Source organism: Vipera berus (genome assembly GCF_964194415.1).
Source record: "Vipera berus genome assembly, chromosome: 4".
Classification (NCBI taxonomy): domain Eukaryota; kingdom Metazoa; phylum Chordata; class Lepidosauria; order Squamata; family Viperidae; genus Vipera; species Vipera berus.
Window position 1 is genome coordinate 120,450,772 of NC_138206.1, and position 63,651 is coordinate 120,514,422.

At 45.2% G+C, this 63,651-nt stretch overlaps 2 protein-coding genes across 3 annotated transcripts in view; one reads left to right on the plus strand and one right to left on the minus strand.

Annotated features, from left to right (window-relative positions):
• Positions 1-1,274, minus strand: part of MTRF1 (mitochondrial translation release factor 1) — a 12,378-nt gene extending 11,104 nt beyond the window's left edge. Inside the window, exons 1-2 of the mRNA XM_081328008.1 lie at positions 1,244-1,274; positions 1-189 (exon numbers count right to left, since the gene is read on the minus strand). The exon at positions 1-189 is cut by the window's left edge and continues 239 nt beyond it. Coding sequence (XP_081184134.1) covers positions 1-173 — 173 coding nt within the window. The 5' untranslated portion in view covers positions 174-189; positions 1,244-1,274. The remainder of the gene's footprint in view (positions 190-1,243) is intronic.
• Positions 1,275-7,058: 5,784 nt separating this feature from the next.
• On the plus strand, positions 7,059-58,382 carry NAA16 (N-alpha-acetyltransferase 16, NatA auxiliary subunit). 2 transcript variants are annotated; one of them, XM_081327998.1, is made up of 20 exons: positions 7,059-7,235; positions 23,245-23,329; positions 25,693-25,797; positions 26,517-26,674; positions 31,181-31,315; positions 33,494-33,647; positions 34,072-34,206; positions 35,626-35,721; positions 38,731-38,837; positions 40,006-40,078; positions 40,241-40,410; positions 42,156-42,308; positions 43,379-43,507; positions 44,696-44,909; positions 47,501-47,694; positions 48,801-48,909; positions 49,925-50,023; positions 50,171-50,314; positions 55,362-55,459; positions 56,284-58,382. In XM_081327998.1, exons 1-20 carry the CDS (start codon positions 7,182-7,184, stop codon positions 56,482-56,484), a joined length of 2,613 nt encoding a protein of 870 aa, XP_081184124.1. In that variant the 5' UTR covers positions 7,059-7,181; the 3' UTR covers positions 56,485-58,382. The 2 variants fall into 2 exon arrangements, with proteins under 2 accessions (XP_081184124.1, XP_081184125.1); XM_081327999.1 differs by having other exon boundaries at positions 34,072-34,191.
• Positions 58,383-63,651: the final 5,269 nt, after the last annotated feature.

Genomic DNA, 63,651 nt, shown 5'->3' on the forward strand with positions numbered 1-63,651 from the left:
AAGGTCCTCGCAGGTGTGACGGTCCCCCACCGTCCACAGCCGTGCCGAAGGATTTTCAGTTCTGTCCAAAGAGCCCTTTTTTTAGCCAGGGAGGGAAGCGGGTCTCTCCGGGGAGACTTGAGGCATGTGTGAAACAGGAATCTGAAAACAGGACTTGTTGGGTGAGGTTTCATCCTCAAGTTGAACCTTCTGGAATACACAAATAAAACCAGGGCATTTTTTTTTGTCTTTCTTTCAACAGTGTCTGTCTGTCTGTCTGTCTACCTACCTCTCTATCATCTGTCTATCTAGCTATCTACCATCTATCCATCCATCCATCAATCATCTATTTATCTATCATTCATCTATCCATCTATTTCCAATTTTATCTATCTCTTATCTAATCTATCTATCCATCCATCAATCTTATTTATCCATCATTTGTCTATTTCTAATTTTATCTATCTCTTATCTAATCTATCTATCCATCAATCATCTACTTATCTATCATTCATCTATTTCCAATTTTATCTATCTATCTCTTATCTATCTAATCTAATCTATCTATCCATCCATCAATCATCTATTTATCTATCATTCGTCTATTTCTAATTTTATCTATTTCTTATCTAATCTATCTATCCATCAATCATCTATTTATCTATCATTCGTCTATTTCTAATTTTATCTATCTCTTATCTAATCTATCTATCCATCAATCATCTATTTATGTATCATTCATCTATTTCCAATTTTATCTATCTATCTATCTATCTATCTATCTATCTATCTATCTATCTATCTTTTAACTATCTAATCTATCCATCCATCAATCATCTATTTATCTATCATTTGTCTATTTCTAATTTTATCTATCTCTTATCTATCTAATCTATCCATCAATCATCTATTTATCTATCATTTGTCTATTTACAATCTTATCTATTTCTTATCTATCTATATCTTATCTATCTATCTATCTATCTATCTATCTATCTATCTATCTATCTATCTATCTATCTATCTATTTCCCATCTTACTATTTTATAGACAACCCAAGGTGTCAAACATATCCAACACACTTCCCTCCTCCTATATTCCCCCAAAACAGCAACCCTGTGAGGTGGGAAGGGCTGAGAATGAATAACTGGCCCAAAGTCAGCCAACTGGCTTTCATGGCTAAGGTGGGGCTAGAATTCCCAGTCTCTTGATGATTGGCCCAAGGTCACCCAGTCGACTTTCCTAAGGTGGGACTAGAACTCACCGTCTCCTGGTGATTGGCCCAAGGTCACCCAGTCGACTTTCCTAAGGTGGGACTAGAACTCACCGTCTCCTGGTGATTGGCCCAAGGTCACCCAGTCGACTTTCCTGCCTAAGGCAGGACTAGAACTCCTGGTGGTCTCTCGCTTTCTAGTTTTCAAGGGATTCTTGCGATAGTAAACGAGACTAATATTATGAAATCGGAAGCCAGGCTAGGAACATCGGTGCTAGGTGAACGCCTGAAACACAGTTGCAAGAGGCTTTGCAGTACAAATAACAAATCAACACCCTCATTTTCTCTTAGGTAACTTTTAAATTGCAAATCAACACCAGAAGTGGCATCTGAGGCGCTTGGTGATTTTCTTGCAGACGTTTCATTACCAAACTAGCTAACGTCGTCAGTGCACCACGAGAAGTTACACAGGACGATTTCATGACGTGTGAATTAAAGAAACAAAAACCAGCAGTCTAACTCAATCTTAGGCGCGCCATTAAGAAATGAACCCCTCTTTTCCTTCCCCAGATTATTTTCAAATAGCATAAAAGGCCGGTGTGTGGTGCAATTCGTTCACATGGTGTCATAAGATGGAGGGGTTTGTTGTCACTGTGAGTTGGGCGGGTGGGAGCACGAAGGGAGGCTCAGCTAATCTCAATGTACACATGGTTGTACTTTATTTATTTTATTTATTTTATTTTAATTCCATTTATATCCCGCCCTTCTCCGAAGACTCAGGGCGGCTTACAAGCTTAGCAGTAGCCTTCATTCTATGTATATGCCTGCTTATTAGGGCGTCAACTCCCCTCCGCCCTGTGCGTGCCCACAGAGAGGGCCTCCTCAGGGTGCCTCCGGTCAGGGAATGTCGACTGGTGGCCCCCAGGGGGAGGGCCTTCTCTGTGGGTGCTCCGGCATTATGGAACCAACTGCCGGTTGAGCTCCGGATGGCATCAGACCTTCGCTCCTTCTGCCGCGGGCTGAAAACCCACTTATTTGAACTAGCTGGTCTGGCCTGATGGGGGAATATAGGTTTTTAATGGGTTTTTTACTATTTTATTGTTGTTGTATTTTAATTGGGCATTGGTTTAATTTCTTTTTAATTTTTGTACTGCTATTTATATATGCCCTGTGAACCGCCCTGAGTCCCTTGGGAGAAGGGCGGTATAGAAATCAAATAAACTTAAACTTAAACTTTCACACACACACCCCAAGCGGCATTATTACAAAGTCAGCTTAATTGCCCCCAACAATCTGGGTCCTCATTTTACCTACCTCGGAAGGATGGAAGGCTGAGTCAACCTTGAGCCTGGTGGGACTCGAACCTGCACTAATTGCAGGCAGCTGGTGTTACTTAAGGAGGCATTAGCCCACTGCTCCACCAAGGCTCTTATAAGACAAGAAAGGTTCATTCAAAATAGCTGCCAGCCCTCAGACTGGTCCTGGAGCTGATCCCTCCTGACAATTGCTCCAGCCCAGCAAGGCTCAAAGCAAACGAACTGAAGAAAGCTGCAAAAAAAAAAAAAACTAGAGCCGCCTTTTCAAAAGCAGAAAACTTTCAGAGCCCCCTTTAAAAAGCTGATTGCAAAGTGAGGCTGTTCCTTCCTAAATTTATCCCTGGGAAAGACTTTTTGTTCCTGGCTTGCCAGATCCACCGTTCTGGTTCAAAAAGCTGGAGAAAACAAACATGCTCCTTTTCTCCCAGTCCGCTTGCAAATGCAAACGCAAATCCAGACAAACAGGCCCTTGTATTGCAACGTTCATTTTTGCAAATAAATAAATTTCCATCTCTCACCTTGAAGGAAAGCAGGTCTCCAACGGTAGCTGATGCCGGCTTGAATTAAGGAAGCCTGCAAAAGACCGTGCAAGGAAGTGGGAGAAAAACCACATTTCCCAGCAGCCCTCTGGTTTCGAACTACGACTCCCGCCATGCTAGTGGGGAGCAACAACAAGTGGGAGTTAAGAAGGTGGAGAGAATTTCCCCACGTTACTTTCTTTGGTGGCGCAGCATTTTGCAATTTAGCTTTTTTTTCCTCCTCCCTTTAAATCTCCCTCCCTCCCTGTCTTTTATACTCTTCTCAAAAAAAAATTCCCCGCCAAAGGACTTGTTTTTGAGTGGTGGTAAATATGGGCTTTTTTAAAAAAAAGTGGCAGCTTTAAGACGGCTGGACTTCAACTCCCAGCATTCCGCGCTGGAGAATCCTGAGAGTTGAAGTCCACCCGTCTGAAAGTTGCCAAATTTTGAAAACACTGGTGTGTTTTTGTATTTCTTTTTAGAATGTTATAACGATGATGCGAATAGAATAGAATAGAATAGAATAGAATAGAATAGAATAGAATAGAATAGAATAGAATAGAATAGAATAGAGTAACAGGAGAATAAGAATAGAATAACAGAAGAATAACAACAATAGAATAGAATCACAGAATAAGAATAGAATAAAAACAATAGAATAGAATCACAGAATAAGAATAAGAATAGAATAACAGAAGAATAGAATAGAATAGAATAGAATAGAATAGAATAGAATAGAATAGAATAGAATAGAATAGAATAGAATAGAATAGGAAGTGACCTTGGAGGTCATCTAGTCCAACCCCCTGCTCAGGCAGGAAACCCTGTACCATTTCAGACAAATGGCTGTCCAGTCTCTTCTTAAAAACTTCCAGTGTTGGAGCATTCACAGCTTCTGGAGGCAGGTTGTTCCACTGGCTAATTGTTCTAACTGTCAGGAAGTTTCTCCTTAGTTCTAGGTTGCTTCTCTCCTTGGTCAGTTTCCATCCATTGCTTCTTCTCCTGCCTTCAGGGGCTTTGGAGAATAGCTTGACTCCCTCTTCTTTGGGGCAGCCCCTCAAATATTGGAAGACTGCTACCGCTGTGTTTTTATATTTCTTTTTAAAGCACTTCCCACGTCACTTTGCATACACTACAAGTGGTTTGGAAGCTCAGCTTTATCGAACGAGTTTCGGGCTATTTGATCAGCCGGGCTGAACAAGCTGTCCCAATGAGTCCCTGGTGCCTCCCAGCCATCACCTGGAGAAACCGTGCAGATTCCGATCCAAACTTCATGCTTATTCCTGTCACCGACCGCATCTCTGAGAAAGCAAGCTTCAATAGAAATGTCGAAAAAATAAAATAAAATAAAACAGCAACGTAACATCTTCAGATCGTTAGGGTTAGTCACCCTTCTGATCTGTTAGTTGCAAAGAGACGGTGGGCGGCTTTCAAGGTGATTTTTGCCGTGCTGATCAGACAAAAGATAAATAAAACAGAACAGGTCAGTCTGACCTGGATATTTTGTAGAAGTGACATGTTTTTCTCAACAGTGCGTTCAATCCCTTCTTTGTCTTTAGATGGACTTCATTTTTACCAGCATTGTAGGCTAATAGCACCATCTTTCACTTCTTCTATAAACTCTTGCTTGTCTCATCAGTAATCGTGGGCACTCCATCACTGGAGATTTTTAAGAAGAGACTCACTAAACAGTCACCTGTCTGAGATGGTGTAGGTTCTCCTGCTCAAGCAGGGGGCTGGACTAGAAGACCTCCAAGGTCCCAAGGCTCTGTTCCGTTCCATTCCATTCTATTCTATTCTATTCTATTCTATTCTATTCTATTCTATTCTATTCTATTCTATTCTATTCTATTCTATTCTATTCTATTCTATTCTATTCTATTCTGTTCTGTTCTGTTCTAATTCATCTAGCTACTCATCTCTCAGTCTCTATGCTGTGATAACAGAAGGGACCTTGGAGGTCTTCTAGTCCAGCCCCCAGCTCAGAGAGCACTAGAGATGTTCCAGGCCATTAGGAAGAAGTGTGCAACTCATACTTAAGAGAATAACAGAGTTGGAAGGGACCATGGAGGTCATCTAGTCCAACCCCTGCTCAGGCAGGAAATCCTATACCATTTCAGACAAATGTTTGTCCAATCTCTTTTTAAAATCTTCCAGTGTTGGAGCATTCACCGCTTCTGGTGGCAAGCTCTTCCACTGATTAATTGTCCTCACTGTCAGGAAGTTTCTCCTTAGTTCTAGGTTGGTCCTATCCTTGATTAGTTTCCATCCGTTGCTTCTTGTCCTGCCTTCAGGTGCTCTGGAGAATAGCTTGACTGCCTCTTCTTTGGGGCAGCCCCTGAGATACTGGAACATTGCTATCCTGTCCTCCCTCGCCCTTCTCTTCATTAAATTAGACATACCCAATTCCAGCAACCGTTCCTTATTTGTTTTAGCCTCCAGTCCTGATCATCTTTGTTGCTCTTCTCCGTACTCTTTCTAGAGTCTCAACAACTTTTTTACAACGCGGTGACCAAAACTGGATGCCATATTCTAAGTGTGGCCTTACCAAGGCCTTGTAAAGTGGTATTAACACTTCTCGGGATCTTGATTCACAGCCTAGAACTGTGTTGGTTTTTTTGGCAGCTGCAGCACATGTCTGGCTCCTACTGAAGTGATTGTCCGCTAGGACTCCGAGATCCCTCTCACAGTTACTACTATTGAGCAAGGTACCCCCTGTGCATTTGGTTTTTCGTGCCTAAATGTAGAATCTTACTTTTTTTTCCCAACTTTGAATTTCATTATCTGAACCAGGCTGCCCCCCTCCCTGCCCCCCTCCCCAGATCCTAGCCAGGGGAAAAGAAGGACTGGGGTGACATGATAGCAGCCTTCCAGTATCTCAGGGGCTGCCCCAAAGAAGAGGGAGTCAAGCTATTCTCCAGAGCAACTGAAGGCAGGACAAGAAGCAACGGATGGAAACCAATCAAGGAGAGAAGCAACCTGGAATTAAGGAAACTTCCTAACAATGAGGACAATCAACCAGTGGAACAACGTGCCTCCAGAAGCTGTGAATGCTCCATCACTGGAGGTTTTTAAGAAGAGACTGCACAGCCATTTGCCTGAAACGGTACAGGGTTTCCTGCCTGAGCAGGGGGTTGGACTAGATGACCTCCAAGGTCCCTTCCAACTCTGTTCTTCTGCATAGCTTGCCTCCAGAAGTCGTGGTGGGTGCTCCATCACGGGAGGTTTTCAAGAGGAGACTGGACAGCCCCTTGTCTGAAATGGTCTAGGGCAGGGGTCTTCAAACCTGGCCCTTTGATGACTTGTGGACTTCAACTCCCAGAATTCCTCAGCCAGCTTTGCCGGCTGAGGAATTCTGGGAGTTGAAGTCCACAAGTCATCAAAGGGCCAAGTTTGAAGACCCCTGGTCTAGGCTCTCCTGCTCCAGCAGGGGGCTGGACTAGAAGGCCTCCAAGGTCCCTCCCAGCTGTTCTGTTCTGTTCAACTCGGGTGCGATTAATTTAAAAGTGGCGGGGGTGCTCCGAGGCTGGAAGTTGTTAAGAAGAACCCCTTGTCTGGAATGGCAGAGGCTCTCCTGCTCGAGGGGAGGGGGAGGGGAGGGAGGGATGGACTAGAGCAGGGGTCTTCATTCAAACTTGGCCCTTTGATGACTTGTGGACTTCAACTCCCAGAATTCCTCAGCCAGCAAAGCTGGCTGAGGAATTCTGGGAGTTGAAGTCCACAAGTCATCAAAGGGCCAAGTTTGAAGACCCCTGTCTTAAATCTAACAAACAAAACGGAGGCTGGCTGAGGAATTCTGGGAGTTGAAGTCCACAAGTCATGAAAGGGCCAAGTTGGAAGACCCCTGGACTAGAGGACCTCCAAGCTCCCTTTACAACTGGATTCGGATGCCGAAGTGTGCCAACTCCGCGCCGGCCTCTCTCCTCCTCCTCTCCGGAGGAGCCTTGCAAGACGGGGGCGCGCGCAGGGCCGGCGGGAGCGCGCGGGGTCCGGCCGCGCGGGGGCGTCCTGGTGCACGAGCGCCGAGCCGAGCCGAGCCGAGCCGAGCCGGGCTGGCGGGGCCCAGCGGGCGAAGCCCCGGACGGCGCTCCTGGGCCGGAGAGGAGGAGGAGGAGGAAGAGGAGGAAGAGGAAGAGGAGGCCGTCTGGGCTCGCCATGCCGTCGGCGCCGCTGCCGCCCAAGGAGAGCAACCTCTTCAAGCGGATCCTGGTGAGCCAGCCAGGCCCGGGACGACCCCCCCCCCTCCTCCTCCGCGGGGAGGGGTCCTTCCACGCGCCCCCCCCGTTGGAAAGACCCCCCCCAAAAAGCCCCCGGAAGGGGCCGCCGTGCAGCCGCCCCGCCCTCCCTCCCTGCCTCCCTCCCTCCCCCGGGGGTGCTTGAGAGGGGGGGGGCTTTGTCCTTGTAAAGAGCAGACAGACCCCCCCCGTTGCCCCTCCCCCTTGCGGGGCTTCCCCTCCACAAAAGGCGCCCGCCCCACCCCCTTTGCCCCCCCCCGTCAAAGTTGGTTTCCTGGCGTTGGGCGCGCCCCCCCCCTCCGTCGCTTGCCTGGCTCTCCCCCTCCCTCCCTTCCCCCCCCGCGCCAACCCCTCTTCGGTGGCTGAAGGGGTGGGGGGCTCTGGGACCCCTGCGAGGGTTAAGCCCCCCGGGAGACAGCGGGGGGGGGTTGCGGTCTGGGCTTTCTTGCCTTGCGATCCTCGGAATGCCCGGCGCAAAGGATAGGATCGGGGGCTGAGCAGAGGCGTTGGGAGCCGCAGTTTTGGCTCTCTCTCTTTCTCCTTCCCTCTCTTTCTGTCCTTCCCTCTCTCTCCCTCCTTCTTTCTCTCCCTCTCTCTCTCCTTCCCTCTTTCTCTCTTCCCTCCCTCTCTCCCTCCTCCTCTCTCTCCTTCCCTCTCTTTCCCTCTCTATTCCCTCCCTCTCTCCTCTCTCTCCTTCTCTCTTCCCTCTCTCCCTCCTTCTCTCTCTCCTTCTCTCTCTCCTTCCCTCTTTCTCTCTTCCCTCCCTCTCTCCCTCCTTCCCTCTCTTTCCCTCTCTCTCTCTTCCCTCCCTCTCTCCTCTCTCTCCTTCTCTCTTCCCTCTCTCCCTCCTCTCTCTCCTTCTCTCTCTCCTTCCCTCTTTCTCTCTTCCCTCCTTCTCTCTCTCCTTCCCTCTTTCCCTCTCTCTCTCTTCCCTCCCTCTCTCCTCTCTCTCCCCTTCTCTCTTCCTTCTTTCCCTCCTTCTCTCCTTCCCTCTCTTTCTCTCTTCCCTCTCTCTCTCCTCTCTCTCCCCTTCTCTCTTCCTTCTTTCCCTCCTTCTCTCCTTCCCTCTCTTTCTCTCTTCCCTCTCTCTCTCCTCTCTCTCCTTCCTTCTCTCTTCCCTCTCTCCCTCCTTCTTTCCCTCCTTCTCTCCTTCCCTCTCTTTCTCTCTTCCTTCTCTCTTCCCTCTCTCCCTCCTTCTTTCTCTCCCTCTCTCCTTCCCTCTCTTTCCCTCTCCTCTCTCTCCCTCCTTCTCTCTCTTTCCTTCTCTCTTCCCTCTCTCACTGTCTCTCTCCCTTCCCTCCTCTCTCTCCCCTCCCTCCCTCCATCTCTCTCCTTCCCTCTCTCCCTTCCTCTCTTTCTCCTTCCCCCTCTCTCCTACCCCTCCCTCTTTCCCTCCCTCCATCTATTAATCTTCTTCAAAATCTTCTCCCTCCCTGCTGCATTAGAAATGGAATCTGAGGCAGGTTAAAATAATCCTGATTTGATTTTGCAGACCCGCTTTGAGTAGCCCTCCTCGTGGGCGGGAGTTTGACAGGGCACAAGGGTGACGCTGTTGTGGATGAACACTCTTTGAGTGCCGCTTTCCTTCCATGCTTATCTTGCCCATATCCGGTCAATGACCAGTATTCTCCTAAGACCCCAAAATACACTAAACTATGGTTTGCAAGTTTACAACAGCACTGGAAAAAGTGTCTTAGGACCGATGAAGGAGAATATTTGTGGCCCAAGGGTTGAAATGAGGGGTCCTTGGTGCTCTCATTCCATGACCCAAACTAGGCAACATTATCAGTGCTAGGAGGGACGCGGTGGCTCAGTGGGTTAGGACGCTGAGCTTGTCGATCAGAAGGTCGGCAGTTTGGCGGGTCGAATCCCGAGTGCCGCGTAACAGAGTGAGCGCCTGTTACTCGTCCCAGCTTCTGCCAACCTAGCAGTTCGAAAGCACGTAAAAATGCAAGTAGAAAAATAGGGACCACTACGGTGGGAAGGTAACGGCGTTCCGTGCGCCTTTGGCGTCTAGTCATGCCGGCCACGTGACCACGGAGACGTCCTCATGACCCAACTAGGTAAGACCATCAGTGATAGTACCGTAGCACTAATGTAGTAGCACTGATGATGTAACCTAGTTTGGGTAAGGAAACTTCTGCAAGAAAACAACCCAGCTCAGAGAGCAGCAAGGAACCCTCGTGACGTAGGACTCTCTTTCACACGTATGACCATTTCAGCATTCCTGTGGTCACATGATCAAAATTCAGAGGCTTGGCAACTGGCATGTACTTACGACAATTGCAGCATCCCGGAGTCACAGGATTCCCCTTTTGCAGCCTTCCGACAAATCAAGTCAATGACGAATTTAACAATTGCAGAAGTTCACTTAAACAGCTGTGGCAAGAAAGGTCGTAAAATGGGGCAAAACTCAGTAACTACTTTGCTTATCAAGGGAAATTTGGGCCCCAGTCGGGATCATAGATCAGGGACTACTTGTATTGCCCAGGCTAAATATAACACAGCTGGGCCAAGCCAGAATGAAATTACACTGTGGTATAACTGAGTGTGGGACGCGGTGGCTCAGTGGGTTAGGACGCTGAGCTTGTCGATCAGAAGGTCGGCAGTTTGGCGGGTCGAATCCCGAGTGCCGCGTAACAGAGTGAGCGCCTGTTACTCGACCCAGCTTCTGCCAACCTAGCAGTTCGAAAGCACGTAAAAATGCAAGTAGAAAAATAGGGACCACTACGGTGGGAAGGTAACGGCGTTCCGTGCGCCTTTGGCGTCTAGTCATGCCGGCCACGTGACCACGGAGACGTCCTCGGACAAGCGCTGGCTCTTCGGCTTTGAAACGGAGATGAGCACCGGCCCCTAGAGTCGGAAACGACTAGCACGCGTGTGCAGGGGAACCTTTACCTTTATCAGCCCTAGGAGGAAGTGGGCTTTGTGGAGAGGAGGAGGAAGAGGACTGTGGGATCCTCGGTGCTCTCTTGAGCTTGGTTGTTTTCTTGCAGACGTTTCATGACCCAACTAGGTAAGACCATCAGTGATAGTACCGTAGCACTAATGTAGTAGCACTGATGATGTAACCTAGTTTGGGTAAGGAAACTTCTGCAAGAAAACAACCCAGCTCAGAGAGCAGCAAGGAACCCTCGTGACGTAGGACTCTCTTTCACACGTATGACCATTTCAGCATTCCTGTGGTCACATGATCAAAATTCAGAGGCTTGGCAACTGGCACGTACTTACGACTGTTGCAGCATCCCGGAGTCACAGGATTCCCCTTTTGCAGCCTTCCGACAAATCAAGTCAATGACGAATTTAACAATTGCAGAAGTTCACTTAAACAGCTGTGGCAAGAAAGGTCGTAAAATGGGGCAAAACTCACTTAGTAACTACTTTGCTTAGCAAGGGAACTTTGGGCCCCAGTCGGGATCATAGATCAGGGACTACTTGTATTGCCCAGGCTAAATATAACACAGCTGGGCCAAGCCAGAACGAAATTACACTGTGGTAATAACCGAGGGTAATAAGCATATCAGGCTCTAAAGAGTTCATTTTAAACCTTTTTTAATTTTTAATATCTTTTTTCCTAGATTGCAGGGTTCATGGATTGTACAAATCTGTTTCTTTTTCTCCATAGAAGCGACAAGAAGGATAGCGGCCAAACTATCATTGCTGCATATATTTATACAGTAGTGGGTTGCCTACATTTTAAGGATTTTGCACAAATATTTTGCAATGCTAGGTTTTCCTCTTGGTGGGGAACTGTTGGTCAACTGTCCGCTAAACAAATGAGAAAATCGTGTCCATAGGTTGTGCCACGGTGACTTCTAATAGCAGAGTCCATGTGGCCCTGAAGAAATAAGGGGACACCAATGTGATGAGGCCTCTCTTCTCCAGAAAACCAGTCTTGTTCCAACAAATTGCTCTTTTTAATCGCAAATAGTTGAAATTCACCCACCTGGAAGTGAGCTTCGTGAGTTTAGAGCAAAATTTCTCAATTTTAGCAACTTTAAGAAGTGTGGACTTCAACTCCCAGAATTCCCCAGCCAGTCATGTCAGCCATGTTGGCTGGGGAATTTGGGGAGTTGAAGTCCACACTTCTTAAAGTTGCCAAAGTTGAGGAACACCAATTTAGAGCGGAGGTCTCCCACCTTTCTCAGTTGGCGGACTGGAGGGAAAAGGAGGGGGAAGCATTTTACACCACGCATGCACGTGCGCGCACACACAGAAATGGGACTGTGAGCACACACAACGCAAATGGGGCGATGCTAGCGTCCACGTGACACTAGCACTGCCCTGTTTTCCTCACACGGCACCCCTGTTTTGTCCCATTTCCCCCACGTAGCCCCTCCATTTCCCCTGCGTGGCGCCGTTTTCCCTATGCAGCATCTTCTTTTCCCCATGTGGCACCCTGTTTTTGCCCCATTTCCCCCACCTCGTTTTCCCTTTGCAGCATCTTGTTTTCCCCGTGTGGTGCCCTGTTTTTGCACTGTTTCCTCCACGCGGCGCCCTGTTTTTGCCTGGTTTCCCCTGCGCTGTGCCGTTTTCCCTGTGCGGCACCTCATTTTCCCCATGTGGTGCCCTGTTTTTGCCCCATTTCCCCCATGCAGTGCCTCGTTTTTACCCCGTTTCCACTGCACGGTGCCCCGTTTTTTGCCCCGTTTCCCCCACATGGCACCGTTTTCCCTGTGTGGCACCTCGTTTTCCCTGTGTAGAGCCCTGTTTTTGCCCCATTTCCCCCACACGGTGCCCCGTTTTTGCTCCATTCCCCCCGCATGGCACCGTTTTCCCTGTGCGGTACCTCATTTTCCCTGTGTAGAGCCCTGTTTTTGCCCCATTTCCCCCACACGGTGCCCCGTTTTTGCTCCATTTCCCCCGCATGGCACCGTTTTCCCTGTGCGGCACCTCGTTTTCCCTGTGTGGTGCCCTGTTTTTGCCCCATTTCCCCCACATGGCACCCCGTTTTTGCCCGGTTTCCCCTGCGCGGCACCGGTTTCCCTTGTACGGCACCTCATTTTCCCCGTGTGGCGCCCTGTTTTTGCCCCATTTCCCATGTGCAGCGCCCTGTTTGCATAGCAGCAGCACTAGCATGAGTGGGGATGACTGCGCGCGCACTGGCCAGCCTGTTCCACGGCCCGGTAGTGGGCCGTGCTCCACAGGTTGGGGACCCCTGATCTAGTGGACCTACATGTATACATGTGACCCTCGACTTAACATCTGTTCGTTTTAACAATGGTTCAGCGTTACAACAGCCTTGGAAAAAGTAACTTATGACCTGTATTCATGCAGTGCCTCGTTTTTACCCCGTTTCCACTGCACGGTGCCCCGTTTTTTGCCCCGTTTCCCCCACATGGCACCGTTTTCCCTGTGCGGCACCTCGTTTTCCCTGTGTAGAGCCCTGTTTTTGCCCCATTTCCCCCACACGGTGCCCCGTTTTTGCTCCATTTCCCCCGCATGGCACCGTTTTCCCTGTGCGGCACCTCGTTTTCCCTGTGTGGTGCCCTGTTTTTGCCCCATTTCCCCCACATGGCACCCCGTTTTTGCCCGGTTTCCCCTGCGCGGCACCAGTTTCCCTTGTACGGCACCTCATTTTCCCCGTGTGGCGCCCTGTTTTTGCCCCATTTCCCATGTGCAGCGCCCTGTTTGCATAGCAGCAGCACTAGCATGAGTGGGGATGACTGCGCGCGCACTGGCCAGCCTGTTCCACGGCCCGGTAGTGGGCCGTGCTCCACAGGTTGGGGACCCCTGATCTAGTGGACCTACATGTATACATGTGACCCTCGACTTAACATCTGTTCGTTTTAACAATGGTTCAGCGTTACAACAGCCTTGGAAAAAGTAACTTATGACCTGTATTCATGCAGTGCCTCGTTTTTACCCCGTTTCCACTGCACGGTGCCCCGTTTTTTGCCCCGTTTCCCCCACATGGCACCGTTTTCCCTGTGTGGCACCTCGTTTTCCCTGTGTAGAGCCCTGTTTTTGCCCCATTTCCCCCACACGGTGCCCCGTTTTTGCTCCATTTCCCCCGCATGGCACCGTTTTCCCTGTGCGGCACCTCGTTTTCCCTGTGTGGTGCCCTGTTTTTGCCCCATTTCCCCCACATGGCACCCCGTTTTTGCCCGGTTTCCCCTGCGCGGCACCAGTTTCCCTTGTACGGCACCTCATTTTCCCCGTGTGGCGCCCTGTTTTTGCCCCATTTCCCATGTGCAGCGTCCTGTTTGCATAGCAGCAGCACTAGCATGAGTGGGGATGACTGCGCGCGCACTGGCCAGCCTGTTCCACGGCCCGGTAGTGGGCCGTGCTCCACAGGTTGGGGACCCCTGATCTAGTGGACCTACATGTATACATGTGACCCTCGACTTAACATCTGTTCGTTTTAACAATGGTTCAGCGTTACAACAGCCTTGGAAAAAGTAACTTATGACCTGTATTCTCGCTTAATGACTGTCACACACACACCACTTCTGCTGTCGTGTGGTCGCAATTCAGGCACTTGGCAACCAGCTCGACCTTTTTTTTACCGGTTTCCAACACCACACCACCCCCAAAAAAGGCCCATTGGGATTTAAGCTAGATTTGCTTAAAGGCCACTGGATCTGCTTACCAGCCACTGTAAAAATGGTCGTAAAATGGGGTCCAGCTTGACTTACTCCACAACTTAGGATGGAAATGCTGTGGCCGTAAGCTGAGGACTATCTGAAGAAGCTTTTTAACTCTCTTTGCTGATGGGCAGGTTGATGGCAGTGGAATTGTAACACATTGGCAATTATAGGCCCACATTGAGATTTTTTGTGCAACTCCCAGAATTCCTGAGCCAGCATGGGGAAACTTTGGCCCCTTCATGACTCGTGGACTTCAACTCCCAGAATTCCTCAGCCAGCATGGCTCAGCATGGAAACCTCTCCCTTTCTCCTCAGCGTGGCTGGCTCAGGAATTCTGGGAGTTGAAGTCCACCAGTCATGAAGGGGCCATAGTTCCCCCATGCTGGCTCAGGAAATCTGGGAGTTGAAGTCCACGAGTCATGAAGGGGCCAAGGTACCCCACTCCTGGTATAGGATTAAAGCTAAATTAAACCCTAGTTTCCACTGTTCATGTTTTATAACTTCATTTGTCTCCGAACAGGGGTAGAAGCTTCAGCAAGGAATAGGACGTAGGAATATATTAATAGGTCATATTCCCTAATAAGTCATAAAGATACTAATGGATAATGTGTCCTAACAGCTCTGAAAAGTTCTATGCAATCTCCTTTTCTTAATATTAGCATTGTTTATCTAGTTAAAAGGTAAAGGTTCCCCCGCACATGCGTGCTAGTCGTTTCCAACTCTAGGGGCCGGTGCTCATCTCCGTTTCAAAGCCGAAGAGCCAGCGCTTGTCTGAGGACGTCTCCGTGGTCATGTGGCCGGCACGACTAGACGCCAAAGGTGCACGGAACGCTGTTACCTTCTCACCTGAGTGGTCCCTATTTTTCTACTTGCATTTTTACGTGCTTTCGAACTGCTAGGTTGGCAGAAGCTGGGACGAGTAACAGACGCTCACTCTGTTACGCGGCACTCGGGATTCGACCCGCCAAACTGCCAACCTTCTGATCGACAAGCTCAGCGTCCTAACATACTGTGTGTCTTTTTGGTTTGCTTCTTTTTGACAATAGTCAGATATACTTCTCTTTTTTTTATCCATTGGGTTAATCCTGAAATACTGGAAGTTGGGTTGAGTGTGATCCACCGTTTTCATTTTACTGAAATCTAAGTGGAAAATACATGGTTGAAATGGGCAATGTGCTAAAGTCCAGAAGTGTCAAAAAAAAGAGTACTTTTTACCCCAACGCTTAAGTGTTAAAAACGTTATTTGCAAATCATACTGGTTGGGTGTGATTCATACGCATAAAAACCCATTTTGGTTTCCTCGTAGCTCAGTACAAAGAGTTGTTTGATGGTGAGGTCGGCGGCATATAAATTTAATAAGTAAATAAGTATTAAAATAAATGCACAAGTATTTTTAGTTCTCCATCTTCAGATATGTTTAGCATGTCCTTGACTTATGATTGAGCCCCAAATTTCAGTTGGTAAGTGAATTTTGCCCCATTTTACGCTGGTTTTTTGCCGCAGTTGTTAAGTGAATCTACGGTCATTAAATGAATCGGACTCCCCCCCCAATTGACTTTGCTTGTCGGAAGCCAGGTGGGAGGCTTACAAAAGTTGATCGCAGGAAGCCTGGAACAATGGAATGGGCTTAAATAGGTGCCCGTTGCCAGGCTTCTGATTTGGATCTCCTCTCTATGGGGATGCTGTAACCATCGTAAGTGGGAAAGCTGATCGTAAGTCACTTTTCAAGTGCCGTTGTAACTTCAAATGGTCTTTAAATGAACGGTTGTAAATCAAGGAGATCTCTCTCCCCTTTTCTTACAATTTTAATTTCTTTGGTTTATTATTTTTACTCCTTTTCTGTGTTCTGAATAAGCTTGACTATTACAAAGGGGAGATGGGTAGGTGGGTGGGTGGGTGGGTGAATGGATGGATGGATAGATGATAGAGAGCGATACTGTGGATGGATGGATGGATGGATGGATGATAGAGATACTGTGGATGGATGGATGATTGATAGAGTCAGAGAGATACTGTAGATCAGACATGTCAAACACAAGGCCCGGGGGCCGGATCCGGCCCACGAAGTGGTTTCATGTAGCCCGCGAAGCCATCCTGGATACTGTAAATAGATTAGATAGATAGATAGATAGATAGATAGATAGATAGATAGATAGATAGATAGATAGATAGATAGATAGATGAGTAGGAGAGAGAGATGGATGATTGATAGAGTCAGAGAGACTAGATGAGAGATATATAGATTGAAAGAAAGGATAGATAGATAGATAGATAGATAGATAGATAGATAGATAGATAGATAGATAGATAGATAGATTAGATAGATAGATAGATAGATAGATAGATAGATAGATAGATAGATAGATAGATAGATAGATAGATAATAGATAAATGGATAGAGAGAGAGACAGAGATACAGTAGATAAGACAGACAGACTGTAGATAGATTCAGAGAAAGACAGAAAACATGCTTGTTCAGTACAATAACGTATTACATTATGAAAACTACCTCATTATCGTTCTGGGTAGAAGCTTCCAAGTCAAAATGTAATATGTGAAACATAGTGAACTTTACACTAAATTCTAAGTCAAATCTCCATAACTTAAAAAAAATAATTGGATTTTAGAAATAAATCTTCTTGCTTAGCCAACCAATTACAGAGGCACGGTGCGCCTGTGGCGTTGTTGCATATATTCACATAATTATTCATGTGAAACGGGCTGAAAATTCTTTTAAACCATGAGCTGCTACTGTGGGGACTGAATTCTGGTTAATAATTATTATATCCTAAACTGCTTTATGCTTTAAACATGTGGTGAGTTATGATTGCGGATTGACATTTAGCCACTTGCTCTCCCAGTTTCTGGTCTGTATTTGAAAAAACACCCTAAATTGACTGTTGATTGCTTGATAGCCATGAATGGTAATACCCATGTAGCATGTTAGTAATATGTTAAGAAATAAACTAATTTGTGCAATATTGGAGCAATGGAAAAGAATATACTCTTGAAAAATTCAGGATAACTTAGCAATCTTGGTGGTCATTTTCGCTAACACCTGGGTCACATACAATGTACAGTCAAAATTTTTAAAATGATACGTTGCTGTATAAGGCACAATATCATAATAAAAGGAAAACAAATAGGATTGTGGTTTAACAATGTGCATTTTCTACAATAGTGAATTCTCATTCTCAACAGTAGAAAATGACCGGGATGCTTATATTATAATGTTAGCCTATTCTTTATTTAGCACCTTATGGGAGTTTAGACAATGAGTTTGTAATCTGAGCTTTGTGGCTTACTGTGGTGAATAAATGTAGCCATTGTGGCTTATTTAACAAACCATGATCAGATATACAATTGGTTGACACAAACTAAAATACCGCCTGTGTATATTCATCATCATTGAATATGCTAGCTATGTTCATTAATTAAATACGTCATAGTGTAGTTTGATCATTTTTGACTATTTATTGGTGTTTTATTGGGGGGGGGGAAACCCATATGATATAAAGACCTGCCATTACATAAATTGATGCCCCGTGAAATATAGTGTCATTTATTTTGCAAATTATAAATAATCCATTATATTGACAGCAGAGATAGCACATGAATTCATATTTTTAACTTTTTTTAAAAAATTTTTGAAAAAACCCGTTATACGTTACATAAATAGAGAAGATGCGGAAATGTATATTTCTTTACTTGATTACTTGCCTTGAAAATCATAAATGTGTTGTTTGATCTTTGGTTTTAGATCGCATCAGTGCGAAAGTACAAAGGTTTGACATCTAAATGGTTTTATACTAGCAGGTCTTGGCAGTAAAAAAAAAAAGCTAATAAGAATTAAATGTAGAAAACATTGTTCTGAATGTTCTCACAGCTTGGAAGGTGGCCACGTTCCTCTTGTATTGCTGTCATTAAATTGTTCAGTAATTGCGATTTTTGTAAAGTGGCTATAAAAGCAACTGCAAACAATGTAGATTTTCTTTGTGTGTCTTTTTTCTCTTACGATGTGAGAAGGTTTGGTCTAGTGCAGGGGTAGGCAACCTGTGCTCTTTTATGACTCATGGACTTCAACTCCCAGAATTCCTGAGTCAGCACAGCACAGCTGACTCAGGAATTCTGGGAGTTGAAGTCCATGAGTCATAAAAGAGCCGAGGTTGCCTACCCCTGGTCTAGTGGTTAAGGTACTAAGCTAGAAGCCACGAGATTGTGAATCCTAGTCCCACCTTTTTCCAGCGCCGTTGTAACTTTGAACGGTCACGAAACGAACTGTTGTAAATCGAGGACTAGCTGCATGTATCTTTTCTTCCTTTCCTTCGCCTAGCAAGGCTGGACCTCTTTAGCAGGAAATCTTGTTCCTGCTATTTCTTGCTTGCAATGTGATTTTAAGGAATGCCTCTTAGCAAGTCACTCTAACACTCTGCTCTCCGCTAAAAATAAATCCCTAATTTTAGAACAACTAAGAGATTCCTTTTTCTAGAAGACAGCAAAGTTTGCCGTGTACCCCGGGCTACTTTTGACACGTCTCCTTAAGCCGGCGTTTTAAATTTTCACGCGTGCAAAATGATAAATTTAATCAGTTTCAGCAGCTGTTAATTACAAGTGTTCGGCCGGGGATGAGTTTAACTCTTATTTTAGCACAGACGTTTCATGTTAGTTGTAGTCTGGATTGGTTTGATTTCTTTGCAATCAGTGTCGATGTAGAGGATTAGCCAGAATTTCTAACGTATTTTTTTTTCACCTGCACAATTCCTCTTTTACTTTTTTAGGTGTGAATAGAAGTTTATTGATTCAGCCATTCCTTCAATAGCGATAGAACTTAGACTTATATACCGCTTCACAGGGCTTTACAGCCTTCTCTTAGCCGTTTACAGAGTCAGCCTGTTGCCCCCCAACAATCTGGCTCCTCATTTTACCCACCTCGGAAGGATGGAAGGCTGAGTCAACCTTGAGCTGGTCTGGATCGAACTCCTGGCAGTGGGAATGCTTTTTATAGCATTAGCAATAGCCCTTAGACTTATATACCGCTTCACAGTGCTTTGCAGCCCTCTCTAAGCCATTTATTTATTTTATTTTATTTTAATCCCATTTATATCCCGCCCTTCTCCGAAGACTCAGGGCGGCTTACAATCTAAGCACAAATCAAATGTGCTTAGCAGTAGCCTTCATTCTATGTATATGCCTGCTTATTAGGGCTTTCGGCCCCCGCCAAGCGGCATTATTACAAAGTCAGCTTAATTGCCCCCAACAGTCTGGGTCCTCATTTTACCTACCTCGGAAGGATGGAAGGCTGAGTCAACCTTGAGCCTGGTGGGATGCGAACCTGCGCTAATTGCAGGCAACTGGTGTTAGTTAAGGAGGCATTAGCCCACTGCTCCACAGAGTCAGAACATTGCCCCCAACACTCTGGGTTACTGACCTTGGAAGGATGGAAAGCTGAGTCAACCTTGAGCCGGTGAGAATCAAACTCCTGACTGTGGGCAGAGTCAGCCTGCAATACTGTATTCTAATCACTGCGCCACCATAAGGAAGGAAGGAAGGAAGGAAGGAAGGAAGGAAGGAAGGAAGGAAGGAAGGAAGGAAGGATGGATAGCAATAGCACTTAGATTTATACCGACCTTGGAAGGATGGAAGGCTGAATCAACCTTGAGCCGGTAAAAATTGAACTCCTGAGTGTGGGCAGAGTAAGCCTGCAATACTGTATTTTAATCATTGCACCAGCATGGAAAAGAAGGAAGGAAGGAAGGAAGGAAGGAAGGAAGGAAGGAAGGAAGGAAGGAATACCACTTATACCGACCTTGGAAGAATGGAAGGCTGAGTCAGCCTTGAGCCGGTTAGGATCGAACTGCCAAACTGCAGTCAGCAGAAATAGCCTGCAATATTGCATTCTAACCACTGCGCCACCAGGGTTCTTCAACCTACTAGACCAGCGGTCCCCAACCTTTCTGGCTTTCTGGACTGCCAGGAGGGGGCGGGGTGGAGAGGGGATGGTTCCGCACGTGCAGCGGGCAAGTGGTGGGTGTGCACGCACACCATTCACACAAATGGAGTTTCGCGCACAAGCACACCTGCTTGTGTGGCCAGGTTCCAAACAAGCCATAGCCCAAGGTTTGGGGACCCCTGTACTAGACTAATTTTTTAAAAAAAATAATAATAATCCTCAAGGCAGTATACTATGGTGTTTCTTTCCTTGGTGTTTTGGGTCCAGCCATCTTATACACTTATTAATTGCAGGATTCATTTCCATTGTTGATTGATTCTGTGCCATTAAATTGGTGTCGATTCTTAGATAAATTTTCTTCGTGACTTTCTCCAGTGCCATTGTTACTGTGTCTATCCCACTGAGTGGAGAAATGAAAAAGGAGCAGCTTTCAAGACAGACAGATGTTCACTCTTCTGCTCTTAAATGTGGAGAAGAAGGAAAAAGCAGCTTAATCTCTTGCAATCCCTTTCTCTCCGATCTCCTTGCTGAGGGAAGGGGGAAAAGGAAACACTGGCCAGGCACAGCATAACATGTACTGTAACCGTGATTGAGGGATGTTGCAACTGTTGTAAATGGATCGTAAAATTATTGTTGTGATCTAGAAGTGTTGCTGAATGAAAGGTCAGTGAGTGAGGACTACCTGTAGTTTTGTCTCGATGCTTCATTTTCATACCATTTTTTCATTGTGTTCTTGACTTTTTTCCCCCCAAAAGCCTGCAGATCCTTTGAAACTCCAGCTACCAGAGCAATGTCATCTTCCTACTGCAGATTATTGATGTCTCTCCAGATTTAAAGCCATGCTTATCTTTTTCCATTCCAATTTCCCTTAATATATGCTTAGCATATAGATTGAATAACTAGAGGGAGGGTATACACCCTTGTCTCATTTTTTTTGCCAGCCTGGAGCCAGCCTCTTCCTCCATATTCTGTCTGTAATGCGCCCTCCAAGTAGATTTTTGCATAAGAAAAATGTGATATTCGAGATTTCTCATTTTTTTAAGCGTATCCCACCGGTTGACACGATCAATCCAATCAAAGGCCTTTGGATAATTAATAAGGCCTTCTCAGGTTCCCAGCAGGCATTAGTAATAAATCTCATATCCCTGAGCCTCCTCTAAACGCAGCTTGAATATTTGGCATCTGTTTTTTCCATCCCGGCCTCTAATCCTCAGCATTATTTTGCTTTCATGCAAAATGAAGGATATTGAACAATTGTTTACACCAGGGCTCCCAAACCTGTGGGCCACAGCCTGGTAGTGAGCTGTGGCCTACTGACCACTGGGCCACAGGACAGCTGGCCAGTGTGTGCACATGTGCACAGAGACACACTCTACTTGTGCTAATGCTGCAGCAGCAGGGTGCAAAACTGGACGCCGGGCCTTGGGGCGCAGAAACAGGATGATGCCACAACTTGGGGCGCAAAAATGGGCCAGTGCCATGCCTTGGGGTGCAAAAACAATGCTGCCTTGCCGCAGGGCACAAAAATAGGATGCCACCACACCTCGGGATGCAAAAACAGGATGACGCCACGCTGCGGCATGTAAAAATGGGCCGACGCCATGCTGTGGGGCGCAAAAACAACGCTGCCTTTCCACAGGGCGCAAAAATGGGACACGAAAACGGGACACCACTGTGCCGTGGCCCCTCCCTTTCCCTTACCACCGCAACTCAGCCCAACATTTCTGTTGCCAAAGCGAGACATTTGTTATGGGGGTTTTGCTCCGTTTTACCACCTTTTGGGGGGGTCACCATTGTTAAGTGAATCACTGGAGTTGTGAAGTTGGTAGCACGGTTGTTCGGTGACTCCAGCTTCCCCCTGGACTTGACTTGTTCTAAGGTCACAAAAGGGGATCGCGAGACCCCTTGGGACACTGCGACTGTCATAAATACGAACCAGTTGCCAAGGCTCTGAATTCTGATCACGTGACCTGGGGGATGCCACCATTGTCGTAAGTGTGAAAAACAGTCGTAAATCACTTTCTTCAGTGCTGTTGTAACTTCGGTCACTAAACGGACTGTTGTAAGTCCAGGATAGCTGGATTAGAATTGTGGTTAGTTCTCCTTTGTGGTGCCAGCCATATTTCGCTGAGAATTGTATTCAGTCAGTCCCTGTAGCCTTTCAACTTAGTAACAAGGGCCGGTGGGCCCATATTAGAGGCTCTTATAAGTAAGGAATGTCCTTCTACAAAGTATCTTAGGAGTGTATCGTATTTTGGTATAGTCCTTCCCTTTTTGTTTATTCTCTTTGGAAAGGTATATTTATTATTTATCTGTTTAAGAGAATTTATATAGCCACCCCCTCGCTCAGAGCGACTCTTAGCTTACTTTCTCTAGGAAAAGAGCAGGCAGAGCTGGGGATGGAGTTAAGTGCGCCATCAGTTTAGAATCTTTACGTTGTCACAAACGGTCCCAAATCCAACTGCTCCTGAATTCTGGAACCTTGGAAGTTTTTAAGAAGAGATTGGACAACCTTTTGTCTGAAATGGTATAGGGTTTCCTGCCTGAGCAAGGAGGGGTGGACTAGATGACCTCCAAGGTCCCTTCCAATTCCATTCCATTCCATATATTCTATTCTATTCTATTCTATTCTATTCTATTCTATTCTATTCTATTCTATTCCATTCCATTCCATTCCATTCCATTCCATTCCATATATTCTATTCTATTCTATTCTATTCTATTCTATTCTATTCTATTCTATTCTATTCTATTCTATTCTATTCTATTCTATTCTATTCCCATTCCATTCCCATTCCATTCCATATGTTCTGTTCTGTTCTGTTCTGTTCTGTTCTTTCTATTCTATTCTATTCCCATTCCATTCCCATTCCATTCCATATGTTCTGTTCTGTTCTGTTCTGTTCTTTCTATTCTATTCCCATTCCATTCCATATATTCTATTCTATTCTATTCTATTCTATTCTATTCTATTCTATTCTATTCTATTCTATTCTATTCTATTCTATTCTATTCCCTTCCATATATTCTATTCTATTCTATTCTATTCTATTCTATTCTATTCTATTCTATTCTATTCTATTCTATTCTATTCTATTATTCTATTCTATTCTATTCTATTCTATTCTATTCTATTCTATTCTATTCTATTCTATTCTATTCTATTCTATTCCATTCCATTCCATTCCATATTTTCTATTCTATTCTATTCCCCATTCCCATTCCCATTCCCATTGACTCTTATCTGGCAGCACTTTAATGTTGAACTTTAGTTTTGACCAGGTTTTTGTGTACAGGCTTGAATACATTTTCAGCGCAGCAACCCAACCAGTGATTCTGATTGTTGGCGCCTAATATTAATCTGGCCAACTCAAGTTGACCTATTCATCTATTGCACGTGTGTATGCATTGCTGACTTTTCTGGGTTTTTTTTTCTTCCTTAGAAATGTTATGAACAAAAACAATACAAAAATGGACTCAAATTCTGTAAGATGATCCTCTCCAATCCAAAGTTTGCTGAACATGGAGGTAGGTTGGAAATGTCCGTTACTTTATTCCCTTAAAATGGAGTCGTCGTGAATCTTTGTTTACTAAGAGGCAGCAGTTGCCTCGCAGATAGTTTATGGATGTCACCCCACCATTGTTGTAACGACACAAACCCCGTGTCAGTTAGGTTGATGCGTTGAGAGTTATTTATTTATTTATTTATTTATTTATTTATTTATTTATTAAATTTTTATACCGCCCTTCTCCCGAAGGACTCAGGGCGGTGTACAGGGCAATAAATATCAAAATATTGGAGATAAAACCACTATACATCCAGTGACAAAATAGACGACGTGTTTATATTTGTGAGAAACGGTTTAGAATCCTAAATTAGACCTTTAAAAGACAGTTGAAAACACCGTCAGTCATACCTTTCCGTTCTCAAACCTAATTTTGAATATCGTGACTTTCCTGAGGAAAATTAAAACTTTCAATCCTGGCCTAATCTCCACATCCTGCGAAATGAGATGACAAAGCAATTTCAGTCATGTTCAACCTACATGATATATCATACTTTTCAATGGACCAATCCCTCTTTTTTTTCTTCAAAAAAAAGGTAGATTAATCTCCAAGATGTGAAGGAGACTGCTAAAAAATATTTACTTTTGTAAACGATCGTCTCTCTGTATGCTTGTATTTTTAACCTGGATAATGCCTTATAATGTTTTTTTTAAATATATCTTTGGGTTAATATTTTGTACAGTCCTCAAATATGATTCGTCCTTGGCCGTTTGAAGTAAGATTGTCCACTCTGTCATCTCTTTCTGCTTTTTTAATGTGTATCTCAAAAAGAACACATGAACTGGGAGACTGTTTGAACTTTGGAAGTGGAAGTAGCTGATCATAACATAAAAAAATTAAAATCCAAAATTGTCCTGTGTTCGAAGCAGAGGTGGCGTTCTTCTATCATATTCATGAGAAAGACCAACACAGGGATCTCCCAGTTGGCAATCCCACAACGGATGGAAACTAACCAAGGAGAGAAGCAACCTAGAACTAAGGAGAAACTTCCTGACAGTCAGAAGAATTAACCAGTGGAACAGCCTGCCTCCAGAAATTGTGGGTGCTTCAAAACTGGAGATTTTCAAGAAGAGATTGGACAGCCATTTTTCTGAAATGGTATAAGTTCTCCTGCTTGAGCAAGGGGCTGGACTAGAAGACCTCCGAGGTCCCTTCCAGCACTGTTCTGATTTCATAGCTTGACTCCAGAAGCTGTGAATGCTCCAACACTGGAGGTTTTTAAGAAGAGACTGGACAGGCATATGTCTGAAATGGTATAGGGCAAGGGTAGACAACCTTGGCTCTTTTATGACTCGTGGACTTCAACTCCCAGAATTCCTGAGCTAGCCATGCTGGCTCAGGAATTCTGGGAATTGAAGTCCACGAGTCATAAAAGAGCCAAGGTTGCCTACCCCTGGTATAGGGTTTCCTGCCTGAGCAGGGGGCTGGACTAGAAGACCTCCAAGGTCCCTTCCAACGTTATTGTTATTATTATTATTATAGCCCTCCTTTGAAGGGATCAGAGGAAACTTGAGACCCAAGGGTAGAATCCTATGATAATCTGCAGCCAGAGAGGCTGATGGTCATTTTCAATCAGGACAATCCCAGCTTTTCAGTGTCCTAATTCTAGAGCTTTCGTGTCGTCCTCACTTCCGAATGCAGTTGAAGATCAGATTGGGTCTACAGATTGAAATTTTTACTTTATTTATTTATTTTAATTCCATTTATATCCCGCCCTTCATTCTATGTATATGCCTGAGTGGGTGGGTGAGAGGATGGAAATTCAGCCTGAGGTAAATCATTGTTGCATCTTTGGGAAAATCCAGCTCTTTACCTCTGTACTTCCTGAAAGCATATTTAAGGTGTGTCTCTTGATTCGGTATTCAGAACGTCGACCCTCTTTCTTTTTCATTTATCTATATTTTATTAATTTTCCAATTTTCCAATCAAATGCTTAATAAACAACGTCTGGGTCCATTAGTAATTCAGGGGGATATATTAACTTCTTCAATCTAGATCCAATATTATAGCATCCATTGTTTCCTCTCTCCTTCCGATGGGACCTGTTTTCCCACACTAGGCAAATACAATTCTTATTGTTGTTAATAGATACACCATCGAATATCAGCATCTTTGTTACATTTTTCTCATAATATCAATAATGTCAGTTTAAAATATCTTTTCTAACCGAAACATGTCTTAATTGCATTTGCGCTTACTGTCCATATGTTCAATCGGTATTCTGTTTTTGCTTTTTTTTAAAAAAAAAAATTTCATTTCCCATCCGTGTTCAAGATGTCTCTGTCGTTTATCATTTCAAAGTAAGACCTTCTTTCTTTTTCCAGAGACGCTGGCAATGAAAGGGCTGACGCTGAATTGCTTAGGGAAAAAAGAAGAAGCGTACGAATTTGTTCGTAAAGGACTCCGTAACGATGTCAAAAGTCACGTGTGTATCCTTTGAAATTGTACATCGGTTGTGCTTAGTAGGTCTCAAACTTCATTCTGAAATATGCCAGGGTCTTGTCTGCACAAAATGAATTAAAGTGATTTTTTTTTAGACTACCTTATCAAATTGGGGACAAGAAGGGACCCACCCTAGTTTTTTGGACTGTAAAGGTGGGGAAGGGAGAGATACAGGTAATCCTCAACTTAACGACCTCAGATTGAGCCAAACATTTCTGTTGCTAAGTGAAACATTAAGTGTGTTTTTGCCCTTTCTTTCTTACAGTTCTTAAGTGAATCCCTGTTAAGTTAGTAACAAAATTGTTAAGCGGATCTGACTTCGCTTGTCATAAGGTAACCAAAGGGGATCACGTGACCCCAGGACGCCGCAACCGTCGTAAGTACGAGTCAGTTGCCAAGTGTCTGGATTTTGATCACGTCACCACGGGGGTGCCGTAACGGGCGTGAGTGTGAAAAACGGCCATGTCACTTTTTTCAGTGCCATTGTAACTTTGAGCCGTCACTAAATGAACTGTCGTAAATGGAGGACTACATGTCAGGCTTCTGTTTACCCTTACAGAATTAAATTAGAGCTACTACCTGGGTGTGCTTCTCGTCTGGACTGCATCCTAGGGCAGACCCCAGATCCTTGATAAGTGAGTTGCACTAAGGTGGGCATAATTTGTCTTCAGCCAACAGGATCTGCCCATTTCCTTGACTTTGTTAGGTTGGCATGTTTACGGGCTCTTGCAGCGTTCCGACAAAAAATACGACGAAGCCATTAAGTGCTATCGAAATGCTCTGAAGCTAGATAAAGACAATCTGCAGATCCTCAGAGATCTTTCGCTGCTGCAGATCCAGATGAGAGATCTTGAGGGATACAGGGTAAGTGCTTCTGTTTAATCAATCAGTCATTTGTTGTTGTTGTTGTTGTTAGCTGCGAAGTCGTGTCCGACCCATCGCGACCCTATGGACAACATTCCTCCAGGCCTTCCTGTCCTCTACCATCTTCTGGAGTCCATTTAAGCTCACGCCTACTGCTTCAGTGACTCCATCCAGCCACCTCATTCTCTGTCGTCCCCTTCTTCTATTGCCCTCGATCTTTCCCAGCATTAGGCTCTTCTCCAGTGAGTCCTTCCTCCTCATTAGGTGGCCAAAGTATTTGAGTTTTAGCTTCAGGATCTGGCCTTCTAAAGAGCAGTCAGGATTGATCTCCTCTAGGACTGACCGGTTTGATCGCCTTGCAGTCCAAGGGACTCGCAGGAGTCTTCTCCAGCACCATAGTTCAAAGGCCTCAATTCTTTGGTGCTCAGCCTTTCTTATGGTCCAACTTTCACTGCCATACATTGCAACTGGGAAGACCATAGCCTTGACTATACGCACTTTTGTTGACAGGGTGATGTCTCTGCTTTTTAGTGTGCTGTCTAGATTTGCCATGGCTTTCCTCCCCAGGAGCAAGCGTCTTTTAATTTCTTGGCTACAGTCCCCCATCTGCAGTGATCTTGGAGCCCAGGAAAATAAAATCTGTCACTACCTCCATTTCTTCCCCATCTATTTGCCAGGAATTGAGAGGGCCGGATGCCATGATCTTGGTTTTCTTAATGTTAAGTTTCAACCCAACTTTTGCACTCTCCTTCTTCACCCGCAACAAGAGGCTCTTTAGTTCTTCTTCACTTTCTGCCATTAGAGTGGTATCATCTGCGTATCTTAGGTTGTTGATATTTCTTCCGGCAATCTTAATTCCAACTTTTGATTCATCTAGCCCTGCCTTTCTCATGATGTCCTCTGCATATAAGTTAAATAGGCAGGGCGACAGTATACAGCCTTGCCTGACTCCTTTCCCAATTTTGAACCAATCAGTGGTTCCATGTCCAGTTCTCACTGTTGCTTCTTGACCCGCATATAGGTTTCTCAAGAGACAAATAAGATGGTCTGGTACTCCCATCTCTTTAAGAACTTGCCACAGTTTGTTATGATCCACACAATCAAAGGCTTTGGCATAGTCAATGAAGCAGAAGTAGATGTTTTTCTGGAACTCCCTAGCTTTCTCCATGATCCAGCGTATGTTGGCAATTTGATCTCTAGTTCCTCTGCCTCTTCGAAATCCTGCCTGTACTTCTGGTAGTTCTCGATCCACATACTGCTGAAGTCTAGCTTGTAGGATTTTAAGCATGACTTTACTAGCATGAGAAATGAGTGCAATGGTGCGATAGTTTGAACATTCTTTGGCACTGCCTTTCTTTGGAATTGGAATGTAAACTGATCTTTTCCAATCCTGTGGCCACTGTTGAGTTTTCCAAATTTGCTGGCAAATTGAGTGTAGCACTTTTACTGCACTGTCTTTTAAGATTTTGAATAGCTCAGCTGGAATACTGTCACCTCCACTAGCTTTGTTGTTGCTCAGCTTTTCTAAGGCCCACTTCACTTCACATTCTAGGATGTCTGGCTCGAGGTCAGTGACCACCTCATTGTGATTATCAGGGACATTAAGCTCATTCTTGTATAGTTCTTCTGTGTAATTTTGCCACCTCTTCTTAATCTCTTCTGCCTCTGTTAGGTCCCTGCCATTTTGGTCCTTTATCATGCCCATTTTTGCATTAAACGTTCCCTTCATCTCTCCAATTTTCTTGAAAAGATCTCTGGTCCTCCCTATTCTATTGTTTTCTTCTATTTCTTTGCACTGTTCATTTAAGAAGGCATTCTTATCTCTTCTAGCTATTCTCTGGAATTCTGCATTCAATTGGGCATATCTATGTTTTTCTCCCTTGCCTTTCGCTTCCCTCCTTTCCTTAGCTATTTGCAAAGCTTCCTCAGACAGCCATTTTGCTTTCTTGCATTTCTTTTTCTTTGGGATGGTTTTGGTTGCTACCTGTTGTACAATGTCGCGAACCTCTGTCCATAGTTCTTCAGGCACTCTGTCTATCAAATCTAATTCCTTAAATCTATTTGTCACCTCTACTGTATATTCAACAGGGATATGATTTAATTCATACCTGAGTGGCCTAGTGCTTTTCCCTACTTTCTTCAGTTTAAGCTTAAACTTTGCAAGGAGAAGCTCATGGTCTGAGCCACAGTCAGCTCCTGGTCTTGTTTTTACTGACTGTATAGAGCTTCTCCATCTTTGGCTGCAGAGCATATAGTCAATCTGATTTCTGTGTTGACCGTCTGGTGATGTCCATGTGTAGAGCCGTCTCTTGGGTTGTTGGAAAAGAGTGTTTGCTATGACCATCGTATTCTCTTGACAAAATTCTATCAGCCTGTGCCCTGCTTCATTTTGTACTCCAAGGCCAAACTTGCCTGTTATTCCAGTTATCTTTTGGCTTCCTACTTTAGCATTCCAATCCCCCATGATGATAAGGACATCATTTTTTGGTGTTAGTTCTATAAGGTGCTGTAGGGCTTCATAGAACCGGTCAATTTCATCCTCTTCAGCACTGGTGGTTGGGGCATAGACTTGGACTACTGTGATATTGAACAATCAGTCATTGCCTCACTTAAATCCATTTGTGTGCAGAACTTAATCACTCGTTGAAAAAGATTTGTAGAGCAGATAGATAAATGGACAGACAGACAGACAGACAGATAGATAGATAGATGGATGAGAGGATGGATGGATGGATAGATGGATGGATGGATGAGAGGATGGATGGATAGATGGATGGATGGATGAGAGGATGGATGGATGGATAGATGGATGGATGGATGGATAGACATAGATGTATGAGAGGATGGATGGATAGATAGATAGATAGATAGATAGATAGATAGATAGATAGATAGATAGATAGATAGATAGATAGATAGATCAGAGATGGGATGGATGGATAGATGGATGGATGGACGGACTTGAATTATTTTGATGAATTGGAAAATTACATATTAGTTGTATTTTCATGGTATCTTAAATATTTTTTAAACTTTGTATCTATGGGCTACTTGTATAGACACAATTTTAGCAAACAAAATGATAATACAAAAGGATCTTCTGGGGAAAACTTTTGCATGTTCTAGCTTTAGTGTTTGTCCATTATGTTCTTTAATGCCAGAGCGGAAATTTCAACAATAAATAGTCCATATAACTTCCTAGTCCGTTTGGTTAGGATCAAGAGTTACTGCTTAAGCTGGCCCGAGCGGAGTAGATATTAATATGATTTGACACTGTGCTGAATTCAAATTCCTTCCACCCCATAGAGGGAAGACTGTGGTTTGGGAGATTCTTAGCACAGCTAAGTTTAGCTAATTTTCTCTTTTAGTGGTAATGGTAGGTTTTTTGTTAATCGTCTAGTTTGACAATGAAGTAACCTGGTTTCCTCCTTTCTCCATTTCTTTAAAACTTTAAAAGTTCTTTAAAACTCCTCTTCCCTTTTAACATTTCTTTCTGCTCTATAAGTAGCTTGTAGAGTCAACGTAACATGAATGAATGGAAGGAAGGAAGGAAGGAAGGAAGGAAGGAAGGAAGGAAGGAAGGAAGGAAGGACGGACTACGGGAGACCTAATAGCAGTATTTCAATATTTGGGGGGCTGTCACAGAGAAGAGGGGGGGGTCAACCTAGTCTCCAAAGCGCCTGAAGGCAGGACAAGAAGCAACAGATGGAAACTAATCAAGGAGAGAAGCAACCTAGAACTCAGGAGAAATTTCCTGACAGTCAGAACAATTAACCAGTGGAACACCTTGCCACCAGAAGTTGTGCTTCGTCACTGGAAGTTTTCAAGAAGAGATTGGACAGCCATTTGCCTGAAATGGTATCAAGGGTGTCAAACTGCCAGCCCGCGGGCCGGAAGCCTCATAGCAAAACCGCGCCCACCCCATTGCCAGCAATGGCAAAAAAGCCGCGATACGGCACGACACATCACATGATGTTGCGAGTTTGACACCCCTGGTCTAGGGTCTCTTGTTTGAGCAGGGGGTTGGACTAGAAGACCTCCAAGTTCCCTTCCGCTATTCTATTAAGGCTAGATGACCTACAAGGTCCCTTCCTATTATTATTGTTGTTGTTGTTATTATTATTATTCCAATAGGTATGGCTTAATGTTCATTCTAACTCTTAGACACCGAATTTTATTTATTTATTTATTTATTTTATTTATTTATTTTACTTATTTATTTTATTTCATATTTATTTATTTATTTATTTATTTATTTATTTTAATCCCATTTATATCCCGCCCTTCTCCGAAGACTCAGGGCGGCTTATAATCTAAGCACAAATCAAATCAAATTTTAAATGAAGATTGTTAAAACTAATCATTTAAAACCCCAACTTTACTTCTGAGACAGCTTTTCTGTTTCTGACGGTTTTGATCCTTCCTAGCATTGATTTTCAATCTTCCATGAAGAATGTGCATTGTTTAGAACCCCGTTCTTAATTTTGTTTGTTCTTTTCTTTAAAGGAAACCCGGTATCAGTTACTTCAGCTCCGACCCACTCAGAGAGCCTCGTGGATCGGCTATGCAATTGCATATCATTTGTTAAAAGATTACGACATGGCCTTAAAATTGTTAGAAGAATTTAGGAAAACCCAACAGGTAAGATTGTTAGTCAGAAGGGGCCCGTCCTAATGTCCGCCGATAAGACTTTGGAGTAGCCGCATTTCTCCATGAGACTGGCTCTCTCCTATTCTATTTAAAAATCACATCACCAAAGCCTGAAGGGAATGAAGTGCTGCTTTTAATTAATAATTAACTTTTGCTTCAGTCAGTAGGAATCGGCCGCCCATCATAACGTGGTATGCATTTTAAATGAAAACAAAAAAAAACCCAGAGTTTTCCATAAAACGATTTTGTTCCTCAAAAGCGAGTTGTTACTTTTGTCCAGATGGCAGTAATGAAGCAACTTGGAATAGATTCCTTATGTTGTATAATTTACAACGCAAACATATATATTCACCACTGAGTTCAGCGGATCTTCATTCGAAATTAAAGATCTGTTCGTTAATTTCAAAGGGATAGTAGAAACTAGATAGTAGAAAAAGTGCAGAGAAGAGCAACAAAGATGATCAGGGGACTGGAGGCTAAAACATATGAAGAACGGTTGCAAGAATTGGGTATGTCTAGAACAGGGGTGTCAAACTAAGAGCCTTGGTGGAGCAGAGGGCTAATGCCTCCTTAAGTAACACCAGCTGCCTGCAATTAGTGCAGGTTCGAGTCCCACCAGGCTCAAGGTTGACTCAGCCTTCCATCCTTCCGAGGTAGGTAAAATGAGGACCCAGATTGTTGGGGGCAATAAGCTGACTTTGTAAAAATGCCACTTGGGGTGTGTGTGAAAGCCCTAATAAGCAGGCATATACATAGAATGAAGGCTACTGCTAAGCTTGTAAGCCGCCCTGAGTCTTCGGAGAAGGGCGGGATATAAATGGAATTAAAATAAAAAATAAAATAAACTGCCGGACGCGTCACAACAAAACCGCGCCCAGCCCATTGTCGGCAATGGGGAAAAAGCTCCGATACGTCACGTGACGTCACGAGTTTGACATGCCTGGTCTAGAAGGACTAGGGGTGATGTGATAGCAGTCTTCCAATATTTGAGGGGCTGCCCCAAAGAAGAGGAGGGGGTCAACCTATTTTCCAAAGCTCCAGAAGGCAAGACAAGAAACAACGGATGGAAACTAATCAGAGAGAGAAGCAACCTGGAATTAAGGAGAAACTGCCTAAAAGTTAGAACAATTAACCAGTGGAACAGCTTGCCACCAGAAGTTGTGAATGCTCCAACACTGAAAGTTTTTAAGAAGAAACTGGACAACCCATTTGTTTAAAATTTTATTTATTTTATTTAGATTTATATACCGCCCTTTCCCGAAGGACTCAGGGCGGTTTACAGGGCATTTAAAAAACAGTCAATACAAATGTTAAAACAAATTAAAAGAGATTAAATAGAACCCTGAGAAAATTAAAACCCAGTTAAAATTAAAATTAAAAATATTCTTAGCCTGGGCCAGAGAGCTCGAAGAGCCAGGTCTTCAGGTCTCGGCGGAATGAACGGAGGTTGGGGGCAGTCCTAAGCTCCGCAGGCAGCTGGTTCCACAGGGCAGGCGCACCCACTGAGAAGGCCCTACCCCTGGGTGTTACCCGCCGGCAGTCTTTAACCGGCGGCACCCTGGGGAGACCCTCCCTGTGGGAGCGCACTGGACGAAGGAAACTTGATGCTGGCAGCAGGTGTTCCCTCAAATATCCCGGACCCAAGCCATTTAGGGCTTTATAGGTCATCACCAGCACCTTGAAAATGGTACAGGGTGTCTTAATTCAGCAGTGGGTTGGACTAGAAGACCTCCAAGGTCCCTTCCAACTCTGTATTCCAGTATCCTTGTTATTTTTTATTTTTTACACTCCTTATGCGCTCTTTTTAGTAAGTTTTCAGGTATATAAACAATTTATCAAAGGAAGAAGTCAAAAGTCTGTCCCAACCACATTTCAGAATCCAGGCTAATATGAGCAGAAATACATTATAATGCCGCCATAGCCATTGTCATTTGAAAACACCCTTTTCTGATGCTGACGTTGCCCATATATATATCAAAAGCGACAAAAGTCCGGCGGAATAGAAGAAATTGTTCAATCAAATTATCTACTCTGAATTGTTTCAAGTGCAGACTTTTCCTAAGCTGAACGTTTTCTGCTCTTTTTATTCATTTGCCAAAAAAAAAAAAGACGTTTTGATGTAGTAACCTTAACCCAACCAAATATCAAATCTATTGGGTTATTTTTCAGGTCCCCCCCAACAAAATAGACTACGAATATAGCGAATTAATATTGTATCAGAACCAGGTGATGAGAGAAGCAGACCTCTTTCAAGAATCGTTGGACCACATCGAAACTTACGAAAGGCAAATCTGCGATAAACTCATGATAGACGAAATTAAAGGTAATTTAATTTTCATAAGCCTCGATCCTTAATTTTTCATAGCCCCGTTTCTTTCCTTGCAGGACTTTAAATCAGAGGTTTTTCCCCAATCGGCCATCCCTTTATATAAAACCAGAATTTAAATAGTATAATTTTTCTCATTTGAAAGGCGCTGGGTTTTTTTGTCAAACTAGGATTTGATACTAAATTGGCGCCAGTTAAGATTAAACGGAATTCAAGAAGGATTGGGCTTGGATCATTTATGAGAATGTAATATATTCTGCCCCCCACGAACGTACCTGGGGTACACCAGATGGGTAGCAGATTTAACTGCGCTGTGGCTGTTTTCGAAGCCAGCGTAAGAGTCGCCCCTTTTCAGCGTCCAAAGCTTTTCCATTTTTTTTTTAAACTTTAAAAGTCAAGTGTGATTATATTATTGCTGCAGGGGAAATGTTGCTGAATTTGGGACGCCTGGAAGAAGCGGCCGAGATCTATCAGGAACTGATCGATCGGAACGCAGAATGTTGGCGTTACTACGAAGGCCTGGAAAAAGCTTTGCAGCCACGTACGAGAAGAAATTGTACATTTCGCTTCAAATTTAGTGGGGTGGGGGAGGTTTGGAAAAAAAATGAGCCTTACATTTGGGGAAATACAGGTTTTTCTTCGACTTCCACCCAAAATTTAAGTTGAGTTTTGTCCTGTTTTAAGAAGAGACTGGGCAACCATTTGTCAGAAATGGTATAGGGTTTCCTGCCTGAGCAGGGGGTTGGACTAGAAGACCTCCAAGGTCCCTTCCAATTCTTTTATTCTGGATTCTGACGCCCCCACACACCCCAAACACGGTTGTTAAGTGAATCTCTTACCTTGCTTGCCAGAAGGTCGCAAAAGGGGATCATTGTGACGCTGGGGCACTGCGACCGTCCTAAATATGAATCAGTTGCCAAGCGTCTGAATTTTAATCTTGTGATCTTGAGCACGCACCAGTGGTCGTAAGTGTGAATAACGGTCATAAGTCACGGTTTGCAGTGGTGTAACTCGGAACAGTTGTAAGTGAGGACTATCTTTGGATATTCATTGCAGTCTCTCTAAGCTTAAACTGAGGGTTGCGCTGTAGTGTTTGATTGCAACTCTTCTGCAAGAAGTTACTTGAAAATAATATCTCCTTGTCTGGACATGAGATACTTAACTATTTCATTTGGTTGTCATTTGTGAAAACAGCCTACCCAACTCGATATTACTTCTAGTAACTTCAAACTTGGTGGAGCAGTGGGCTAATGCCTCCTTAAGTAACACCAGCTGCCTGCAATTAGTGCAGGTTCGAGTCCCACCAGGCTCAAGGTTGACTCAGCCTTCCATCCTTCCCAGGTAGGTAAAATGAGGACCCAGATTGTTGGGGGCAATTAAGCTGACTTTGTAATAATGCCGCTTGGGGTGTGTGTGAAAGCCCTAATAAGCAGGCATATACATAGAATGAAGGCTATTGCTAAGCACATTGATTTGTGCTTCTTAGATTGTAAGTCGCCCTGAGTCTTCGTAGAAGGGCGGGATATAAATGGGATTTTTTTTAAAAAAAAAAAAACCCTGCTCTATGGGAGGGAACTTTATGCTCTGTGTTTATTCGGAATTTATTTTTTTTTAAAAAAAAGCATATTAAATTCTAACTCGAATTAAAAAAGATATGTTGAGCTGTATCCAGATTTAAATGAAGGGAAAATGGGATGGGACGCTATTTGCTGGGGAGAACAGTTCACACAACAGAACTCTCTGTTGTTTAACGAAGTGGGTTTGCGAGTTGTAAAATGACTTGTAAAAAGGAAAGAAAACTACTCGATTTATTGCTTGCACAACTACGGTTTCCCAGGAAAAGGTCAGGCAAGTGAAATGGAATCATTGGATTTTGCCCGGCAGAGTAATGCAGTGGTCCTACGTTGCTGCTTGTTCCTGAACTGTGTGACTTTCAAGGCGTAACTCCAATTTTACATTTGTCATCCATCCACAGATTCTTTAGAAGAGAGGCTAGAAACATATGAAGAAATAAGCAAGCGGCATCCTCGGGCTGTTTCCCCGAAAAGGCTACCTTTAAACTTTGTCACAGGTAACGTTGCTGCCTTTCTGTACGTAGTACGGCTCCACGATACTTAAAAAAAATTGCTTGATTTTTTTTTCCCCATTTCCTTTGCAATGGAGAATTTGTCTTTGGTGCGGGTTTTTTCCCCCCCTCCCAAAATATATATTTTATTTTATATTTTACTTTGTGTAGATACCGCCATGAACTGGAAAGCAATTTTCAGAAACGAAGCATTCCGGCGTAAGAAAACCTCGTGGGCTTTTCAGAAAAGCTCCGTGTAGCTGGATTTTATCGAGATCCAATAACTTGTAACAGTTACTGCTGTGGCTAAAAGCCGTTTTCTGGGAATTTGGGGATATTGATCATTTAATCGGAAACACTCAGCTACCTCTTTGCAACCAACACGAGTGATGAGTTTGGAGGCTTTGCCAACCTGCCAGAAAGATACCAAAAGTATTTTTTTTTGGCCATTATTTATTTGTATCCCGCCTGTAGTATTTTTACAAACAACCCAAGGCAGCAGACATTCCTCCTTCTATTTTCTCTGTAACAACAACCCTGTGAGCTGAGTTGGGTTGAGAGAAAGTGACTGGCCCAAGGTCACCCAGCTGGCTTTCATACCTAAGGCGGGACTAGAACTCACCGTCTCCTGGTGATTGGCCCAAAAATCACCCATCCAGATTTCATGCCTAAGGCAGGACTAGAACTCACAGTCTCCTGGTGATTGGCCCAAAGTCACCCATCCAGATTTCATGCCTAAGGCAGGACTAGAGCTCACAGTCTCCCGGTGATTGGCCCAAAGTCACCCATCCAGATTTCATGCCTAAGGCAGGACTAGAACTCACCATCTCCTGGTGATTGGCCCAGAGTCACCCAGCATGCTTTCTTGCCTAAGGCGGGACTAGAACTCACTGTCTCCTGGTGATTGGCCCAAAGTCACCCATCCAGATTTCATGCCTAAGGCAGGACTAGAACTCACCGTCTCCTGGTGATTGGTCCAAGGTCACACAACTGGCTTTCTTGCCTAAGGCGGGACTAGAACTCACCATCTCCTGGTGATTGGCCCAAAGTCACCCATCCAGATTTCATGCCTAAGGCAGGACTAGAATTCACCGTCTCCTGGTGATTGGTCCAAGGTCACACAACTGGCTTTCCTGCCTAAGGCGGGACTAGAACTCACAGTCTCCTGGTGATTGGCCCAAAGTCACCCAATTGGTTTTCATGACTAAGGCGGGACTAGAACTCACCGTCTCCTGCTTTCTAGACTTGTGCCTTAACCACTAGACTAAGCTGGCTCTCCAAAAGTACCGGCGCATATTCTTGACGGGGAATATGATTGAATCTCCCTACCAATGACATTAACAGTAGGTTATCTAGGCCCACCACTTGTAAGGGAGCGAGATACTTAGGAGTGATCAAGTTCCAACAGAAGATAATATTTGTAGCTCAGGGTTGAACTTGTGGGGTCCTTGGTAGTCTCTGAGCTTGATTGTTTTCTTGCAAACGTTTCATTACCTGACTGGGTTAACATAATCAATGCTAGGAGTGACTGAGGTTTGCAAACCCCATTTCCTTCTAACAACGATACTAAATTGGCACCCAGTAAAGATCAACGGAATTCAAGAGAGATTGGATTGAGACCGTTTATGAGCATGTAAGGACTCTAGGCTTATGACTTGCTTAACTCCGCCCCCTTAGCTCTGCCTGCTCTTCTCCTACATCAGTGCAAGCAAAGCATTAATAAAGAGAAGAAACCAATTTTTTGAAAACATATAAAGTTTTGTTGAGGCTTCTCGGAGCCCAAGGATTGGAGTTAGCGTAGAAGGCTACTCTAGCTGCATAAGAATTAGATACTACAGTAGTGGCCAAATTTTTGGGGAAAAGTGTATTTTTGAGGTTTGATGGCTAATAACACCACTTTTTTTCCCCGAGTAGTACCGTAAAATTATATAACAATGGAAAGATAAATTAATCAAGAATGTAATGCAACAAAGTTTGTTCAATTATCTGAATTCTATGAAAAGTTATAGCCAAATAACCAGAAAAAGGAAGCACAACTTGCTTAGGTTGACTTCAGGTGGCTTTCCTTCATCTGATTCTAGCCAATGAGCACGAGTGTTTAGAGAGCCAATCCAGTGTCATCTTGTTTTGGCAATGAGCCAATCAGATCACAGTAGGATCCAGTGATTGATGTCATGTATTAAAGCTGAGAGGAGGACGTTTGTCAGTGTGTTATGTGATTGCTATCAAGTTGGTTGGGGGGTTTTTTTTGTGTTCTTTCATTGAGTGAGCTTCTAAAATGTAATAAAATTAAAGTAATGCTGCAAAGAGTTGACTGGTTGCCCAGAAAGCAAGGTAAAATAGTATTATTAAGTGAACAAGGCTACAGTCATAAAGGAATTAGAAGAAAAACAGGTGGAAACTTAACCAAAGGTGGCATTTCTACTGTACACTTTTCCCAAAAGTTTTCCACAATTTTGACCACCACTGTAATTATAAAAATATTGACTCCATCACTTTCTAAATTGAAATTGCAAAGTAAGATTGTTCCTCAAAACTTTGATAGCCTGAATACAAACCAGCCATATGCAAAAAAAGAGTATTTGATTCTTACACATATTTAGATATTTTCTGTATAATTCTGTATAATCGCAATCAATTTTGCATTTGACGTATTCCAGCAGCTAATATTAGCCGCTAGTTTTAATTAGGTCATGTAGTGACTGAACACCTTGTGACTATTGTTCATTCCATCCAGAGATGCAGTAGCAAACTATCATGTACTGTACTTTATGGGTTTTAAGAACGAATTTGTCCCCAGCAATTAAAAAAAAAATCAGCTTGGTTAACTGCAATCTACATATATTATGCAAATGGACCCAATTTCCACCCCATTTTTCTAGAGGAATGCAAGTTACAGTATGAACTTCTCAAAATAGTTTTTTTTAATATTGTTATCTTTGAAAAAAAAATTCATAGTTCATGCAAAATGAGCATAGAGCTATTGTAATATAATTGATATGTTTTTGCTTCTAGGTGAAAAATTTAGAGAACTGTTGGATAAATTCCTAAGGGTTAACTTCAGTAAAGGTTGTCCACCCCTGTTTACTACTTTGAAATCTTTGTATTACAGCACAGAAAAGGTCAGTTTTCTTACAATCCTAGCATGCATACGTTCACACACACTCACACACGCACACGGATATATAAAAGAGTATGTATTTATTTCACAAACCATTTAACAATAATTGTTGCTTTCTGGCAATATCAGTTGGATGGAACCAGTGGAGAAGTGGGTTCTTGTTGGGAAAAAAAAGCCAGATTAATGTAATCAATGTAACTTCAAGAAAAAAAATATGGATACACTAATTCCCACAATGAAAGATTCAATGAAGCTGGCAGAGAGGGTGAAATTCATTGCTTTAATTAAATAAAAGAATACATTCCATTTTGTTTCACCTTGGAAACCGCTTTTAGAGGCTATGCTTGAGATAGAAAAACAGTGGAATTCTGATTTTGGGATTTGCTATTTAGATAAATGTGTTATTATAGAAACGGTTACTGTAGACTAAATATGCAAAAGTAGAAAATTGAGACTGTAATGTTACTATCTTTATTCTACCGTGCTGAACATATTTGAAAGTCAATCATTTATTTTTTTTACCCCGTACTCATCTTTCCCCCTTTTCTCCCTATCCCCCTTTCCCACTATCTTCATTTTAACTTGTATTTTCTATTTGATAAGCTTAATACAATTTTAGGGGGGGGGAAACAAAAATACCCAACATTTTATTTGGAAAATAACTAGGGTTGCTGCAGAAAGAGACTTTAGATGGCAGCAAAGAGAGGCAGGCAACTCTCTTTATTGCCATCTAGTGGTTTTCCAAGGAAGTGTTTTCAGGAATGTGCAGGAGTCTTCAACCTCTGGGCTTTTTGCAACCGGGCCAAGGAAATGGCATTCGAGTACACGTACGCACATCCTCACTTGCACGAGCAGTGGGCAAGCATATGCACGCACGCTCCATTTATGTGAGTGGCTGGTGCACGCACAGACTGCTTGTGCAAATGGAACTCTGCGCACACGCTAGCCGCTCATGCAGAACCATCCCCTCTTTCTTCCCTCCCCCACCGGTTGAGGAACTCTGCAGTAGTGGGAGTTATGCAGAAAGCCCCTTAACATTCTAACAAGTAAGAAATCGCAGTGTTACTTGTTCCTTGAGTTATGTGCTTTACATAACCAACGAATGAACATTAATTGAGGCAGTGACCACAGGAGTATTTTAACACAAAGATCTCAACTCTCATTTGTAGATTTCAACCATCCAGGAGCTCGTGATTGGTTACGAAGCTTCTTTGAAGACCTGCCACATGTTCAGTCCAGATGGTAAGCTTCAGAGCTGAGGAACAGAGCTGAAATAACCCAAGTTTAATGAGGGTAATCTGGACTGGTATATCTTCACAGGGGAATCTGTTTTCTGAGAACCGAGCATTTTGATGATACATACTTCTAGGTTAAGTGTTGGGAAATGTTCTGTGTGTGTTGCAGAAAATGGAGAGCAAGAACCGCCGACAACGCTGCTTTGGGTTCGTTATTTCCTTGCCCAGCACTTTGACAAGCTTGGCCAATTTTCCTTGGCATTGGATTACATTAATTCTGCTGTGACTAGTACTCCGACGTTAATAGAGCTGTTCTATTTGAAAGCCAAAATTTATAAGGTAATTGCACTTCCTTAAACACCTCATATTCAGAATATGTCATTGGTGCATATATATTTTGTATAACTTGATAATGCAACTGAACACAAAGCTATTTAGTGAAGAGCAGGATGATTTGACCTGTAGAATAACTAGAGTAGAGTAGAAGAAGAGAAGAGAAGTATGGAATGGAATGGAAGTAGAATTAGAAAGGAATATTTTCCTGGGCTCCAAGATCACTGCAGATGGGGACTGTAGTCAAGAAATTAAAAGGCGCTTGCTCCTGGGGAGGAAAGCCATGGCAAACCTAGACAGCACACTAAAAAGCAGAGACATTACCCTGCCAACAAAAGTGCGTATAGTCAAGGCTATGGTCTCCCCAGTTGCAATGTATGGCAGTGAAAGTTGGACCATAAGAAAGGCTGAGCACCAAAGAATTGAGGCCTTTGAACTATGGTGCTGGAGAAGACTCCTGCGAGTCCCTTGGACTGCAAGGCGATCAAACAGGTCAGTCCTAGAGGAGATCGACCCTGACTGCTCTTTAGAAGGCCAGATCCTGAAGGTAAAACTCAAAAACTTTGACCACCTAATGAGAAGGAAGGACTCACTGGAGAAGAGCCTAATGCTGGGAAAGGTTGAGGGCAAGAGAAGGGGAGGACAGAGAACGAGGTGGCTGAATGGAGTCACTGAAGCAGTAGGCGTGAGCCTAAATGGACTCCAGAAGATGGTAGAGGACAGGAAGGCCTGGAGGAACGTTGTCCATAGGGTCGCGAGGGGTCGGACACGACTTTGCAGCTAACAACAACAACAAGAGCAGAGCAGTCTGTAATAGAACAGGATAAAATAGAATCTTTATTGATTAAGTCATTTGACCTTGTAGAAAATATTTATGGTTTGTTACCAACACACAAATGTTAATTCAGGGACTTTCTCGCAAGATGGCTGCTGCAAAGTAAGAGCTTTTTTTTCCCCTCACCAACAATCTGCTGGTTTTACTACCAAAGGTGGTTTTTTGGCAGTGCTGCTCCCTTGTTTTGAATGGGAGCAAGTAGGAATGACCCAAGAGGACTTTTAGATAATTGTGGACCCAGTGGGGAATGGGGGAGGTCTTGAGGATTCCAATTCCCTCTGGAAGCGATCAAAACATTAACTGGGCATATACACTTTCCTGTCATTAGTTTCGTTTACTTAAGCATGCCTGGGTATTAACTTTCCCTTTTTGAATTTATTCTTTTCATTTTTGCTTTTTATTTATTTATTTATTTATTTATTTAAATTTATATGCCGCCCTTCTCCCTGAGGACTCAGGGCGGCTCACAACAATAAAAATTAAAAAACATAGAATGTTTTAAAAAATTGGTTAACTGTTGAATGCTGATTTACAAATGTCAGTTCATATCAGAACATGATGCTAGAGTGCCAGAGCCTCTGATCCTGTAACATTAGGAAGAAAGAGAATTAAGATGTAGCTTTTATACTAATTGTTGTTCTTGAGAAAATCTAGGTTTGCTCTAATGCTCTGCAATTACTGATGTGATTTTTCAGCCGTGACAGTTTTCTAATTATGATCTTTTTAATATAAACTCAGTATATTCCGAGTTTATTTTTCACATAATGAAATATGATAAGAGATGGCTGTAATTTTATCCTTCCAACATTCCAAGCAAAGGAGAATTTTTTTTAAAAAATGCTACCTTTTCAGACTCGGCCTGGTGCACTTGTTATTGGATGAAATGAAATTAAAAACAGATTCTCTTGCCCCATAGCATGTAGGCAATCTCAAGGAAGCTGCCAAATGGATGGATGAGGCCCAGTCCTTGGATACGGCAGACAGATTTATTAATTCCAAGTGTGCAAAGTATATGCTGCGAGCAAATATGGTCAAGGATGCTGAGGAGATGTGTTCCAAGTTCACACGGGTAAAAGAAAAATAATTATATTATCACAAAACGTTAATAGAAGTAAATCTTGGTTTTCCTTTTTTTTTTTAAAGAATGCATCTGTCGTTGCAAACTTTTTCACCGAGTCATCTCAAATACACTTTCGATATATTTACAGATGCCTATTAAGTATGAAATGGCACTTTTTTAAAAAAAATGAGTCTAAGTAGAAGCAGTGATACATTTCTAGGAAGAACACATTTCTTAGAAGGAAAGAAAGAAAAGAAGGAAAGAAAAAAGAAAAGGAAAGAGAGAAAGAAAGAAAAAAAGAAAGAGAAAGACGGAGTTGCAAATATAATGAGGATAATGTATTGGAGTGATTGCTGTGATGGGGAGGGAGGGAGGAAGAAATGGAGGAAGGAAGATGGAAGGAAGGAAGGGAAGAAAGAAGAAATGGAGGGAGGAAGAAAAGGGAAATGGAAGGAAAGAGGAAAGGAAAGAAAAAGAAAGAAAGAGTTGTAAATATAATGAGGATAACGTATTGGAGTGATTGCTGTGATAGGGAGGGAGGGAGGGAGGGAAAAAGATGGAAGGAATGGAAGAAGGAAAAGGGAGGGAGGGAGGAAGAAAAAGAAGGAAGAGGGAAGGAAGGAGGAAAGAAGGGAAAGAAAGAAAGAAAGAAAAAGAGAGTGGTAAAGCCTTGGTGGAGCAGTGGGCTAACGCCTCCTTAAGTAACACCAGCTGCCTGCAATTAGTGCAGGTTCGAGTCCCACCAGGCTCAAGGTTGACTCAGCCTTCCATCCTTCCCAGGTAGGTAAAATGAGGACCCAGATTGTTGGGGGCAATTAAGCTGACTTTGTAAAAATGCCGCTTGGGGTGGGGGGCGTGAAAGCCCTAATAAGCAGGCATATACATAGAATGAAGGCTACTGCTAAGTTTGTAAGCCGCCCTGAGTCTTCGGAGAAGGGCGGGATATAAATGGAATTAAAATAAAATAAAATATAGTGAGGATAACGACAGTATTGGAGCATATGGTGAAGGGAAGTATTTTTTTACAGGACGTCTTAATAGATGGAGACTATTTCTAAAGTACTTTTCTCGTTCCCCAGGAAGGGACTTCTGCCACGGAGAATCTCAACGAAATGCAGTGCATGTGGTTCCAGACGGAATGCGCTCTCGCTTTTCAAAGATTAGGAAAATATGGCGAAGCTCTGAAACAGTGCCACGAAGTAGAGAGGGTGAGCCGATCAACGGATGGATTTCTTTCTTTTTCTCCCCCCCCTCCCCGATCACCGCTTCCCCCTAACGAACGTGGGTTGGATTAAGGCGCCCTCCTCCGAAGAGCATCGGTCAGGAAAGGATCCTGAATTTAGCAGGATCCTGGCACAGAACAGAACAGAACCCAAAGGAGAAAGAATCAAGACTCTTGTTACCACGGGGCCAAGCTCCTTTCCTAAGCAAACTGTTCTGATTTGAACTTCAGTTTCTTGGGGGGGGGGAAAACACCCGGTCTTTCCTTTCAAAGGAATGGCAGGGCTGGAAAGGGTTTCGTAAAATTGTAAAGCCTCTTTCCCCCACCCTCATCCCCCACATGTTGGAAATTATGTCGTTGAAAAGTGTTGCTTCGTTGTAAGACGAGAGCGAGTTCGCAAATCGGCAGCCGCCACTAAACAGGCACTGAAAAACAATAATGCTACCATCCACCAAAAACATCTCAGAAACCCCCAACCGATGATTTCAACCGATAGTACCCACCGTAACACACAAGCCAACTAAAGCCCTTAACAACATCCCAAGTCAGGTGTCGGCAACCTTAAACACTCGAAGGCCACTTGGACCCGTTTCCCAGAGGGGGAAAAAAAACACTGGGAGCCGCAAAACTCTCTCGTGCGCACGAGGGCGGGAACTTGATTGAAGAGTTTAATTAAAAAGAAATAGAGGCTGCTGTGCATGAGTTCTCTCTCTCTCTCTCTCTCTCTCCCTCTCCCTCTCCCTCTCCCTCTCTCTTCTTCCCCCTCTCTCCCTCTCTCCGATCATCTTCTGCTCACCTGGCAAGCTGGCTTCATGCTGTTCTGGACAAGCTGACACACATTCTTATTGGGCTGGCTCTCCTGCCCTGCTTTCTGCTGCTTCCTGCTTCCTGTGGAGACGCAGCAAAGGCAGAAGCCCTGCCCAATAAGCTTGTCAGCTTCTCGGAGAACAGTGTGAGTTACTCACATAGACAGAGAGAGAGAGAGAGAAGAGAAGCGCAAGTCTCTGTCTCTGTCTCTCTCTGCAAATGGCTGGGAGCCGCAGGAGAAAGCTGAAAGAGTCGCACATGGCTCCAGAGCCGTGGGTTGCCGACCCGTGTCCTAAGTAGACAAAAATCCCAGCAGTCCCAGAAGGAAAAAAAGAGGAGTCATTCTGTATTCTGTCCTGTATTTCAGCACTTCTTTGAGATCACAGACGACCAGTTTGACTTCCATACGTATTGTATGAGGAAGATGACCTTGCGTGCCTACGTCGACCTCCTGAGGCTGGAAGACGTGCTGAGAAAACATGCTTTTTATTTCAAGGCGGCCCGATCGGCCATCGAAATTTACTTGAAGCTTCACGACAACCCCTTGGCCAGCGAGAGCAAAGAACAGGAAGTGAATTCAGGTATTTTAAGCTTCCGTCAAAAAAAGAGATTTGAATCTGATGTGCTGGGTGGAGCACCCGGTCTACCAAATATAAAGCAGTCCGTTCTGCGTTTGGCTCCAGTCTAGGAGCATCTTTGGCAGGCGGACGTCACTCCTGTGAACACTGTAAATTCCAAATTTTGTGACTGACAGAAGAGTTAAAGGGAGGCTAGGATAGCTATTTCAAGCTCTTTAGCTCTCATCACTTAGTCTTACCCCTCTGGGATTCGAACCTGGGCAGCTTGCCTGTTGTTGTTAGTTGCGAAGTCGTGTCCGACCCATCGCAACCCCATGGACAACGTTACACAGCTGTATTAGGCAGATTTGAATGTATTTCCGAACGGTGATCCCAGAAGTCAGTTTATTTGCTCTGTGAGGAATTCAAAGTCTCAAAGTTTTGTTAGTTCGATGCAGAAATAGGTGTTGTGCTTTAAGTTTTGTTGTTTTAGAGGGCAGAGAGAGTCCTGGGAGTATCTGAGCTGGGTAGTTTTCTCACAGACCTTTCATGACCCAAACTAGGTGACATCATCAGTGCTAAGAGGAAGTGAGGTTTATTTGGGAGGAGGAGAGGAGGGGTGCGGGCTGTGGAGTCCTTGGTGCTCACTGAGCTTGGTTGATGATTTGCAGACATTTCATTACCCAAACTAGCTAACTTCATCAGCGCCAGACGAGGTAACGTCACGTGCACTGATGAAGTTAGCTAGTTTGGGTAATGAAACGTCTGCAAATCGACAAGCAAGCTCATAGAGAGCAACAAGGACCCCACAGTCCTCCTCCTCCTCCTCCTCGCAAATCCCACTCCCTTCTAGCACTGATGATATTACCTAGTTTGGGTCATGAAAGGTCTGCGAAGAAGCAACCAAGCTCAGAGAGCACCAAGAACCCCACAGTCCTATTCTTCCTCCTCCTCCTCCTCCTCCTCCTCCTCCTCCTCCTCCTCCTCCTCTTCCTCCTCCTCCTCTCCGCAAACCCCACTCCCTTCTAGCACTGATGTTGTTACCTAATTGGGTCATGAAACGTCTGTGAAGAAGCACCCAAGCTCTGAGAGCACCAAGGACCCCACAGTCCTCCTATTCTTCCTCCTCCTCCTCTCCGCAAACCCCACTCCCTTCTAGCACTGATGATGTTACCTAATTGGGTCATGAAACGTCTGTGAAGAAGCACCCAAGCTCAGAGAGCACCAAGGACCCCACAGTCCTCCTATTCTTCCTCCTCCTCCTCCTCCTCCTCGCAAATCCCACTCCCTTCTAGCACTGATGATGTTACCTAATTGGGTCATGAAACGTCTGTGAAGAAGCACCCAAGCTCTGAGAGCACCAAGGACTCCACAGTCCTCCTATTCTTCCTCCTCCTCCTCCTCGCAAATCCCACTCCCTTCTAGCACTGATGATGTTACCTAATTGGGTCATGAAACGTCTGTGAAGAAGCACCCAAGCTCTGAGAGCACCAAGGACCCCTCATTTCAACCCTGAGCTACAAATATTCTCCTTTATCAGTAATTAGAGAGCAGGTGGCCCTTGACTTACAATCGTTCATTTAGTGACCGTTCAAAATTACAACGGCGCAGAAAAAAGTAACGACCATTTTTCACACTTGCGAGCCATGCAGCGTCCCTGTGCTCCCACAATCCAAATCCAGACGGTTTGCAAACATCTCATACTTAACGACGGTCGCGCAGTGTCCCGGGGTCATGTGACCCCCCCTCTTGTGACCGTCTGGCAATCAAAGTCAACGGGGAAGCCGGAGTCATTCAAGAACTGAACAACTGCAGTCGATTCGCTTAACACGGGGGCAAGAAAAGTCACGAAACGGGTCCAAACTCACTGAAGAGGTGTCTCGCTTAGCAACATAAATTGAAGGCTCAGTTGTGGTCGTAAACCGAGGAGCACCTGGAGAAGCTGAATGCGAGAGCTAAATTTGTATTTTCGTAGCCTTTTGTGGTTCGTTGTTTTTTTTAAAAAAAACTGACCTTGGATTCAGCCCGTGTCCAAACAGACTGTTGTGATTCCTCGCCACCCAGTGGACCCAGCAGCTGAGTCTGAGGAATCAAGAAGAGGAGGAGGAGGGGCCTGGAGTGACATAAGAATCAGAGGAAGGCTCTGAGGAGCTCCAAAATGTTACAGTCGGATGAGGAGCCTGGCCCCTCTACTCGCCTTCAGGCTGAGACACAGCTGTGCTGGGAGTCTGAGTTGGACAGTGACGAAGCACAGTTGGGACAAATCCAGGATGCACGAAAGCGCCGGCAAGAGAAGCGAGCAGGACAGAGGAATGCAATGGGGCGGCTGCAAAGGCAAAGGAGAAGGCATTAGGAAGCCAGGCCTGAATGATAAAAGGGAAGGTGTGGGAGGTGCCGGTTGCCGAAGGCCACCGTTCGTGTTGAGGATGGCGTTTCTGTAGACTGTGTTTGTTTGCCTTGGACATTGACTCAGGTCTGCGAATAATAAAAGGGGTTGCTTTTTTCTTGGGGTTCCTGCCTGCTTGTTGGAAGAGGGGCTTCTCCTTGTGAGCGTAACCAGGACCCAAGTAGGCTGGGACAGAACACAAAGACGTTCTGTTTTTTTTTCCCCACAGAAAACCTTTCTGCCAAAGAACTGAAGAAGATGCTGAGCAAACAAAGGCGGGCGCAGAAGAAAGCCAAGCTGGAGGAGGAGCGGAAGCACGCCGAGCGAGAGCGGCAGCAGAAGAGTCAGAAGAAGAAGCGAGACGAAGAAGAGGAAGAGACCAGCGGCCCCAAGGAGGAATTAGTTCCTGAGAAACTGGAACGGGTAAATCCGACTTTGGCCTCATCGGCGGGGTTCTTGGCCTTGCGCGTTTTCTCCTGGATGTAAGAAGATCAGCCTAACTTCTAAAAACTAACCACAGGCAGTCCTCGACTTACAACAGTTCGTTTAGTGATCATTTGAAGTTACAACGGCACTGGAAAAAAATGGACTTAGGGCCGTTTTTCCACATAACCGTTTTGGCCTCCTCGCGGTCACATGATCAAAAGTCATATGCTTGGCAACTGGCACGTACTTACGACGGTTGCAGTGTCCTGGGGTCACGTGATCCCCTTTGGCGACCTCCTGATAGGCAGAGTCCATGGGGGAAGCCTGTTACACGTAACAACTGTGTTACAACTGCAGTGATTCACTTAACAACTGTGGCAAGGACTCTTTCGGTTGGGAGAAATTGTGTCCTAGCCAGTTCCTACAACTTGGATGGTGGTTGTTACTTTTAGTCGCTAGATAACAGCTGAGGCAAGTAAGACTATGTTTGCTACCAGAGTTACAGGTATTTGAGCCCAGAAGGTCCACTGCTAAGTGAGACATTTCTCAGGTGAGTTTTGCCCCATTTTACAACCTGTCTTGTCGCCGTTGTTAAGCAAATCATTGCAGTGGTTATGTTAATAACACGGTCGTTAAGTGAATCCGGCTTCCCCTACTGACTTTGCTTGTCAGAAGGTCGCAGAAGGGGACCACGTGATCCCAGGACACTGCAACAGTCATAAGTACATGCCAGTTGCCAAGCCTCCGAATTTTGTTCACGTGACAATGTGGATGCTAAAATGGTCGTCAGGGTGAAAAACGGTCGTAAGTTGCTTTTTCCAGTGCCGTCGTAACTTTGAACGGTCTCTAAAAGAACTGCTGTAAGACGAGGCCTTCCTGTAGATTAGAACCGAGAAGTCAAGATGTCTTCTGAAGTGAGAGAGCAGCTCAACCTGTCTATCCTCTTTGATCTCTCTACCGTGGGAGCATGGCTACTCAAATATGACGAAAAAAGGGGGAAAGAGCAAAGACTTTGGCACCAAATTACGACAAGCTTACTCTTTTGACATTCTTTACACACACTCTTCCCTTGTAACCTACTCAGATTTCTTTTCTTGAGGCAGGTGGAAAATCCGCTAGAGGAGGCCATTAAGTTCCTCATACCTCTGAAGAGCCTTGTGGCAGACAACATAGATACCCATCTTCTAGCCTTTGAAATCTACTTCAGGAAAGGTAAAACCCGCGCAGTTGTAACGTGTACAAATAAGTCGATGGTTTTGTGAGGCTTATATTTGTGCTGTACCCTCTGCCAATTTTACATTCTGATCAACGTGTCGAATTTGCTTAGCCTCTAAAATTATCTGTACAGAACACAGGGAGAAGTTCTAGATTAGCTTAATTAAATCTATTTTAGGTAGCGCTGCAACAGTCAAGATATATTTCATCTCCTGCATAAACGTGTTAATCTTGAAGAAAGATGCTTGGCTACCATATAATGTACAGTATTTCTCTAAGCTATTTAATTTATATAGTCCAGTTCAACAAGCAGGCCTCTGTTAATAATATTTTCAAACGTAATACATAGATATGATAGAGATAGAGATAAAGAGAGACATACAGATGACAGACAGAAAGACAGACATAGATATAGATAGATAGATAGATAGATAGATAGATAGATAGATAGATAGATAGATAGATAGATAGATAGATAGATAGATTGATAGATAGATAGATAGATAGATAGATAGATAGATAGATAGATAGATGATAGATAGATAGATAGATAGATAGATAGATAGATAGATGATAGATAGATAGATATAGAAATAGAGACATGACAGATATAGACAGAAAGACATTTATAGATAAGATAGATATAGATATGATAGATAGATAGATAGATATAGATAGATAGATAGATAGATAGATAGATAGATAGATAGATAGATAGATATAATAGAGATAGATATGATAGAGATAGAGATAAAGAGAGACAGACAGATGACAGAAAGACAGACATAGATATTGATAGATAGATGTAGATATGATATAGACAAACAGACAATACATTTGTTTAAAGGATTTTTTATGTAATTTATATAGTCCAGTTCAACAACCAGGCGTCCTCTACTTCTTATAGTTGTATTTATTTTTATATTTATATTTATACACACACACACATAATACGCCTTTTCCCATGGGGCCTTATTTAAACAATAAAACTGCATATTTTTTTTCAATCCAGGAAAGTTTCTGCTAATGTTGCAGTCTGTTAAAAGAGCTTTTGCTATTGACGACAGCCACCCGTGGCTCCACGAATGTCTGATTAAATTTTCCAAGTGTGGTAAGTATGAAATAAAATCAGCCGCTTGCTTTGGGGTAAAATTCTGCTGAGTTTGCTAAAAATTAAAAATTAAAAAAAAACAAGCAGACCAATATCTTGGTTTGCATCCTAACTCGAGGTCACAACACGTGCTCTTTATATTCGTAGTGTCAAACCACAGCAACCTGCCAGAAATCGTGAACAAAGTTCTCACCCAAGAAATGGAGAAGATTTTTATTAGCAAAGATTTGGAAAGTTTTAACGAAGAATTCCTCAAACGTAACTCTACCTCTATACGGCATCTGCTCTCAGGTACGTATGGGCTGGTGCGTTTAAACCCTGATATGCTGATAAACCTACATTTCACTGCAGGAATAAACCATGTGCAACAGAACAGGAGCTAACACAATCTGACGTGCTCATTGCGTAAGACAGAATTTTGCAAATTCATTACTGTTTTCTCGTGCAGCAGTCCTCGTCTTACAACAGAGCCCGACCTTTACTAAGTGAGACATGTGTTAAGTAAATTTTGCCCCATTTTGCAACTTTTCCTGCCGCGTTTCTTAAGCAAATCACTGCAATTGTTACCGTATATACTTGAGTATAAGCCGACTCGAGTATAAGCCGAGACCCCCATTTTCACCCCCAAAAACTGGAAAAAGTTCGTGACTCGAGTATAAGCCGATCCGCCGTTCTGCAAGCCTCCGCCGCCAGCAGAGGCTCGATCCGCCATTTTGCAAGCCTGAATACACAGGAATACCCTGTGTGGCCGCGGCTCTCGGGGAAGCCCTGGCTGTCCGCTTCCTCGTTCCACGCTGCCATTCGGGGCCCGCGCGTTCCCTGGGCAAATCGCGGCGCCCAGCAGGCGAGGAAACACGCCCGCTCCAGTCGCCCCCCCTTCCCTCAGGAGACGCGAAGCAAGTGACCGCCCGGAACTTACCGAGGACTTGCGCGCAGCCGAGGCTTCGGTGCTTCCAGGATCGCGCGCACCTCTCCCAAGCCGCCGCCGTCCGGAGACCTGCCGAAGTTTGGGGAGATTTGGGGAGGTGCGCGCGCACCTCCCCAAACCTCCCCAAACGTCAGCAGGTCTCCGGATCTCCGTGCCTTGCCTGCCTGCTTCTTTCGCTCACCCGTGCTTTCTCTCCCCATCGCTCACCCGTGCTTTCCCCCCCCATCGCTCACCCGTGCTTTCCCCCCCCATCGCTCACCCGTGCTTTCCCCCCCCATCGCTCACCCGTGCTTTCCCCCCCCATCGCTCACCCGTGCTTTCCCCCCCCATCGCTCACCCGTGCTTTCTCTCCCCATCGCTCACCCGTGCTTTCCCCCCCCATCGCTCACCCGTGCTTTCCCCCCCCATCGCTCACCCGTGCTTTCTCTCCCCATCGCTCACCCGTGCTTCCCCCCCCATCGCTCACCCGTGCTTTCTCTCCCCATCGCTCACCCGTGCTTTCCCCCCCCATCGCTCACCCGTGCTTTCCCCCCCCATCGCTCACCCGTGCTTTCTCTCCCCATCGCTCACCCGTGCTTCCCCCCCCATCGCTCACCCGTGCTTTCTCTCCCCATCGCTCACCCGTGCTTTCCCCCCCCATCGCTCACCCGTGCTTTCTCTCCCCATCGCTCACCCGTGCCGCCCCGAAAATGCCGCTGCCGCTCGCCCGCTTGCTCGCTTCCTCGCCCGGGGACCAGCACCAGCCAGCCAGCCCGCCGGCGAGAAGCCCGGCCCGGAGGTGAGGGGAGGGAGCGGAGTCGCTCACCCGTGCTTTCCCCCCCCCATCGCTCACCCGTGCTTTCTCTCCCCATCAAAGATCCTTGGAAGTAATGGTTGGAAAAGTTTGCAAGTCTTTGGGAAAGTTCAAGAAGTGAAAGGAATACCCTCCTCTTGAAAGACCAGATAAGGCAGACAGGGAGATGAAGAGTTCAACCGAGTTTCCTCTTTTGTTCAGGCATCTGCACCCGCTGCTTTTAAACTCGCCTGGCGCTGCAACGGCACCCGTTTTCCCCGGCGAGTTTTCCCTACCTGGCCCCTGCAGAATCGCGGCGGCGCCCCCGGAGAAGCCTACCCCGAGGCTGCGGCCGATTTTTCCTTCTCCTAGACTCTGCCGCCCAGAGCGTTGTTTCTCCCCCTCGTGCGTGCATGGGATGAGGCGAGAAACCAACAGCCTGCGTCCGTCTCTCTTTATGTATATTTCTGTATATATCTTATCTCGGGATCTAGACCTTTCGAAGGAGAAGGGGCGGCTGGAGTTCGTGAGTTGCTGTGGGACCCAAGGGTTGGGGGAAGAGAGATGGGAGGGAAAAGGGGAGAAACCTGCCGCTGGCTAGTTCTTTGTCTGATCGGGGAGCCTGAACAAAAGAGGAAACTCGGTTGAACTCTTCATCTCCCTGTCTGCCTTATCTGGCTTTTTGAAACGCACCACCGGCTGCTCCGTCCAGAAGCCCAGATTCGGGAGGGCTGCTTGGCTTCCACTTGAGCCCATCTATGTCCGCGGGCCCCCCCCCCCACTACCCCTAGACCTCCGCCGCCGGCGGAGGCTGGATCCGCGCTCCGCAGCGGCAGGGCGCGGATCCAGCAGAAAGAAGCAGGCAGGCAAGGCACGGAGATCCGGAGACCTGCTGATGATTGGGGAGGTTTGGGCACCTCCCCAAACCTCGGCAGGTCTTCGGATCTCCGTGCCTTGCCTGCCTGCTTCTTTCTGCTGGATCCGCGCCCTGCCGCCGGCAGAGGCTTGCGGAGCGCGGATCCAGTGTGGGGGGGGGAAAGCCCTTTAGCAGGATTTGCCTGCATGCCGGCGGAGGCTGGATCCGTGCTCCACAAGCCTCTGCCGGCGGCAGGGCGCGGATCCAGCAGAAAGAAGCAGGCAGGCAAGGCACGGAGATCCGAAGACCTGCTGAGGTTTGGGGAGGTGCCCAAACCTCCCCAATCATCAGCAGGTCTCCGGATCTCCGTGCCTTGCCTGCCTGCTTCTTTCTGCTGGATCCGCGCCCTGCCGCTGCGGAGCGCGGATCCAGCCTCCGCCGGCGGCGGAGGTCTAGGGGTAGTGGGGGGGGGGGCCCGCGGACATAGATGGGCTCAAGTGGAAGCCAAGCAGCCCTCCCGAATCTGGGCTTCTGGACGGAGCAGCCGGTGGTGCGTTTCAAAAAGCCAGATAAGGCAGACAGGGAGATGAAGAGTTCAACCGAGTTTCCTCTTTTGTTCAGGCTCCCCGATCAGACAAAGAACTAGCCAGCGGCAGGTTTCTCCCCTTTTCCCTCCCATCTCTCTTCCCCCAACCCTTGGGTCCCACAGCAACTCACGAACTCCAGCCGCCCCTTCTCCTTCGAAAGGTCTAGATCCCGAGATAAGATATATACAGAAATATACATAAAGAGAGACGGACGCAGGCTGTTGGTTTCTCGCCTCATCCCATGCACGCACGAGGGGGAGAAACAACGCTCTGGGCGGCAGAGTCTAGGAGAAGGAAAAATCGGCCGCAGCCTCGGGGTAGGCTTCTCCGGGGGCGCCGCCGCGATTCTGCAGGGGCCAGGTAGGGAAAACTCGCCGGGGAAAACGGGTGCCGTTGCAGCGCCAGGCGAGTTTAAAAGCAGCGGGTGCAGATGCCTGAACAAAAGAGGAAACTCGGTTGAACTCTTCATCTCCCTGTCTGCCTTATCTGGTCTTTCAAGAGGAGGGTATTCCTTTCACTTCTTGAACTTTCCCAAAGACTTGCAAACTTTTCCAACCATTACTTCCAAGGATCTTTGATGGGGAGAGAAAGCACGGGTGAGCGATGGGGGGGGGGAAAGCACGGGTGAGCGACTCCGCTCCCTCCCCTCACCTCCGGGCCGGGCTTCTCGCCGGCGGGCTGGCTGGCTGGTGCTGGTCCCCGGGCGAGGAAGCGAGCAAGCGGGCGAGCGGCAGCGGCATTTTCGGGGCGGCACGGGTGAGCGATGGGGAGAGAAAGCACGGGTGAGCGATGGGGGGGGAAAGCACGGGTGAGCGATGGGGAGAGAAAGCACGGGTGAGCGATGGGGGGGGAAGCACGGGTGAGCGATGGGGAGAGAAAGCACGGGTGAGCGATGGGGGGGGAAAGCACGGGTGAGCGATGGGGGGGGAAAGCACGGGTGAGCGATGGGGAGAGAAAGCACGGGTGAGCGATGGGGGGGGAAAGCACGGGTGAGCGATGGGGGGGGAAAGCACGGGTGAGCGATGGGGAGGGAAAGCACGGGTGAGCGATGGGGGGGGAAAGCACGGGTGAGCGATGGGGAGGGAAAGCACGGGTGAGCGATGGGGGGGGAAAGCACGGGTGAGCGATGGGGGGGAAAGCACGGGTGAGCGATGGGGGGGAAAGCACGGGTGAGCGATGGGGGGGAAAGCGGCAGCGGCATTTTCGGGGGCAGCGGGTGAGCGATGGGGGGGGAAAGCGGCAGCTGCATTTTCGGGGGCAGCGGGTGAGCGATGGGGGGGGGAAAGCGGCAGCGGCGGTTGTTGGGGGCGCAGCAGGCGAGGCAGCTTCTCTCAGCAGCCTGTTCCGAACGAACGGACAGTTCTTTTTTTTTGTTGACTGGAGTATAAGCCGAAGTGGAGTTTTTCAGCCCAAAAAGTGGGCTGAAAAATTCGGCTTATACTCAAGTATATACGGTAAGTTAGTAACTATATCTGGCTTTCCCCCATTGACTTTGCTTGTCAGAAGGTCACAAAAGGGGATCACGTGACAACCCCCCCCAGGATACTGCAACGGTCATAAGTACATGCCAGTTGCCAAGCCTTTGAATTTTGATCACCTGATCATGAGGATAGTCGTAAGAGTGAAAGAACGGTCGTAAGTCCCTTTTTTCCGTGCCGTTGTAACTTTGAGCGGTCACTAAACAAATTGTCGTAAGTCAGGACAACCTGTATTATAAAGCATATGGTCACAAGCCTAGATTGAGCAATAAAGAAGCTAGGTTATCCTTTGATTTAATTTCCCTGACTTCTGATGAATACACAGGCTTAACTTTGTCTTCTCGTTCAGAGAGAGAAAGAAAAATACGTTTCTGCATTGTGTTGTTGTGACTACTTTTTAATTTCGTCGTCTCAGTGTTTGGTCAGTAATGCCACCAGCAGGAAGATCTTTTTCCATGTAATAAAAATCTCTGGTGTTCGTATCTCAGAACAGCGACAATAGCATCCAGCAAATAAATATATTTTTCTAATGCATAATAGATTGGATGTCTTCCTTTTTTTTAAAATCTTAAACTACTTCTCTGCGTAATTGTTTCAAACGGATTAATAATATAAAGTATAATGGGCTGCAGCAGCTAAACGCCTGGGTTTTTCTTCATATAAAACTAACACCCTTTGCTTTTAATAAGCTGCTTTCTTTTCTCCCCCCTCTTGGAGGTGCCAAAATGATGTATTTCCTGGATAATTCAAGGCAAGAGAAAGCAATCGCCATTGCTACCAGGCTGGACGACATGACGAGGGACAGAAACGTGAAGGTAAAAATAACCCTTTTTTCCTCCCCGAGTTTGGGATAGCACACCCTTTAAATACACATTTCATTATTGCTTGAAGGAATGGCCTGTCGGGTGCCGGGGTGAAACTTCCAAGTCCAGAATAATTTCAAATGGGAAAAATAAATGTTGAGCGCCCAGGAAATCAGGAGATTTGGGCAGTTCAAATGGGCATAAAGTTTGATTGCAAGCTTCTTAAGTTCTCGACAAGAACCTGGCCAACTAACAGTTTGAGGGAAATGAGCAGGAGATAAGTAAGGCATTCAAGGTGGGCTGGACTGAGATCTCTTGCGGGCACGCAGGGACTCATGACTGATGACGCGTTTGACCCCCTCCCCCCCTCGGGCTCAGCCTGGTCGTCTCCTCTGCAGGTGGTCCTTGGCTTGCGACCGCAGTCGAGCCCAAAAGCGAGACATTTGTTAAGTGAGTTTGGTCCCGTTTTGCGACCTTTCTCGCTGCCATGGTTAAAGCAAATCACTGCCGTTGACAAGTTAGTAACACGGTTGTTAAGCGAAACCGGCTTCCCCCATTGACTTTGCTTGTCAGAAGGTCGCAAAGGGGGGAATCACCTGACCCGGGGACACTGCGACCGTCATAAGTAGGAGTCCGTTGACAAGCGTCTGAATTTTGATCGGGGGACTGTGGGGATGCCTCAACGGTCGTAAGTGTGAAACACGGTCATTTTTTCAATGCCGTCATAACTTCAAACGGCCACCAAATTAACTCTTGGTAAGTCGAGGGCTACCTGGGTTAAATCTGACGAAGAATTTGGCTTTTGACATATCTGCTTGCGTTGTTGTTACTTGCAGACTTTAACAACCGTCTTGGACTTCTTGCGTGATGGCACATTTGGAGACTGTCACAGCCAGGGCGAGGCGTATCGGACCGCATGCCACAAACTGTTCCCTTTAGCGACGGCCTTTATGTCTCCCGCCGGTGAAGAGGACAGCTGCTTTGCCCCCGCGAATCGTATGGCCTTTAATCACGAAGGGCTAACCAATGAGATTTAAAAACAGAAGGCGGGACTCGCCCCTGACAGTCCAGGGATCTTTCAGGATCTTTCAACTGGATCGAATCGGAACCACTCAGATCTCCAACTCGGGGAAGCTTGAGGCAAATCTGCTGTGCTGTAAAACTCCTTTTTTCCCCTCAACAAGAGCTGCCAGTGTTGATGCACACAACCCTTTTTGTTTAATACTGGTCGTGTTTATACTTGTACAGCTATAAATCTTTCTATTCTTAATCCTGGGCCCATAAATTCCACGGCCCACACAAATAAATACGATCGCCTCTTTCAAAACGTGTGGGACGAAATACAAGGAAGATGTCCGTAAGGGGAGAAGCAGCAGCCGCCATCTTGGCTTCGTCCCCATCCCTGGAGAATCCTGCATGTGAACGTTAACAAACCAGGATAAATATATCCTCGCACATGTTTTTCATCGGTTTTAGGTTTTTGTGGGCTCCTTGGTGCTCGCCGAGCTTGGTTGTTTTCTTGCAGATGTTGCGTTGCCCAACTATGGAGATTCAACTATGGAGTCTATGGAGATTCTCCGTCATCCAGGTCAAGGTTGTCCCACAGGCGCTTTCTTCAGGAGGTAACTGGACTTTCTTTGTTTATCGTTGAAGACATTTCGCTTCTCACCCAAGAAGCTTCTTCGGCTCTGACCGGATGGTGGGGAGTGGAAGGATTTATACTCCTTTCAGACAGCTGGTCATTTGCATCTTTTTGGAGAGTTGTTGAGGCCACTTGGAGGTTTATCTCTTCAGGGTCCAAGTGGCCTCAACGACTCTCTAAAAGAAGGCAAACGACCAGCTGTCTGCAAGAAGCTGAAGAAGCTTCTTGGATGAGAAGCAAAATGTCTTCAAAAAAACAAGGAAGTCCAAATTGCCTCTTGAAAAAAGCACATTTGGGATACATTGACCAACTAGGTAACAACCACAGCAGCAAACCCCGCTCCCTCCTAGCACTGATGACGTTCCCTAGTTGGGTCATGAAACGTCTGCAAGAAAACCACCCAGCTCAGACAGCACTAAGGACCCCTTGTCTCAACCCTGAGCTGCAAATACTCTTTTCCACTTCTTTCAAAGCATGGATCCTTGACGACGTGTGTTGGCATAGTTTTGTCAGCTTCCTAGTGTTGTATGGAAATTCTGATTTAACTGGAAAGGTGCATTTGGGTTTTTAAATTGGAGAACGTGGCTTTTTTTAAAACGGTAAATTATTTTGGTTCACGATTCCTTTCAATGATTCATTGAACACTTACTGCCATTAAGCTGCCTTTATTATGATTATTAAGACCCCTTGTTATTACTTAGAGAATTGTAAAACATTTCACTTCCAGCGGAGAATGTGACCATAATGTAAATGGTGAGCTCCATTCAAATTTTCGGGAAATGAATCGGAAACCAGTAGTCGCAAAGATACCGTCATATTACATGCTGCAAAGCTATTAACGTTAAGAGGTTATTATTTTTTTTTAAAGCACAACTTAGTCCAATTATAAATCGTATTGCCTCTTTTTCCCACCGTTTATTTTTTATATCTTACCGTACATGCATTTCGCATATAACCTATCAACGTTTTAATTCAGTTTTAAATGTTTTTTTCCCCCTTTCAGGAGATAAATAATGATTCCTGAAAATGTAAAAGGAAATTCACTGTGGCTTGTATAAAAAAATTGTTTTTAAAAAAAGACAATGGAACCAGTTTGCTTTCATTTCCCCCCCCCCCAGTAATGTAAATATTTAAGATGACTGAGGTCCTATGCAAAATTTTAAAAAGGGAAGATTTACCAAGATGTCATTAAGATAATCTCCTTTGTCATTTACTTAGGATCAATAGTTGAATGAAAAACTTACTTGTAAAAAGTCAACAATGTAATGCTGTAATAAATTATTTTGTACACTTGCTGCTGGCATTGTGTGTTTAAATGCCAACTGAACACAGGATGGATAATATTTTCAAGGCTACAACTGCACTAGGGTGAAAGGACTCAACATAAGAATAACCAATTTAATATCTTTTAATCTGCCTTTTCTGTAAAGAGTGCCGGGCAGTCCTCAACTTGCAACTGTAATTGAACCCAACATTTCTGTTGCTAAGTGAGACAGTAATAATAATAATAATAATAATTTTATTTATATACCGCCCTTCTCCCAAAGGACTCAGGGCGGTGGAGGACTAGCTGTGATCACATTGTATTGGTGCCCAATGTCTTATACCGTGGTTAATGATGGGACTTTTAATTTTGCAGAAGTCACATGCACGAGACGATGTCTTTTATCCCATGTAGATAACATCAAAGGTTTTCTCCTGGAACGGATGGCGGATTAGATGTTGTGTATATCAAATCTTTATTAGGTCACAAACTAGCATGATGGGAAGGTGGGATATAGACAATATTTTTTTTTAAAAAAAAGCTTGAAAACAAATTACACAATTTGTTTAAAAAAACATTTAAAAAACTATAAATCTACAGGGAGCGTTAAAAATATTAAATATTTTTAAATATTAAACACACACACCAAAAAAGTTAATTCAAAATCTTTTATATTTATTTATCAAATCTGTACACTGGCCGTCTCGCCGAAGGAAACTGTAGGCGACTTAACAGACATTAAATGAAACGCCGTATAAAACATTAAAATGATAGATAAGGATTTAAAATTTAATTTCTTGATATTAATTAAAATAAAAGAATGGAAAGGGAGGGAATAGTGGGGTGTTGTCAGCCACTTCCATTGAGGCAGATAGATAGATGATAGATAGATAGATAGATAGATAGATAGATAGATAGATAGATAGATAGATAGATAGATAGATAGATAGATAGATAGATAGATAGATGCATAGATGCATAGATAGGTAGAGATAGATGATATAGAAAGAGGTGAGATAGATGATATAGAGAGATGATATAGATGATAGCTAATGGATAGATGATAGATAAATAATAGATGCATAGATAGGTGATAGAGATAGATGATATAGAAAGATAGATGATATAGATAGATGATAGATAATGGATGGATAGAGATAGATGATATAGATAGATCGAAAGATAAGATAGATATGGGGTTTTTAAAGTATTTTTTCATGTTAATTTTGTGTAATTTTTTGTGTTAATTTTTTTTGGTATTCTTTTTTATCCAACCTTCCTTACCGTAGTCTATTTACCACATTCAAGATTCGGTGGATAATTAGTGCCTCAGCTCCACTGGGATATTTAAAGGTGGCGCGCTCATAATAGGAGACCTTTTAAATGTCAGATATGCCTGAAAAGCCGGAAGCAGAGAATGGTCCAGACTTGGAATACTGACGGTTATAAAGCGGTGGCCGGAAAAGCCGTCTTCTGCAGATATTATGTTCACCTTCCTTTCTCCACTAGAGGGAACTTGGCTTCTTCGGTGGAAAACATCCCCAACAATTAAAAATATAAATTTGTAAGCCTCAAAAAAACGACTGTGTGGTAGAAAAATGAGCAAAATCACCATTATTCTGCCTCCACCTTCAGTAACGTGCTTTTGAGATCGTTCTACTAACGACGCGGATCTATTGCTCTGTGTGAAAAAAGTAGAAGGGGACACGTTAGATGGAGTTCAAGGTGAAAGCAATGAACCTCTACAGGAAAAGCTAGAAAGGTAGGAGGAGGTGGTAGGTGAACTTCTGGGTGAAAATTATGGACTTGGGTGTGAAGAACTAGCAAGGCGCCCAAGGGTCCACCTTGCTTAAGTTCTCGGAAAGAAGATGCAATAGGGAGTCATTGGGCTGGAAGGACCTTAAAATCTTCTAAGGCAAGGGGGAAGGAAGGGGGAAGGAAGAGGAGGGGAAGGGGAAGGGGAAAGGAAGAGGGAAGGGAAGAGAAGGAAGGGGGAAGGGAAGGGGAAAAGGAGGGGAAGGGGAAGGGGGAAGGAAGAGGAGGGGAAGAGAAGGAAGGGGAAAGGGAAGGGGAAAGGGAAGGGAAGGGGAAGGGGAAAGGAAGAGGGAAGGGAAGAGAAGAAAGGGGGAAGGGAAGGGGAAAGGGAAGGGGAAAGGGCAGGGGAAAGGGAAAGGAAGAGGGAAGGAAGGGGAAGGGGAAAGGAAGAGGGAAGGGAAGAGAAGGAAGGGGAAAGGGAAGGGGAAAAGGAGGGGAAGGGGGAAGGAAGAGGAGGGGAAGAGAAGGAAGGGGAAAGGGAAGGGGAAAGGGAAGGGGAAAGGGAAGGGAAGGGGAAGGGGAAAGGAAGAGGGAAGGGAAGAGAAGGAAGGGGGAAGGGAAGGGGAAAGGGAAGGGGAAAGGGCAGGGGAAAGGGAAAGGAAGAGGGAAGGAAGGGGAAGGGGAAAGGAAGAGGGAAGGGAAGAAGAGAGGGAAGGGAAGGGAAAGGAAGAGGGAAGAGAAGGAAGGGGAAAGGGAAGAAAAGAGGGAAGGAAGGGAAAGGGGAAGGGAAGGGGAAAGGAAGAGGGAAGGGAAGAAGAGAGGGAAGGGAAGGGAAGGGGAAAGGAAGAGGGAGGGAAGAGAAGGAAGGGGAAAGGGAAGGGAAGGGGAAAGGAAGAGGGAAGGGAAGAAGAGAGGGAAGGGAAGGGAAAGGAAGAGGGAAAGAGAAGGAAGGGGAAAGGGAAGAAAAGAGGGAAGGAAGGGAAGGGGAAAGGAAGAGGGAAGGGAAGAGAAGGAAGGGGAAAGGGAAGGGGAAAGGGAAGGGGAAAGGGAAAGGAAGAGGGATGGAAGGGGAAGGGGAAAGGAAGAGGGAAGGGAAGAAGAGAGGGAAGGGAAGGGAAAGGGAAAGGAAGAGGGAAGAGAAGGAAGGGGAAAGGGAAGAAAAGAGGGATGGAAGGGAAAGGGGAAAGGAAGAGGGAAGGGAAGAGAAGGAAGGGGAAAGGGAAGGGGAAAGGGAAGGGGAAAGGGCAGGGGAAAGGGAAAGGAAGAGGGAAGGAAGGGGAAGGGGAAAGGAAGAGGGAAGGGAAGAAGAGAGGGAAGGGAAGGGAAAGGGAAAGGAAGAGGGAAGAGAAGGAAGGGGAAAGGGAAGAAAAGAGGGATGGAAGGGAAAGGGGAAAGGAAGAGGGAAGGGAAGAGAAGGAAGGGGAAAGGGAAGGGGAAAGGGAAGGGGAAAGGGCAGGGGAAAGGGAAAGGAAGAGGGAAGGAAGGGGAAGGGGAAAGGAAGAGGGAAGGGAAGAAGAGAGGGAAGGGAAGGGAAAGGGAAAGGAAGAGGGAAGAGAAGGAAGGGGAAAGGGAAGAAAAGAGGGATGGAAGGGAAAGGGGAAAGGAAGAGGGAAGGGAAGAGAAGGAAGGGGAAAGGAAAGGGGAAAGGGAAGGGAAAGGGAAAGGAAGAGGAAGGAAGGGGAAGGGGAAAGGAAGAGGGAAGGGAAGAAGAGAGGGAAGGGAAGGGAAAGGGAAAGGAAGAGGGAAGAGAAGGAAGGGGAAAGGGAAGAAAAGAGGGATGGAAGGGAAAGGGGAAAGGAAGAGGGAAGGGAAGAGAAGGAAGGGGAAAGGGAAGGGGAAAGGGAAGGGGAAAGGGCAGGGGAAAGGGAAAGGAAGAGGGAAGGAAGGGGAAGGGGAAAGGAAGAGGGAAGGGAAGAGAAGGAAGGGGGAAGGGAAGGGGAAAGGGCAGGGGAAAGGGAAAGGAAGAGGGAAGGAAGGGGAAGGGGAAAGGAAGAGGGAAGGGAAGAAGAGAGGGAAGGGAAGGGAAGGAAAGGAAGAGGGAAGAGAAGGAAGGGGAAAGGGAAGAAAGAGGGAAGGAAGGGGAAGGGGAAAGGAAGAGGGAAGGGAAGAAGAGAGGGAAGAGAAGGAAGGGGAAAGGGAAGGGAGGGGAAGGGAAGGGAAAGAAGGAGAAAGGGAAGGAAGGGGGAGGAAGCAGAAGGGGAAACGAAGAGGGAAGGGGAAAGGAAGGAGGGAAAGGAAGCAGAAGGAGAGAGGAAGCGGGAGGACCACAGAAGGCACCAATCCCGCTCTTTAATGCCTTCCTGCACCTTGCAGAACGGGGACCAGGCCCGCTCGCCAGGTGCTCCCCCTTCCCAGCAGCCCGGCCAGGCGCTCCCTCAGTTGACCCACCGGCAGCTCCTCGCAAGACTTCCTGCATTTTCTCCTCGCTTTTCCTTTTCCTTTTTCTGAACTCTCTGGAAAGCGAGGCAGGATCCATCTTCTGAAACTCACCTCCTGCTCTCTCTCCCTCCCACCCACCCACCCACCCCCCTTCCGTGGGGCTGAGAGACCCTTTTACGGGACGGCCCAGGGCACATTGCAGGCTCTCCCGCCCGGCCTCCCAAGGCCATTCCCGCAGGCCCCGAGACCCAGATAAGGGGGAAGCCAAATTCCTCCCAGTGGAGCTTTATCCAACTCAAGGACTGAGGCATCATGGGGGGAGGAATTTGCACAAACCTTGCAGAGTGTTTTGCTTACCCGAGCTTTCTCCCCACCTATCTGTTAATTTTGTGTAATTTTTTGTGTTAATTTTTTTTGGTATTCTTTTTTATCCAACCTTCCTTACCGTAGTCTATTTACCACATTCAAGATTCGGTGGATAATTAGTGCCTCAGCTCCACTGGGATATTTAAAGGTGGCGCGCTCATAATAGGAGACCTTTTAAATGTCAGATATGCCTGAAAAGCCGGAAGCAGAGAATGGTCCAGACTTGGAATACTGACGGTTATAAAGCGGTGGCCGGAAAAGCCGTCTTCTGCAGATATTATGTTCACCTTCCTTTCTCCACTAGAGGGAACTTGGCTTCTTCGGTGGAAAACATCCCCAACAATTAAAAATATAAATTTGTAAGCCTCAAAAAAACGACTGTGTGGTAGAAAAATGAGCAAAATCACCATTATTCTGCCTCCACCTTCAGTAACGTGCTTTTGAGATCGTTCTACTAACGACGCGGATCTATTGCTCTGTGTGAAAAAAGTAGAAGGGGACACGTTAGATGGAGTTCAAGGTGAAAGCAATGAACCTCTACAGGAAAAGCTAGAAAGGTAGGAGGAGGTGGTAGGTGAACTTCTGGGTGAAAATTATGGACTTGGGTGTGAAGAACTAGCAAGGCGCCCAAGGGTCCACCTTGCTTAAGTTCTCGGAAAGAAGATGCAATAGGGAGTCATTGGGCTGGAAGGACCTTAAAATCTTCTAAGGCAAGGGGGAAGGAAGGGGGAAGGAAGAGGAGGGGAAGGGGAAGGGGAAAGGAAGAGGGAAGGGAAGAGAAGGAAGGGGGAAGGGAAG

What these genes read in the sequence shown, in the direction of transcription:
- NAA16 (XM_081327998.1), top strand. Translation starts at nt 7,182, where the DNA reads ATGCCGTCGGCGCCGCTGCCGCCCAAGGAGAGCAACCTCTTCAAGCGG. An exon ending in AAAGTTTGCTGAACATGGAG is followed by an intron (nt 23,330 to 25,692) that starts GTAGGTTGGAAA and finishes TTCTTTTTCCAG; the next exon opens with AGACGCTGGCAATGAAAGGG. An exon ending in GCCACGTACGAGAAGAAATT is followed by an intron (nt 34,207 to 35,625) that starts GTACATTTCGCT and finishes ATCCATCCACAG; the next exon opens with ATTCTTTAGAAGAGAGGCTA.